The following is a 72,089-nucleotide window of genomic DNA, read 5'->3' as shown; positions in this document are numbered from 1 at the left end:
CTTACAGAAACCTTGAAGGGATGATTCCTAACACAACCGTAATTTTAGATTTTGATAATTTATCCAAGATTGAGTTTTTGATTAAATGGGTCGTGACAGGGAAAACAACTGGGTTCTTATTTCCTCCTTGTTCTTTCAATTTGCAGTACATAAGGTATCTAGTGTGATGAAGTACATAATTTAACAGTTGATTGGATTCTAATTGATCTGTGATGTCGACCTAGATCAATTTACAGACAGGAAGTACATAGTTGGTTTGGCCAGGAGAATAAAAGAATGGGACAAATATATAAACAACAAATTCAGTTACATGTCTTTGTTACATTTTTATATATAATTAATATTATTACTTAATAAATGTATTAACAATAATAATACGTATAAAAAAATAACAATAACCATAAAAAATATAATGATAATTGTTGTTAATATTGCTATTAATGATATTAATAATAAAATTTATTTTTATATTAATAATAATAATACAAGTTGTTTTTCAATAACAATAGTTGTATTAATTTTAATAATAATATCTGATAATAATATAAATCATATTAACTAAAATTTAAAATTTACTACTAGTTATAATAATACTGTTATTAACAATGATAATGATATTAATAATAATGTAACAAATCAAATGTATCAAAATTTTATATTTATATATTAAATTAATAATCTCCATTTTGTTGATATTTTTTTCTAATGAATAATAAGAAAAGTAATAATAACAACATTAACATAATATCCATATTTTATCTTGTAGTTACATTTATTTATATGGTATTAATTATTTACATAATATATTATATATTTAATATTTATTCATTTTAACAATATACCTATAGTTCTAATTATGTATAGATATATATATATATATATATATTCTCCAACTAATATAAATATAATTATGTTTTTTTTAAATATCAAGTTTTATTACATAGATAACTATATTGATTATATATATTGAAACAATGAACTCAAAGTATAACATTATTCATTTAATACCTTGTTATTATAGACGACTTATGTTCGAAATCAATCATCTTCAACATGCTCTATATTTTAATAACAAGTTTTAGTTATTTGAAGTTATTTTCCATAATAACGAAATCTCATAGTAGTTCATTAATATAATTATTTATATATACATTTCTATTGTTCGTGAATCGTCGGAGATGGTCGAAGGTTAAATGAATTTATGTAAACTGTTCCAAGAATTTTGAGACTCAACATTACCTACTTTGCTTATCGTGTCAGAATCATATAAAGATTAAGTTTAGATTTGGTCGGAAATTCCCGGGTCATCACACGAAGGATTTCCCGGAATGATAGGGGATATTCTTATATGCATCTTGTTAATGTCGGTTACCAGATGTTCACCATATGAATGATTTTTATCTCTATGTATGGGATGTATATTGAAATATGAAATCTTGTGGTCTATTATTACGATTTGATAAATATATAGGTTAAACCTATAACTCACCAACATTTTTGTTGACGTTTAAAGCATGTTTATTCTCAGGTGATTATTAAGAACTTTCGCTGTTGCATACTAAAATAAGGACAAGATTTGGAGTCCATGCTTGTATGATATTATGTAAAAACTGCATTCAAGAAACTTATTTTTGATGTAATATATTCTTATTGTAAACCATTATGTAATGGTCGTGTGTAAACAGTATATTTTAGATTATCATTATTTGCTAATCTACGTAATGCTTTTTAAACCTTTATAGATAAAATAAAGGTTATGGTTGTTTTAAAAATGAATGCAGTCTTTGAAAAACGTCTCATATAGAGGTCAAAACCTCGCGACGAAATCAATTAATATGGAACGTTTATAATAAATATGAACGGGACATTTCAACTCGCACTTTATAGTTATGACTGATGGACTGTTATGGACAAAAACCAGATGGACATATCGAATAATCCAGGACAAAGGACAATTAACCCATGGTAATAAATTAAAATCAACACGTCGAACATCATGATTACGGAAGTTTAAATAAGCATAATTCGTTTATTTTATATCTTATCGCACTTTTAATTATCGTACTTTTTAATTATCGCAATTTTATTTATCGTACTTTAAATTATCGCACTTTTATTTATCGCACTTTTAATTATCGTCATTTACTTTACGCTTTAAATTAAGTTATTTGTATATTTAATATTTTACATTAGGTTTTAATTGTGACTAAAGTTTTAAAATCGACAAACCGGTCACTAAACGGTAAAATCCCCTTTTATAATAATAATAATAATATTACTTATATATATATATATATATATATATATATATATATATATATATATATATATATATATATATATATATATACAAATATACAAATATAGTTTTAAAAAATATAGCGTTAAACTTGGCTAGCTCCCTGCGGAACGAGCTCCCTGCGGAACGAACCGGACTTACTAAAAACTACACTACTTTACGATTAGGTACACTGCCTATAGTGTTGTAGCAAGGTTTAGGTATATCCACTCTATAAATAAATAAATAACTTGTGTAAAATTGTATCGTATTTAATAGTATTTCGCAATAAAAATATAACTATTTCGTATACACCTCGCATAACATCACCTACCAATTCCGGTGAGGTCCCATATATGATGTATTTACTTGTGTGGTGTGAAATGTGGGATAGTCGATGTGTTAAGACACCATATTTTACGTGACGAGTGGGTTAGTCGAAGTGTTAACACACCACTCCGGGAAGTATGATGGTGGGTTAGTCGAAGTGTTAATACACCACTCCGGGAAGCATGATGGGTGGGTTAGTCGAAGTGTTAAGACGCCACTCCGGGAAGTATGATGGGTGGGCTAGTCGAAGTGTTAAGAAACCACCGGGGGGTTAGTGATACGAGGTGTTAAGTACACTAACGGATGTTGTGAACATCGATGGTCTTTCGCGAGCACCATTCCCTTGTACTATTGGTTAACCATGGTTGTGTGAGTTTGTATTTGCATATTAAATTGTGAACTATATGCTATTGGCGAGGCTAGCTTATTGTGAATTGCGGATATTTAGTTTATGCATTGTGATTACATGGTTGTTGAATTGCTTGCTCGTATGCGGTATTTGTGTAAGTGTTTGCAAGTAAGCAGATTATATATGTATATGTATAATTATTGAATTCACTAAGCTTTATGCTTACCCCTCTCGTTATTTACCTTTTTTACATGTATTGTGATTGTGAAGCTAATTAGTTGTTAGACTAGATGCGTAGGAGCGCTTGAGCTCGATGGGGTAGCTTTTGGGTATTTGAACGCGGATTGGGGATTTGGTAGTCCTCGAGATTATGCTCTTGGTATCGGGTTGAGTTATAGAGTCCTAACCCGTCTAAATGTATAAATGGGTCAAAATAGTCACGTTGATAGTGCTCCAAATGAACATATATTTAGTAGCAATATCCTCCCAATATGTAAATTATTTAGTTGTAATTGTCCTATTTTAAGTTGTAATCATTTATATTAAATAAGTGCGAAGACAAAAGGCGAAAACGACGATTTGAAGACGCAAATGACCAAAAAGCTCAAATGTAAAAGATACAATTCAAGTGGTTCAATTTATTATTAAGAAACGTCTAAAAATGACAAGAGTACAAGTTGCGGAACGCAAAGTACAAGATATTAAATTATACGAAAGGACATTCGAAAATCTGGAACCGGGACCTGAGCCAACTATCAACGCCCGACGCAATGGACCAAAAATTATGAGTCTACTATGCACAAGAATATAATATAATATATATATAATTATATAAAATTATATATATTATATTATATAATTAAATATAACGTCGACAAGCTAGCAAACAAAGCAATTGGGCATGGCCAGACTGGCCATGCGATCGCATGAGATTAACACTAAGAACTCATGCGATCGCATGAGCCTCAGGATCAGACCACATCTATAAAAGGCAACGAGTTTTGGCCAGAAAATAAAAATAATAATACTCCTCTGTAATAATAATAAATATATATTATATATATATATATATATATATATATATATATATATATATATATATATATATATATATATATATATATATATAGTTTAGTGTAGTTTTATATTAGATTAGTTTTGGGTTATGCAAAAGTTATTTTACGAGTTTTAAAGTCGAAGCTCTGTCCGTGTAACACTACGCGATAAATAATCAATGTAAGCTATGTTCTCCTTTTTAAATTAATGTCTCGTAACTAAGTTATTATTATGCTTATTTAAATCGAAGTAATCATGATGTTGGGCTAAAATACTAAAATTGGGTAATTGAGCTTTGTACCATAATTGGGATTTGGACAAAAAGAACGACACTTGTGGAAATTAGACTATGGGCTATTAATGGGCTTTATATTTGTTTAATTAAATGATAGTTTGTTAATTTTAATATAAAGATTTACAATTGAACGTACCTATAAATAACCATATACACTCGATCGGACACGATGGGCGGGATATTTATATGTACGAATAATCGTTCATTTAACCGGACACGGGAATGGATTAATAGTCTATGGAATTATTAAAATAGGGGTGAAATTATGTACAAGGACACTTGGCATAATTGATAACAAAGTATTAAAACTTTGGGTTACACGCAGTCGATATCCTGGTGTAATTATTAAACAAAGTATTAAGACCTTGTTACAGTTTAAGTCCCCAATTAGTTGGAATATTTGACTTCGGATATAAGGATAATTTGACGAGGACACTCGCACTTTATATTTATGACTGATGGACTGTTATGGACAAAAACCAGACGGACATATTGAATAATCCAGGACAAAGAACAATTAACCCATGGGAATAAACTAAAATCAACACGTCAAACATCATGATTACAGAAGTTTAAATAAGCATAATTCCTTTATTTTCATATTTAATTGCACTTCTAATTATCGCACTTTTATTTATTGTAATTTTATTTTATCGCACTTTTATTATTCGCAATTTCATTATCGTTATTTACTTTACACTTTAATTTAAGTTGTATTTATTTTTAATATTTTACATTAGGTTTTAACTGCAACTAAAGTTTTAAAATCGACAAATCGGTCATTAAACGGTAAACCCCCTTTTATATATTATTAATATAATATATTTTGTACAGATATAATTATTTAAAAATATAGTGTAAAATAAGTCATCTCCCTGTGAAACGAACCGGACTTACTAAAAACTACACTACTGTACGATTAGGTACACTGCCTATAAGTGTTGTAGCAAGGTTTAAGTATATCCATTCTATAAATAAATAAATATCTTGTGTAAAATTGTATCGTATTTAATAGTATTTCGTTGTAAAAATAAAGCTATTTCATATACACCTCGCATAACATCAAGTATTTTTGGCGCCGCTGCCCGGGACTCGGCGAAACGCTATATTATTAATATATATTTGTATACATATATTTATATATTATTTTTAGAAAAACAAAAAACAAAAAACAAAAAAACAAAACTGGACTTACAGGCCCATGCGATAGCATGAGCTAGAAGCCTCAACACCATGCGATCGCATGGCCTGCCCTGACAGGTCTGACTCGAGCATTAAATATGTTTAGGGTTTATAAATAATTATTATTATTAATTAGGGTTATTTATTTTAATATTTAGTTTTAGTTTTATTTAAAATTAGTAATATTAAGTTTTAATTAGTTTTATTAATATATAAAATTAATACTTTTATAAATAATTATATAAAAATAATATTTTTATAAAAATAGGTAATTTTATCATTTTTTGTCTCTTTTTATAATTTGTATATTTTAATCATTTGTATATTTTTCGCTCGTAATTAGTTTTTAATTTAGTATTTGCCATAGTTATTTTATATTTATAGATTCTTAGGCTTTGCCGTAAAATCCCTTAAGTGCTTTTTCTTTGAACTATGATTTAGGTGCTTTAGAATTTTGCGACGCTGTTTATAAATTTTAGTTCCTTTTTAAGTTTCGACGCGCTACTTTCTTATTTTTATTTTTCGACGCCTATTATTTTTCGGCATTTTTATTTTTCGACCTTTTTCGGCGCGCTCTTTTTCTTTCTTATTTCTCGACGATATAGTTTTTAGGACATAGAATTTTCTATTTCTTCTCTAAAATTTCAAAAACGAAAAATTATTTTAAGCGGTTAAATTGATAGACATCCAAATTTTCTGCTTCGTAGTAATAGTTGGATTTGTTAGTGGCTGAGTTGTGAGCTTCCGATTTAAAGGGTTCTGGCTCCCTGCTGCATCTATTGGCTATTCGAAATGTGGGCAAAAGCAGAAAAGTTTATTAATTTGATAACTTATATAATTTTTATTTTTATAACTAATAGGATAATTAAGTAAATGCACCACATTGTAGCTAAAATTTGGTAATAAGCGCATTATGGAAAATCTCGAGAATATTTTGGAAACTCTTTATGACATCCGAAATCAATTTAATCAATACTCTCAAACGGATGTTGATGACAATTCGTTCGGTCAATCTTGGATCACGAATGACGAAACAATAACTGGTTGTGAAATCTGTGGAGATTATTATTCAACATGGGAATGTTATTATTATGTTCCTATAGAAAATTACGCACCCACGGAACCTGAATGGAACGATTATGAAGAATACAATTCAAATTGGGATTATTCCCAAGAATATATCCAAACTCAACAACCAGAAGGCGAGAAAAATTATGTGTTTGAAAATCTTTTAGACAATATGAAAATCAAACTCGAAAAACTCGATGCTCAAAATGAACAAATGAGAGAGTTTGTAAATCGGCAAGCTGAAACCCTATCAGACTACACACCTATTGATCTGAGGAGTCATGTACAAGAAAATCTCATATCATCGAATTTTGATGAATTCGAGAGCTCCGAAATCACCAATTATCCCGATGATACTTTTTATTCAGTTTTACCAATTTCACAACATATCGACACATTAGCCTCTACCGACGAAATCAACGATCCATCAATGGATGAAGAAGAAGAAGTAAGGGTGACAAATTGGTACTCTTGGGAAAACAATAACGTTGAAAATTTTACCCCCGAGACCAAAATGGTGGGACCGATAAATACCGTTAATGAAAAAGAATTTACTTCGATCCCGAAATTCACCATTCCACAACCTTCCAACCCAATATTCTCAATAGACGAGTCATCTACCAAAGATGAACTACAAGCTGTTATAGATATTGACACCTCGAATTTCACCCAATTGGGTAATAGAGGTGAAAACTTTGATCCCGAGAATAAACGGAAGGAAATGTTAGGAATTATCCACCCTATAGAAATATGTATGTCGGTGTATATCGATCCATTTGACCAAGAACCAGAAAAGAGACATATCCATTTACTAAAAGCTACACTTAAAAAAGAATTAAGTAGTGACGATCGGGTGGGTCTAAACTTTAAACCCATTGATATATTTTGTACCACCCGAGATGTAAATAACTGGCTCACTATTTTAATTCGTGGAACTTATTCTACAGACTTCACATGTCGTCAGCTAAGTGTGGGGAAGTCTAACCCCACTTAACGTTAAATTCGGGGTTCGGGTTAGTGCATAACTCGTTAATAAACATGCATAATAAATTAGGGTAAAAGACGCATTTTTAAAGATTAGCAAACAGTTCAGAAAAGCAACCGTTTTTGAAGAAAAACATGTGTGATAAAACAAGAAGGAATGAACGATGAGGCGCGCCATCTATCATTCGACGAGCTTTGTAATTACAAATTGGGTATTTTTAATCACTTTTCTACACTTATCACCCTCGTGATTTTATAATTATTGTCTGATTTCATGCAAATGAGGGCATTGCATGATCTCAAGTGTGGGGAAGGGTTATAAATTCTCTTGGGTTTGCACTTGGTTTATTTGCCAAATTTTGTGAAAATTTTAAAAATTTTCAAATAAATGAATTCAAAATCATGTTTATACATATTTATGAACGATGAAAACTAGGTATTAATACCGAAATTATTGTTACCTCGGAAAGGACATAAATTGAGAAACACCCTAAAACACTTGAATTCATTTAAAATGGAATAAAGGAGAATAAAAAGGCAAAGAAAGAAACTAAGTGTGGGGAGAATGTACCAAGTTATTCAATTAAAAAACTATCTATCACATGTTTCTGTAAAGTTATTGCAGGTGCTTTTGTTTTGGACTAAATTGGCTGTTTTACTCGCAATATTATAATAAAGATAAAAGAAAAGATGGATCTACACGATGAATCAATTCCATCATTAAAAGGAAGTAAAGTCTTCCGAAAAAGACACGCGCTTCTTGATTTAGGTTAAGAAGTTGTCGTCCAGACCAGCTGTAGGTTGACGAAAAATCTAGAAAATTCATCTCTAAAATCAGCAGGAAATCCACGGACCTCAGCATCAAATATGGTCGCCAAGTGGTCAGACTTATCCTAACCATGAGAGGATCTGTCTCGTAAAATGGGGAGGGCGCCGTGCAAATTAGCTTGATAAGACTAATGAATCAGACCTCCAGAAAGGATAATCTCCTTAAAGATTAAAAATCAGCATTTAAGCCTGATATTACTCAATCTTTGAGATTGACTTTAAAGATTGAGAATTACAAACTCATGGAATTCAATGATATCTAAACTCGAGCTTGAACGAGAAAATATTTTGATCAAATTAAAACCGATTTGTTTTCTGAAAACCCATTTTTAATGCGTTCATTACCATTGAACGTAAAATCCTAGGAATTCACCTAGAATTCATTAGGTCACCTGAACCAAATCGGGTGTCAACCGTAAGAACGGTGGTTGCATAGCATGGTCAAAGACAGGGCCTTATGCCAGACCGAAAAATTATAAGGGTGAGCTTTATTATTGCTCCTACCAAGGATAGTAATTGCATTCGACACGTTTTTGGACCATAATCAAATGCATGTCATTAGACATTGCCTTAACAGTTGCTTGTTCATCGCTTTCCTTTACAACCGGACGGTAGTTTGCCGAAAGGTAATATACGGAGCAAGTATACTGGACGTGTTGCTTTGCTAATACAAAGTTAGCAAGTGGGTGACACAAAACCGCAAGTTTTAAGCTAAAATTTTCAAATCTAAAACCCACAAAAACATTTTGCAACACCGGTGAAGGGTTATTCCGGAAAACTTATCTAGGGTAAAAGCTAGAATGAATTTTCAAAAGATCAAATGTTTTCATAAAGATCCAATTTCCTTAAGGATCTAAATTTTTATAGTCATGTGGGACTGTAAACCACACCGTTACTATCATTGTTTATACCGCCGTATCAAAATCACTGATATATAAAGAGTGAAGAATAAAGAAGTGATTCGAGTGAAGTGTGATTTAATTTCAAGTTCTGTATTGCTTGAGGACAAGCAACGCTCAAGTGTGGGGATATTTGATAGTGCTCCAAATGAACATATATTTAGTAGCAATATCCTCCCAATATGTAAATTATTTAGTTGTAATTGTCCTATTTTAAGTTGTAATCGTTTATATTAAATAAGTGCGAAGACAAAAGGAGAAAACGACGATTTGAAGACGCAAATGACCAAAAAGCTCAAATGTAAAAGATACAATCCAAGTGGTTCAATTTATTGATAAGAAACGTCTAAAAATGACAAGAGTACAAGTTACGGAACGCAAAGTACAAGATATTAAATTATACGAAAGGACGTTCGAAAATCCGGAATCGGGACCTGAGCCAACTATCAACGCCCGACGCAACGGACCAAAAATTATGAGTCTACTATGCACAAGAATATAATATAATATATATATAATTATATAAAATTATATATATTATATTATATAATTAAATGTAACGTCGACAAGCTAGCAAACAAAGCAATTGGGCATGGCCAGACTGGCCATGCGATCGCATGAGATTGACACTAAGAACTCATGCGATCGCATGAGCCTCAGGATCAGACCACATCTATAAAAGGCAACGAGTTTTGGCCAGAAAATAAAAATAATAATACTCCTCTGTAATAATAATAAATATATATATATATATATATATATATATATATATATATATATATATATATATATATATATATATATATATATATATATATATATATATATATATAGTTTAGTGTAGTTTTATATTACATTAGTTTTGGGTTATGCAAAGGTTATTTTACGGCTTTTAAAGTCGGAGCTCTGTCCGTGTAATACTACGAGATAAATAATCAATGTAAGCTATGTTCTCCTTTTTAAATTAATGTCTCGTAACTAAGTTATTATTATGCTTATTTAAATCGAAGTAATCATGATGTTGGGCTAAAATACTAAAATTGGGTAATTGGGCTTTGTACCATAATTGGGGTTTGGACAAAAAGAACGATACTTGTGGAAATTAGACTATGGGCTATTAATGGGCTTTATATTTGTTTAATTAAATGATAGTTTGTTAATTTTAATATAAAGATTTACAATTGAACGTACCTATAAATAACCATATACACTCGATCGGACACGATGGGCGGGATATTTATATGTACGAATAATCGTTCATTTAACCGGACACGGGAATGGATTAATAGTCTATGGAATTATTAAAACAGGGGTGAAATTATGTACAAGGACACTTGGCATAATTGATAACAAAGTATTAAAACCTTGGGTTACACGCAGTCGATATTCTGGTGTAATTATTAAACAAAGTATTAAGACCTTGTTACAGTTTAAGTCCCCAATTAGTTGGAATATTTGACTTCGGATATAAGGATAATTTGACGAGGACACTCGCACTTTATATTTATGACTGATGGACTGTTATGGACAAAAACCAGACGGACATATTGAATAATCCAGGACAAAGAACAATTAACCCATGGGAATAAACTAAAATCAACACGTCAAACATCATGATTACAGAAGTTTAAATAAGCATAATTCCTTTATTTTCATATTTAATTGCACTTCTAATTATCGCACTTTTATTTATTGTAATTTTATTTTATCGCACTTTTATTATTCGCAATTTCATTATCGTTATTTACTTTACACTTTAATTTAAGTTGTATTTATTTTTAATATTTTACATTAGGTTTTAACTGCAACTAAAGTTTTAAAATCGACAAATCGGTCATTAAACGGTAAACCCCCTTTTATATATTATTAATATAATATATTTTGTACAGATATAATTGTTTAAAAATATAGTGTAAAATAAGTCATCTCCCTGTGGAACGAACCGAACTTACTAAAAACTACACTACTGTACGATTAGGTACACTGCCTATAAGTGTTGTAGCAAGGTTTAAGTATATCCATTCTATAAATAAATAAATATCTTGTGTAAAATTGTATCGTATTTAATAGTATTTCGTTGTAAAAATAAAGCTATTTCATATACACCTCGCATAACATCACACGTCCTTGTATTTATGGGTCGTTGGAGTCCCGAAGGTCGTAATACTCTTTTGTCGTATAAAACCCGTTTGCGTATTGTTTGAAATAGTTAAACTTAGTTGGGTGAATGAAACTTGGTATGGATTAAAAATTGGGTTGTCTAGTGTTAAAATTTGGCTGACCCTGTTTGGTGTTATAAGGCGCGTCGTGCGGTCATATGCGCGCCGTGCATATGTGTTTGGTCCCAAACTTTTTTTTAAAAAAAAAGAAACGCGTGTTCTCGCGTGTTACGTTTTGGGGTCGTTACAACAGGATTCAGAAATGATATTCGGTACGCGTATCATTATACAATTTTATAACTGTCAGTTAAAAAGTGATTGGTAACTGCTATGTACATTCATGTAATGAATATTTTTTTTTTTTGAACAACGATTGGGATCACCCGAGGGGGATTAAACCACCCGTTGCGATCATCTTCCATTTCGACTATGCCGATGCAGCGATAATAACCCCGTCTCCATCGCCGCCCGAGAGGAAACCTTGAAACCGAACCAAGGGCACGACTAAGTAAAACCCCCTCCACTTTACCCCCCAAACGATATGGGAAATGTGTCATGAGTGGATATTTCATGGTAGAGATGAAATTATGTTTTTAATACATGAAATTGTGTATCATGTAATGAATATTAACGACAGTTCTTAGGTTGTCTTTAGTCATATCCTTTTTTATAACTGTTTTCTCTTTCTCTTTTACAACTTTTTTATTTCTTATTTACAAAGTTTTTTTTATTTTCCTTTCTTACATTTTACTATTCATAAACAAAATCGTTCAAATTATTGGGACTCGCTAACATGGTGGTTTAGTTATCAAAGATTAAATTAGATGGGTTTGATAAGTTGAACCAAGGTATTATTTTTTCGGCTATATTAAGCTTATTACGAGTAAGATATTCTAATAAAAATCTTATAATTTTGTATAATGAAAATCATTCTGGGGGATCGTGTTAACCCATCACCCTTTGTTTTAATTGATTTTGATATAAGATTCAGTCATATGAAATTCTTAAGAGTGTTTGAATATGTATCAGACCATTCACAGCGGGCCGTCGTTGGGGGCTTCTTTGGAGCTTTCTTTAACGGCTTCAATGTTAGCAAGGTGTCAAAGGAGCTTCCTTGGATGACCGTGAAAGAAAATGTCGTTACATAGCAATGTTGCATCACGCTGATCTGCTTTATATATTTGTAAAATACGGATAAAGAGTGGTACATTATATTAATTAATTAATTTAGGTGGATCCATTCAATGGTAAAAGAGTATGTCATGGATACTAAGGAGTGTGATGGGTTAAGTCTTAGGAAGAAGTCGATTATGTAGCGCTGATGTGATAGTAATGTGGTTCTATGACCAGTGTCATGGATAAGAGTGGTGTCATACAACAAACTTAGTGAATATTTCAAAAATATTATCCGTAACGGAAGACCTGCTACACTGAAATCTACATTTGATTTGATCATTGACTTCAACACATTTTTATCATTTTATAACCCATCGACATCAATGTCCAACTTCCAAATGAATGGACATAACAATCACACATCATGGCCATTACTTTTTTTAATTATTATTATTTTTTTTTTTTTGGCAAATAACGAAAACTATATTAAGAACAAAATCTCCACAAGAGAGAAAGAATACAAGAGAATTACCCAAAAATGATTCGAAGACAGAAAACAAAGCTAAGCTAGACAACACGATATGCTATCTAAACTCGAGCTTTAAAAAGGACAACTACTTTTTTAATTATTATTATCAGCCTCCTCCTGTTTCATAAACATTCATCTAGATTTACAAATTCCGAGGTTTTCTTCTTTCGTGTTCTCTTTTACGACTTTGAGTTTAAAGTCAAATCTACATTTATCAACATTATTGAGCTTAGTGATAATTACAAGCTCTTCAAATAGTACCGTCTAAACAATTTAAAGTTCCTAAACGAAAACAAAAATATTATAATTTATTTCTACGCATAAAAAAAATAATACGCCATTTTATTTATTTATTTACTTAAATTGTATTTAACTATTAAAAATAAGGTATTTTAACTTTAATTGACAATTTTTTATTTAATTTAATTAAATATATTGAAAAAGATATTTATATATTCAAAATTTTGAACTCTTCTAAATTTTTGAAGCATATGCGGTTGACTATCTTACCTATATTCGAAGACACCTCTTAAGACCAGAGCCAACGGCTCAGTCTTTATTTCCGTCATATTTCAAACTTCAAAAGACACTATAGGTATAGCTACGTCGTTTACTTCATTTAAACGAACTTTTAGGATTTCGTCTTATTTGAGGAGTTGTAAGACGTGCAGCTTTTGACAGAAAATCCAAAAATGCATGCCCCATATTTTGTTTTATGCTAATATTTTATTATATATATATATATATATATATATATATATATATATATATATATATATATATTTTGTTTTATGCTAATATTTTATTATTACTTGTATTTTATATATATATATATATATATAATTAGTGGGACCAGTTTTTTTGAATAAGGTTACGCTATTTTTAAAGAAATATTGATGTGACGCTGATGTAGAGTTTAGTGTTTTTTAAAAAGTATGTCAGAGTGGTCTAATAAAATAAAGTATAAAATATACTGTAATTAAACTTCTAGATGTGTTGACACATAACAGAAAGTAACAACAGGTAATGAGATCACTATATATAGTAGGTCGAAGGTTGCTTCCAACGTACGCAATTTCTTTTAAACCGCCACCAACAAAACCAAAACGGACAGCCGTCATCATGAAATAATGCAATCAAATAAGCCGCCATCATGTAATAATGTAACCATTTGATTTCATCGTTGACTCCAACACACTTTTTGACCCTTTTATATAAACCCATCAATATCTCAACTTCTAAAGAACAAACACATCTCATGGCCGATAATACTACTTTTACCAATGGTTGTGGGGCTAAATCGACAGTCTATTTGTGTGTTATGATGTTAATAATAACTACGTTAAGAGTAGATGTATGTAACGCTCAAGCCACTATTGTACCTGCACTTTATATGCTCGGGGCATCGTTGGTCGACGTCGGGAATAATAATTATTTGCCACTTTCACTTGCCAAGGCAAATTTTCCTCACAACGGCGTCGATTATCCCGATGCAAAATTTACGGGAAGATTCAGCAATGGCCAAAATACTGCTGACTTCATTGGTAATAACTATACGTCATGTTTATATATATATATATATATATATATATATATATATATATATATATATATATATATATATTATTGTGAGCATTTATATATTACACCAGATCGCAGCATATAGTTGCCTCGCAAACATTTTTGAATTTCTTTTTACTACTTTTAAAAAAGTGTGGGTCCACACAAACTCGCTGCAATTAGTAGTGACACTACAACAAATTTATCAATTATTCACGCATATTTTTACACACTTGTAATAAAGTGTGAACTTTTTATCAAATTTCTCACACTTATAAATATATATATGTTTGCTACATTTATAAATGTTGAATGTTATCTAAATTTCACAGTAGGAAAAATTTGTTATTAGTGTATACAAACACAAATTTAATCACATTTAAAAATGTGAGTAAATTTGTTCCCCTCATTTCTTCACACGAGGGGAAGCGTGAACAAATCTAGTGCGACAAAATTAACTTAACGCTCTTAAGTGTGGTTATATTTATGATTATACACACAAATTAGTGTGAACTTTTTCCCCTACACTTTTATGTGTGAAATTATAACGATATTCTACACTTATACATTTACACACATTTACAAGCGTGAGAAATTTAACAAAAAAGTACACACTTTTTAAAAGTGTGTAAATTTATGCGTGGTTAATTAGCAAATTTGTTGTAGTGTGACAAAAAACCTAAAACGGCGAACCTTTGAAGTCGGCTTAGTTGAGGCGTAATCTCGCCGCAAAAGATTATTGCGGCGAGAAACGGGCCTTGTAGCGGGGAGGCTTGGTGTACTCGCTGTAGTGGACTTATTACATACACATTTATTATTTTATTGGAACAGCGGTTTTGTAGAGAAAAAATGCAAGTGGCAAGTAGCTAGCGTTACACATTTATTGTTACCAATATTAATTATAGTTATAAATATACCGGGTTATTGTTTTGCAGCTAAAAAAATCGGGTTACAAACTTCACTACCGTACTTATCGTTTACCCCCGGAGCCACACTACCACTCACCGGAGTCAGCTTCGCATCTGGAGGCTCAGGCATACTTAACGAAACCGGTCAAAAATATGTATGTAAGATTAAATAATCCTAAGAGCTTAAAGCGAAATAGGAACGCAATTGTAGAAACTAGATACAATATATAGTGATACAATTAAACACCCTATCTCAAAATATTAATATTCTAATGAGCGAGCCCATATATATAAATAGGCTAGACCATATTTACATTTTAATAAATAAAACGTTTATACGTATAATTGATTAAAAATAGTATGAACTCGGCCACAGGTACAATATATATCACTAGCACGTCAGGTTGACTACTTTGCTATGGTCCATGACAAACTAGTCCTACATTTGGGACCGTCAGAATCCGAAATACACCTATCGAAATCGATATTTGCAATATTTATCGGGGGCAACGATCTGCTTGATTATTTTTCAGCCGGTTCCACACTCCCCAACTTTTACACACCACAACAGTACATCGACCGAATGTTGTCTACGTATAAAGGCTTACTAAAGGTACATGTGTGTGCTCATTTCGGTAACAAATCATGATAATTAAGTTGATGATAACGATTGTATATTCTAACACTTTTGGTTCTTATTGTGAATGCGTGAAATGAATGTAGACATTGTATGGATTGGGCGCGAGAAAAATAGTGGTGGCTGGAGCTGCGGCTATAGGTTGTTACCCAGTGCAACGAAAGACAAACACAACAGGCGAATGTGTTGTCGAACCAAATTATTGGTCTAGCAAATATAATGATGGTTTGAAGATTATGTTACAAGAACTTAAGTCACAATCATCTGGCTTGAGTTTTGCTTACTTTGATTTATATGGTGCCATGGTTATGTTCAATACACCCAATAATAATGGTATTTTAAGCATTATATATAATATATTCATCTAGCAACCAATTAATTTACACAGAGTTCTTATATTACAAATTAACAAAAAAATGGAACAATGTTATGAACTGATCATGATGCGCATTTAACTGTAGGGTTTACGAATATAAACGAAGCGTGTTGTGGACTTGGAAACTTAAATGCGGATGCACCGTGCATTCCAACATCGAGCTATTGCGCAAATAGAAAAGATTATGTTTTTTGGGATCTTATTCATCCTACAGAAGGCGTTGCGAGCATATTTGCAGATATTATATACGATGGGACACACGAATATATGGTTCCCGTTAATCTAAAACAACTTGTTGATACTTGAGAAATATGTACTTGTAATAACTTCTGGAACCGACAAAAAAAATGTAACAGAGTAATTGTACTATTTAAGCAATATGTAGAGAAAACATGAATGCCTAAATTCAAAAGCTGAACCCACTTGAGTTTGGCTTGAACTCGATTAACTCGGCTCGTTAAAATGAGCTACTCGAATTCGGCTCGTTAAAAATTCGATTCGAGCAGAACCTAAATGAGCTCGAACTCGCGTCTGAGCGCAATTTCAAGCTTCTTTAAGTTTGTGAGCGGTGAGCCTAAGACCTATTGCAATGGTGGCAGAGTTTTTTGTCGTGTTGGTAGGTGAAGTGGGGTAGTTGGTGCCTGGTGACGTGACAGACGTGTTGAAAAAATGGTGAGTAGTAGGTCGTTGTCTTGAGTGTATTCATGTGTCAAAATATGATGGAAAGTTCGTTGAAAATTAGAGATAAGAAATATTAAAAAGAAATATTAAATTGTATAAAAAATACATTGTGAAGTTGCATGTCAAACAAATTCCCTGTGCCACAACAAGCACGCCACAAAAAAATTAATTGAGAGCAGCACGCTGCATTATCGACGCGTAACTAGCGTGTTGGTTGATAAAATGACCTGAATATGCTGCGTTACAATCGGCTTGTATGAGTATGTGGTTAGCATTTAAATGTTGCCCACACCCTGTGTATACTAGTAGTCATTCACGTTAGATTATTCCTTTTATCAAGTTCACATTAATATCTAGTTTTATCCCGAATACATTAGATTATTCCTTTCTATCTTTATATATATATATATATATATATATATATATATATATATATATATATATATATATAGTGGTAGGATCAAGAGGGAAGTAACCATTCGGGGGAAGCGGGGGGAAGCAAAAACTTTTCTTTTTTTCCGTTTTTTGGCAAAACTTTGTTCACGAACATTATAGATGAGATGAAAATATGAACATTTAGTAGAGACACTTTGTGATAAATGTTTTTATTTTGACGGGAAAACGCTCGAAGAAGTAATATATAACAATTATCGTGTTTTTCGAGCGTATTTTGAGGTTTTAGCTATTGGGGTTTAGATATTAGGGTTTAGATATTAGGGTTTATAGGGTTTAGATATTAGGGTTTAGAAATTTAGGGTTTAGGGTTTAGATTTAGGGTTTAGATTTAGGATTTAGATTGAGTTTTTAACACGAACGGTTTAGAGTTTAGGGTTTAGGGTTTAGGGTTTAGGGTTTAGGGTTTGGTGTTTTGGGTTTATGAAATAAACCCAAAACCCCAAACCCTAAACCCTAAACCCTAAACTTTAAATCGGGCTAAATTTTACTTCACAAAACATGAAAAAAAAAACGTTCATATTCTTCACGAACAATATTATCTTGAATGTTATTTTTGTCGATCGTTTTCCCGCCTAAATAATAACATTCATCACAAAGTGTCTCTTCTAAATGTTCATATTTTCGTGTGATCTTGATGCCGGAAAAAAAAAAAATTCAAAAAAAAATGAAAAAAAAAAAAATTTTGCTTCCCCCCGATTGGTTACTTCCCCATTGATCATGCCCCTATATATATATATATATATATATATATATATATATATATATATATATATATATATATATATATATATATTAATATTTTCGTAAAAAAAAAAAACATATATATCTACTATTTGGTTCGTTGTATTTCGTCTATTATTTGGTTTTTTGTTTGGTTTATATGTTAGTATTTTTTTTTTCGAGATGTTAGGGAGGGAGACTCGCTTATAGATAGTTTTTTGTTTAGGCGCGAGCCATCCCATTTTCCCTTAGTCCTTATTCTCTTTTGAGAGAGTTTTCTTTTAGAAAACGACCTCGTTTCTATATGAGTATTCGTTTTTTCGCCAAAAAATAAAATAAAAAAATAAACATATATATCTACTCCCTCCTCTCATATTTATTGTCCACTTTTTCTTTTTTAGATGTCCTAAATTAATTGTCCACTTCTATAAAGGAAAAAGAATAATGTGATACTTTTTTTTTGTGCCTTTATTTTATAAATATAAGACAAAAATATAGATAAAAAGTAAGGGTAAAATTGAAAAGTAGACAGAAAAATACATGTGGCATGTACTTTTTCTTAAACTATGTATTTTTTGTCTGGGACAATAGATTTGTGACGGAGGGAGTATTAGTTATTCTAATTTCACGTATTCCATTCCTTAATTCGACTATTCCTTTCCTAACTTGAGTCAGATTTCAATTTAAGGTTTAATAATATGTCAATAGTAGTATCTTGTCGATTTAAGATGCTTCAAAACTATAACGAGTTCTTGAACAAGCTTAACAAAATAATTTAATGAGCTCAACTTTTTAATAAACGAGCCCAATTTAATTTCAGTTACAGCACATTAAAGCTTTTTTTTTTTTTTTTAATAAACTGTATTAATCACGAGCCGGATTCAGCTTTTAAGATGAATCAAAAGTCAAGCTCTAAGTGAAAATCTAAAGTTCGAACCGAGCAGGCTCGGCTCGTTTCCACGACAGAAAAGCATACATTATAAAATTTGTAAGTAACTAGAGGGGGTGAATACTTACTTAGTCGATTTTTAAAAAAAATTCTTTACGTTTTCTTGAACTTGAACTTGATATAGTGTGACTTGAAATGTTTGTTCTCAAATAATACGTATAAAATATATGTATATGTATATGTAATCAAAGAGATAAAGGAAGAGAGAACAAACACAACGATATATAGTGGTTCGGGAAGATGTTAACTAATCTTCCTTAATCCACTCCCCAATTTTACGAATTGAGATTTTTCTTCATTATGATACTCTAAACTCGGTGGAGTGTCCGGATACAACACTAGTACTTCGATAAGCCGCAACTTGTGAACTCTTACGTCCCTTTGAAGACTTCACAAACACCTAAAGCTCTTACCACAAGATCCTAATGCACAATCCTAGTGAAAACACAACTACCTTCTAGATCCCTTTAAGAAGATAGTTTACAAATAAACTTACAACTTAAGCTTACAAGTACTCTTGCTAGAATCACTCTAAAAGATTACAATGAATTATAAGAATGATATCAGAAAGTATAAGAAAATATGAGTGCAAGAGGTGAGTGTTCAAATGCTCGAAGGCTTGGCTTTTATAGGAAAGAGAAATCTGCCTGGAAGCTGTACGGCTCACTGCACGGTCGATCGTGGTTCGACCGTGTACCTCTGACATCTGATTCTTATAGCCGTTTTGGTCCTTTGACAATTGTCATTTTCCCTTGTTGAATAGCTACAACTAAAAGCTAATTATCTCTGAAATTATCCCCATTACCCCTTTTGTTTTTGACATAAGTGTAGAAGTTGACATGTCCATAAAAGAAGAAAGTCTTCAAGCTTTGATCATTTGTCATTGATTACTTAATAAGGTAATTGCAGAATTTTGTCTCTTGACAAAGCATTATCTTCCAAAACTTCATCAACCTTTCTTAATTACTTGTCACTTTGCTAATGGAAGTATTTTGTCCTTTGAAATATTGTTGCATCTCAAATGAACTAGTTTGAATCTAGTTGGAACTTACTTGGAGATTATTACATCAACAACTTACTAGTTCATAATAACACATGCATAAAAATGTTACATAAAAGTTATGGGAGAGCAACTCTTTTGTTGGGACTTTTAATGACCATCATTATTATGTATTTGAATGACATATTGCAACAAGTAAAAAGTAATACACTTTTGTATTAAATCTTATTTGAGCTTAAAATGTCATTAAGAAGTCATTAGGTGTGATTAGTAAAAAATTAACATATTTTGGTTCAAAATTCTTTTGAATTCAAAGAAGGTAACTATTATAAGTATGTTTAAAAAGGTTTTATAAATTATAGATGCCTTAAAAGGGTCTATCTTAAAGTGGATGAATTTGGTTACAGAGAGAACTGCGGTCGATCCACGGTCTGCCGTGTAGTTGACCGCGGATAATAGTTTTGAAAAGGATTGCAGCCGTTGGTACAGGGCATCCACGGTCAGACTCACGGTCGACCGTGGTGCAGCCGCATAGCAATTTTACCAAGTTAATTATTTATGTATTAGTCTTTTGCTAGAGATAATGTAGGCTTATGAACTCATATCGTCTTACATATGATCAAGCACTTATTTCTTTTGTGTCATCATCAAAACTAAGTGATTAACTTTTGAATATTATAATTGGATTCTTAACCAACAAAATTGCAGTTTACGGATAAATGAACCTTCGTGGGCCTTTGGTGTCAAATGTCAATCCACGTTAAACGACATCATATTGTCGTCTTACTCTTAGACCATTTGTAGTGGTGATAGGTGCTTCTTACTCGTGTTTCTTGCTTTTTACATTTTTTGGTGACTAGGACATGTTTCTTTTTTGGGTGAAGTAGTGATGGTTAGGAATATTGTGATGATGTGATATATAATATAATTGTGTAAGTATTAAAAAAGGATAAAGTAATATATTTAAATAATAAAAAAATAATAAAAGCAAAGAAACACACGTTTCTTCAAACGTTGAAATCGAACCGGAGCCTATGAAACGCCTGAAAGAAATGCACTGCTAGGCCACAAGGTGGCGTTTCTTTCCCTCCACACTGACAGAATCTGGCATTTCTCTACACCGATACAAATAGTCTTATGTAATGAAAGTAAATAATGAAACGTAGACAAAAAGAAATCAGTTGGATAATAAAGGAGGACACCTCATATTGCAAGGGGCATTAATATATTCACATTCATAATTTACAATTCCATATTAATTGTACATTAGGTACTATTACTATACAAAGTGCTTAATGAACACTTTATAGTGGATATATCATTTTTGTAAGAAGGTATAAGATTATCTTTAATCTATTTCCTCAATTCTCAAAAATCATATTTTCAACAGAATCATCATGACCAAAAGCTTCCTCATACTGGGACATCCACTAGGTGTTTACTTCTAATCTTATTATTGTTCGATTGTATGTATTCTTTATTTGTTGATCAACTGCACTGATTTTGATCACTTTTCTGTTAATTATTTGATTTCATTCGTTCAAATTGCACGAGTTTATGATATATTTATAGCAAAATTAATTTTGTTTTGGTCAAAATGAAGTGAAATAAAATAATTTTTTATAGCTTTTTATTAGGGTTTGGTCGGTTAACTACATTGATCGTTCTATTAGTAGTATCATAAGCCATTGTAAAACACATTAATTTGAAGTTATAATGATAATTGTTTAGTCATGCTATGACCTTTATGTTTGTTTATATCAAAGTGCATATGTGATCTTCATTTAGCTATTTAGATAAAACTAGGGTTATTTATTGGGCAAATGGAAGGGTAACGTAAGTATCTCAAATTACCAATCAAGGTAATATGACTTTTCTTTATGCCCTAAAATGATTGTATGTTTCAATTTATTCCTAAAAAAGATTATTGTTTAAAAAGTGCGAAATGAAGGTAATATTATTAAGTTATTAACGAAAGTTAGTTAAATTTCGTTAAGTGCTCGAATTTCGTTAAGTCCTTAAATTTCCTTACACGGTTGGTCCCTGAAATAAAAAAATAAATTACAAAAATTATAAAAAATAATAAAATAATAGAATACAAAACAAAAATACAAAATAAAATACAAAAAAAAATAATACGAAAAATAAAAAAATATAATAAATAAAATAATAAGATAATAAAATACAAAAATAATAAAAAACTTTAAAATAATAAATAATAAAAAATTAAATAAAAATAAATAAATTTTAAATTTTAAATTATTTTAAATTTTTTATATTTTTGATATTTTTTAAAATATTTTTTTATTTTTTATTTTTTAATTTTTGTTATTTTTTGTGATATAATTATTATCTTTCAAGAACCAATCGTGTAAACTGTAATATCCCGCATTTTTTTGTTAAATTATTTTAACGCCCGTCTTTTTTTCTAGATAATATCTTTCGTTATCTAAATTCGTACATTTTGTTAACTAACGTTCTTAATATTTCCGTTATTTGATTATAACATCTCCCGTTTACTCTAGCATTTTAAAATAATTCGTTTGGTTAATTCACGCACCCGCTTTTAAACTCGAGGGACTAATGTTGCCAAGTGACCAAAGTGGTGACTAGGTCAACTAGTCAACCACTCTTCCTCTTTCTTCACCATTTTCTTTTCTTCTTTTTCTTTTTCTCTCTACTTGAACAAAAACCCCATTTTCTCCATCAACACTAAATCATCATCTAAATCCGATCTAGGAGGCTTACAACAAAACAAATTACATATTCGTGATCCTCTCATCATCCTCTACATTTTGGTACCAATTTCATCTCGTTTGGGTAACATTTCTAAAACACTAGATTTCTCTAAATTTGTTTTATATACTTGAAATGGTGTTAGTTAGTGTCTATGGCTCAAGTATAATATGAATATATGTTTTGTTTGCTCGATTTTTTGTTTTGGAGTAACTAGCATGAACTTGAAAATGGGTGTGCTTCATCTTTGATTTTGGATGAGTTAATGTTGTTAATTTGTTAAAGTTCATGTTTTAATTGTGTTACTAGTATGACTAGCTTCGTTTTGATGCGTAGGTTGATTAAGAAAACTTCAAACACATGATTATTGATTTTTGTGAATTTTGGTTAGGGTTTGATAGACTTAAAATGAACTTTCGAGGTTTTGAATGCCATGAAATGTTATTAGTAAGTGTTTAGTTGTAATGTATGTTTCATTACCTTCAAAACGGCATATCATATGTGTGAATTGGATTCCCGAATCTTAAAATGCATTTTGTGAACTTGAAACTTTGAGAATAAACTTTAATGATCACTTGACGAGATTTCGGTTATTGTAATTGATGTTTTTGCTTGATAAAAAGTGGTTAGTTGTATTCCTTGTCAAAAGAGCTTTCCAACGATATAAGATACGTATTCTAAGTGTTTACGGTTTGTGTTTTGTGCTAAATTGAATTTTAAATCAAAACTTGAACAATTGAAACAACCCAGGTACCAGGCCACGCCTAATGTCGCGGCGCGGCCCTCCTCTGTCGCGGCGCGACAATGGCCGTGTTTGAGGACTGTTCAACTTTGCACTTTTTCGTTTAATTCCAACTATGCTACGCACCTCCGATTAACATGTAACTTATTCTAACATGCTCATATATGATTATATGACTCGAAAAAATTGTCCGAGACCCGACCCGAACACATTGACTTTTTCGTTGACTTTGACCAAAGTTTGACTTTTAGTCAAACTTAACCAAATACGTATGCAATCGTTCTAACTTGCGTTTATACTTATATCTTGCATGAAACTTGACAACGTGATTCACATGCTATACTAATCGAGTCGTAACGAGCCATATGACTAATTGAACACATTTCGCCCGACCTTGTGTCGTAACCGGTTAATTGATACACTTACTTGTTTAGGTCAAGGCTAAGCAACTTTCATGCACACGTTTACTTTGTGAAGTATATTTATACTCGTGCACTCCATGTGAGATCATAGTCCCATCTTTCAACAACTTTTATACTTTTAAATAATGGGATGAGAAACATATACAGTTTTATACTACATACTTTATACTTTGAACACAAGTACGAAAACAAACATTCCACAGCGAGTTAGAACAAAAATCCTCAATTCGATTATCATTAGTTACACTTGCCGGGTGTAAGCGAGAACTTATATTGTATGGCCATACGGGTTTGACAAACCCTCATTCGGACGGTTCGCTACCGTTATTTCGGATGGAATGTATTTTCGAGAAACAGTGTATGTTCTAACACTATTGTGATGGGGTTCTATGGAAGGAAAGTTAAGCCTTGATAATTGGGTGCTCGAGAAGTTATTTTGGAATGCAAACTATTTGGATGATCAATTTTATGGGAATACTAAATCGTGTGGTTCAAAAATAACGTTTATTACTACATCTATGATTTCACCAACGTTTTTCGTTGACAGTTTTCTATATGTTTCTTAGGTTCATACTTGGCTACTTGATACATGCTTCCGCACACTTTGATTACTTGCTTGGGGTCAAGCATACATGCATACGATAGTGATAGCACCTTTGGATTCAAGCATTTTGTTTACATACTTACGCTATTTATAGCAACCGTGATTTTCAACTTATATTATGTCGCAAGTCATTTCATTTATACTTTATAACTTTTGTAAACTTAAACTTGTTGTCGAGCCGTTTGGTAATTTAAAACTTTGTAAGTCTTGTACGTTTCAAATGAATGCGACATAATTTTGGTCAAACGCGTCTCATATAGGGACTATGACCACGTAATGGGACCTAAGTTAACGACGCCGTCAATGACGATTTTGTCGGGTCGTTACATAAACTAACCATGTAACGTAATTTCAGCACTTAACGAAATTTGACTAACTTACGTTAATAAGTTAACAATATTACATTTATTTCACACTTTTTAAACAATAATCCTTTTTGGAAATGAATTGAAACATACAATTTTTTTAGGGCATAAAGAATAGTCATATTACCTTAATTGTGAATTTGGGACACTTACGTTATCCTTTTGAGCCATTTGTACTTATTTATATAACAAATGTGGCTTACTATTGGTAATTCATATGAGTGAAATGTTGATATCTGCAAAATATATGCATACTTGGTGTGTTATGGATTTTGACTTTATTAGTGGTGGCAATTTTGTTAGAGAAGCGACAAGCTGAGTCAGCTCTTGTTTGCTATCTATAAAGAAATAAAGACGAAGATGGATTTCTCTACATGACTTATAATGGAGAGAACACGTTTGGATTACTTTAAAGTGCATGGTTTGGAAGTTGGATGATGGATGTAAATGTTTCGTGTATGTTATTTCTTAAATATTTTCTTTTTCTAGTACTTAAAGTTTCATTTGTGTTTTTGACATTTTTACTACAGATGCCATGTTGTGTGTTATCTATGAAAAAACAAAGATGAAGATGGTGTTCTCTACATGACTTATTTGGATTACTTTGAAGTGCGCGGTTTAGAAGCTGAATGATAGATGTAAATATGGTTGAAGAAGCCTTGAACGTGTACATTCTTTTATCGGTGCTCTTCTTTACTAGATAATAACCTTTATTTGCTTTTCGCTTGAACCTTAATTCATTTTATTTCAATGAAATGTTTGAATGTCCTGATAAACGTTTGAATCGTGTAATCACTTTCGCGATAAAGTACTTCGGCCCTATGCGTATATTGCCTTAGGGTTAGACATAATCTTTATTCGGGATAAAGATAAAGGCACAACTCCAACATAGGTAATTAAAATTAGAAGTCAAGAACATAGATAATTTGTATATTGTGAATGTTCAAAGTTTCATCATCTTGAAATGTGAGACAAATACTCGCTTTAAATAGAGTATGAAAGGTTACCATGAAACGATGCATCTTTTGGTATAAAAGTTTTCATGAAAAGTCATACCTTTTTATTAAAAGGTAAGACATCATTTCATTACAAGTTACACAGTTTTATTAATAATGATCACCATTTCATGAATAGTTGTATCTTTTGGCAAAAAAACACCAACTAATAAACATAACCTTTCAATTAAATGACTATAGTTAGCTTAAACAAGGGTACACTCCACACTCTCCTAACTTGTTATAAAGCTTAACTAGAAATTCATTTGTCTCAATAAATCAACTTATCACACAAAATGACCGATAACACTAAAATCACCAACAATCTGTAGTAATGTGTGTGAGTTTGCCTTTAAAAAAAATCTATTACTCCGTATGTTATATAATTTAGTGTTTCTCAATTTAATCTCGGAAACAGAAACTTATAAAAGAAATTCTGTAATTCTGTCTTGTCTTCAATTTATTTCCCCTTCCTTTAAATATTTGTTTCAGTTTTAATTTAATTTTAAGCTCGGAACCTCTGGAGCGTGGCCTAAATCTATATATCAAAATGTATATGTGAACTATTTGAAGTGAATCAGTTTAAATAAATTTACAATTATGCTAATAGAGTAATAGGATATGATCTTTGACTCTGTTGTGCGCGTGTTTGTTTTAAACAAATACCCCGTAGTAAACAAGGATAACTTTAATTGTAGTAATACGCATGTTAAAAAAAGTCAATAACAGCGCCAATTCTAAGCCACTTTTTATTAATTTATATAAATACCTGGACAACACAACACAACACAACACGGAGTTGTGAGTTGTCTGAGTAATCTACGTGTTTGTTTATCGATATATATATATATTTTTATTATTATTATTCATCTTGAGAACCACAAACACAAATATGACATCCTTGGTTTCTTCAGCTGCTTTTCACACACTTCCACACCTTCTTCAACCTCCAAATTCACCTGCAAAGGAGATATCTGCGTTTTAAACCATCATCCCAAACGACACAAACAACAACATCCAACTCCAGCGGTTTCCTAAATCTGTATACTTACAAAAAACTTACTCTATTGCTAGCAATTGTACGTGTTTGGCCATTATCTATCTTTGTTTGCAAACTGTAACAGTATAAGCATTGTTGTATTTAGTTTATTTATACAGCAGCACTGTCTTTTGTGTCATGTTTCTACGAAACTTTAAGTTCAAGATTATGATATCTATTTTCCGATGAATTGAAAAAGATTGTGATTTTGGAAGTGTTAGGAAGAGAGGATCGCCTATACGTTGGGATATACAAATTTGAGAGAAAATAACTCTATTACTTACAAGAATAGATTTACAGAGTATTACAAAACTCTTACAAAAAAAACTCTCAAACTCACACACACTCTCTAGGTTGTGATTACACTTCTCAGAGTGATTTTGGGATTATTTACAACTGAGGTTTGCACCTCTATTTATAACTAAAATTCTATGGCGGTGAATGGTGTGAACGAGGAAGGTTGGCGGAAGTTGGCGGCCGTCATCGTGTTCACGTTTGCTACTTCCGTATGAGTTGTCAAGGTTGCCTTCTTTGAATATCTAGAAACAAATCTTGATTACGGCATCTAGAAGGTGAAGCTGGATTATGGCTGGAAACTATCAGGAAGTTGCTGCTGGAACCTTGATAGATATGCTGTTACAAATTACGAGAAAACCACTTTATCTCTATTGAAATTAGTTGTCATTGCTGAAAGTCTTAACTTCGAAGCAGTGTTAAAGCAGCATCACTTGAATGAACCATTTGTTGGGATATCAGGGGATCATCTGAATGGATATGTTTATGTTGAGTGTTGACCATTAACCATTTGTAATCATAATCATTTATGTACTTAATTATCATTTATGTACTTAATTAAAAATCACAAATTAGCTGTTTTAACACTACTAACATGTATGATGTATCTTCATGTTACCCAGCACGAACGACCCACTCATGAACCATTTTGCCACCTAACGATGTTATATAAACGTGTTATGGGTTGAGAATTCAATAACCGGACTGATTCTAGAATCATGTAGTCACTTTCCTAATCAAGTATTTCGATCCACTTAGCCATGGATACATGAAATCAAAAAGATTGGGATAAGACTAGAAATAAACAATCGTCTTGGCTGAAGATAATTATTCTAAACAATTGTAGAGAGTATAATCTAAATGCTAAAGTGTTGAAAGTGAGATTAGAATGTGTAAATTCTGGAACCCTTCATCAATGAATGAAGTATTATATTTATAATGGGTCAAAATGTGAATTTTCAAAATTTGTTATGATCAAAAGTCACATTCCTTGACAATAGACATGTTTAAAAAGGTGCATTTTTACACTAACAAACCACTTAAACTTATCCCAAAACGTCCAGGTATACAATGCAACCATTTATGAAACGTTGCAAAACGTTTGACAAGAGTTACACCATTTCTACATAACTTGCATCGTGATGTGACGCACCACATAGGAGGTGTTGCGCACCACTTCCATTTCCCGCTTTATGGTAAGGCGCATCAAGTAGTGGCGTGACGCACCTAAAATTCATCCAAACTTTAAGTGAATGAAATGGTCCCTTCACATTATACGATGCGGCGCACCATAAGCCTGGACAACCACTTTAATTTGTTTCATCACAAAACTAAACCCCAACTCAAGTCATCTATTTAACTCTTTGACGAACGTGTACTCCACACTCTCTAAATCCGTTATAAAGTATTAGAGTTTGCTTCTACTTTTAACCTAGCAAATCCAATACACAAAAATGATTCATTGGATCACACTAAAATCACAAATCTAACAATTATTGGAAAACTGGTAAAGATTAGACTTATTGTATCTATTGAATGTGCTTTTCCGACTTTCATCAAGTATAGGTCTTTCCTGTATTTACTACTCCGTAATATATACTACGTACCTATCTAAGATTACATATGGGTAATCAACACTCGATGTGTATGATTTTAAAAGCTTATATGGTTTTGTTGTATCTAGAATTATACATTCTTTATACATAGTTTGTACTGCAATTTACTTGTTCTGTCAATAACTGTACTAATCAAGTGATGAAGTAGCCCATCATTTTATCGTGATATCATATCATAAGGTAAATTACTAAATATAACGATCAAGTGATCTTTCATGAGAAATTGGAGTTCTCATGAAAATTACTACATGGATATCATCACTCTATTTACATTTTACATTTCACTTTTTTATGGATTCAGTTACTCAAAGTATAATATAATACTCCGTAGATATAAATCACTTAAAACAAAATAAAATTTATGGACTGCAAGTTAATAAATTAAATTTAATATTTCAATAGAATACAATACTGTATATAATATAATAATTTATACGACAAATTGCCCAAAAAAGTAACATAAAAGTCAATATTTTTCAATAAATGCTACGCAGTATATCATTTTTTTTTTCTTTCTTTGCTAAAAAGGGAGTCTGATTTGAATTTAATGTGTAAAAAGAATTTTGATTTGGAAAAAATACCAATAAAGGTAATATTCGTCCACATGTGCTTGCACATATACGCCACCTCATCGAATATGATGAAGTGGCGCCACGTCATCATCTTCTCCTATGAGGTGGTCGCCGGAAAATCAGAATTTTTTTGTCTGAAAAAGTCGTCGGAAAATTTTTTGGCCGAAAAATTCGATGACGTGGCACCGGAAAGTCCGATGACGTGGCACCACCTCATCAGATTCGATGATGTGGCGTCTATGTGGAAGCACATGTAGACGGATATTACCTTTATTGGTATTTTTTTCAAATCAGAATCTTTTTTACGCGTTAAATTCAAATCAAACACCCTTTCGAAAAAGAAAAAAAACGATATACCCTTTATTGAGAAATTGTGACTTTTATGTTACTTTTTTCGGCAATTTGACCTAATGTATAATGTAGTACAGTATATAATATAAATATAATAATAAATAATATAATATAATACTCCATATATCTTTTTGTTTATCGAGTACAGTATTACTCTACATTATATTTTATAATATAATTTATACATTATATAAAGCGCGTGACAATAATCATACGTGTCACTTACTCATTAATTCCTGCAACGTGTCAAATCCACTTTTAATCATGCCACGTGTCAGATTTTCTAATTTAATCAGCAATTATTTTTATATATTAACTAAATTATTAGATTTTCTAATTTAATTTAATATACGAATTTCATTACCTAAGATATCATATTATAGTATATTAATATTAATAAGGATATATGTTATAATCATATATATATATATATATATATATATATATATATATATATATATATACTCCCTCCGTCTCATTCCAATAGTCTACAGACAAAAAACACGCAGTTTTAGAAAATCCCACTAACTTCATTTCTCCACCAATGAAATATATTCTCTCTCCAGATCCACCAATGAACTATCTTCTTTTCTTTCTATTTATGGAAGTGGACTATCAGAATGGGACAGCCCAAAATGGAATACTATATATATATATATATATATATATATATATATATATATATATATATATATATATATATATATATATATATATATATATATATATATATATATATATATTATAAAATTGTTTCAAATGGTATAAATAATACTGTTTTAAACGATACATTAATGATTTAGTATAAGTATTGATGATATTTATATATAAATGTCATATATTGAAAATCATTTACAATGTTTTTTTTGTAATAAAAATTATAAAATAGATATTTCTTTATTAATATTATTGTTGAATGATATTTTATAATATAAAATTAATTAATTTACAGTTTGTGTATAAATTAAAAAAATTACGTTAATATAATTTTTTGGAATATTATATAAACGCACGAGCTCATGTTTGTCATTTGAAGTAAAAATGGTTGTTTGATAATCGTTATAGATATTTAAATATGTCTACCCTGCTCCGTTTGAGATTTTGATACATTAAATTATTTTGTACTAAAAACATAGAGATGTACATAAAATATTATTTTTAACGATCCGTTTTAAAACTACTTTTTAGGGGTGTCGTGTTCGGTGTTTTATCGATTATTTATCAGTTGAAGTTAAAACGATTTCAACGGAAAGAGTTAATAATCAATGCGTTAGTATTCAATAATAATGTTTTCGATACAAATGTTATCAGTAAAGCACGGGCAACACACGGGCTAGTATAATATACATACCCTAACTTGCGTTTCATAACAATATTATCCGCAACGGAGAGCCTGTACGTACACTTAAACATACTCGGTATCACGTAATAACGGAACCACTTGATCTGAACGTTGACTCAAACACCTTTTTCACTCCCTTTATAAATCCATCATTTCCCCACCTTCCAAATCCATCAAACAATTTAAACAAACACACACAGATTGATCATGGCCATTAATACTTTCATAAATGGTGGTCCTAATATTACATTGTTTGTGTGTATTTTGATGTTAATTACTAAATTACCAGTTGGTCTATGTAACGCTCAATCAGTTGTACCTGCACTTTATATGCTAGGGGACTCGTTAGTTGACGTCGGAAATAATAATTATTTGCCGCTTTCAATTGCCAAAGCAAATTTTCCTCACAATGGCGTCGATTATCGTGATGCGAAATTTACCGGAAGATTCAGCAATGGCGAAAACGCTGCTGACTTTATTGGTATTATACGTCATGTTTATTTCAAATTATAAACATTCATATATCACAACAACAAACTTATTACATACGCATTTATTATTTTTAGTTATAAGTTATATATTTTTTTTTTTTTTTTTGGGGGAAAGGGTTATTATAAGTTATAAGTTATATTATTATATTGGGTTTTTTTTGCAGCAAAAAAAATGGGGTTACAAACTTCACCACCATATCTATCTTTGGTCAACGGAGCCACACCACCAATCACTGGAGTCAGCTTTGCATCTGGAGGCTCAGGCATACTAAATGAAACCGGTCAAAATTATGTAAGAGTAATTGAAACTATAAAAGCTCAAAATAATTGTAAAAATAATATAAATGTAGATTGCGGTGAAAGTGGATCGAACACGTGACCTTCAGATCTTCAGTCTGACGCTCTCCCAACTGAGCTATCCCCGCATTTTGTTTTACACATAATAATATATTTAAATACTATCAATGTGAAACTACAGGTAGAATATATATCACTAGCACATCAGGTGGACTACTTATCTATGGTTCATGACAAACTAGTCCAACAATTGGGACCATCAACTGCCAAAATGCACCTATCCAAATCAATATTCACAATAGTTATCGGAAGCAACGATCTGCTCGTCTATTTCTCTCCCGGTTCCTCGATCATCAACATTTCAACACCACAACAATATATCGAACGCATGCTGTCTAGTTACAAAGGATTACTTAAGGTGCTCCTTTAGGTCTTAATTGAGTAACAAATTACGAATAAGTTGATAATAATGATTATTTAACTCTTTTGATTTAATTTTTGTGAATGTAGACATTGTATGGATTGGGCGCGCGAAAAGTAGTGGTGACTGGTGCTGCAGCGATAGGTTGTTGCCCAGTGCAACGAAAGACAAGCAGGACAGGCGAATGCAATGTCGAAACAAATTATTGGTCTAACAAGTATAATGATGGTTTGAAGATTATGCTACAAGAACTGAAGTCAGAATCAGTTGGCTTGAATTTTGCTTACTTTGATTTATATGGTGCCATGATTGACCTATTCCGTAAAGCCCAGAATTATGGTATATATTAGCAATTATCAACAAACTAATTTTACCTTTCTATGTTACAGATATAAAAATATGTAACAATGTTATATATGAAACTATATGAACTCATGATTCACATTTTATTGTAGGGTTTACGAATATAAAAGAAGCGTGTTGTGGACTTGGTAACTTAAACGCAGATGCACCCTGTATTCCTACATCAAGATATTGCCCAAACAGAAGAGATCATGTTTTTTGGGATCTTTTTCATCCTACAGAATCAGCTGCAAGCATATTTTCGGATTTTATATATAATGGAACACAGGAGTATATGGTTCCCATCAATTTGAAACAGCTTATTGATATCTAAGCAAATTGCTATAAGCTTATTGATATATGCTTGTAACCAGACCTACAGTGGACCCTACCGGGATGATATTAATAAATACATTTATTACTATAAGCTTATTAGTAGTCGTAATTGTTGTACGTAGATCATACGAATGCCAAATTGCATCTGTATTACAAGTAATATGATTAAAGTGACTCCATGTCTTTAGAAAAAAATTATAATATATAAATATAATTAAAAGTGTTGATATACATTTTATAACAACATTAAACTCAAAATAATAGCATATATGAACTTTAAAAGTAAAGAAGCTTGTGAAGACTCATTGATTACTTCTTAAAGTGGGAAATAAGGAAATTAGAGTGACTATAAAATGGAATACCCACTAGTAAATTTCAATCATCAAGTCATCTGGGCCTAATCATCATTTCCTAACCACAATTTGGGCCTAATCTACAGTTGGGCCTAGCCTACAGTTGGGCTTGTGGTTGATTGAAATTATTATCCGACTGAAGTGCTGAACCGGTTTGGTATGCCCTAATTTTCCGGGTGCACAAATTCACCTATCAAGATCGATATACACAAATGCACAACTCACGATCAATATCATAAGCTTAAACTTACAAACCGCAACAGTATAATCATCGCAAAAGGGTTACTAAAGGTACCATAATTTTACAAAAAACTTAAATTAATCCAACTCGTTGACTTATTTTTCGTGGAAAAAAAGTAGACATTGTACCGACCGGAGATGCAACGAAAGACAAATAAAAGGGGTGAATGTAATGCACAAACATATTGTTGGGCTAACAGGTATGTATTAATTATGATGAGTTTGAAGAATATGCTACAAACAAGAATTAGAGTTAAAAATTATTTGGCTGCAGTTATGCTTACAATTTATTTTAATGGTGCCATGGTCAACCTGTTGGTCCTGTTCCTCAAGGCCGATTTATATTAGCATCCATTTACAAATTAAATTTATTTAACTTTTTATGTAAAAAAAAAAACCCTTTTTAGAAAGGAAAAAAAAAAAGTTATTTAGTCTAACTGACCCTAAAAGTCATAAAAGTGACACTTTTAGACCATAACCATCCCATCCAAGATAGCGTAACTGTCATCGATATGGTCACTTGAGCTCTCATGTTTAAACTTTGGCTTGTTACTATTTTTGGTGGGCATGATATGGGTCAGAAACGGTTGAAATTAACCCGAATAAATAACCCGAATAAGCCGCGTGAAGTAATATTACTCCCCTTTCCGCTTTCTCGGATAGGCTGAATTTAAGACTCCACCGTGAAAGTAAATTGTTTTTGGGGGTATGGTAATCAGTTGAAGAGTGTTTACAAAAACTAAAAGTAAATATATTGTGCTTCCGTAAACAAAATAGAAATAATAATTTTTAATTTTATTACTCCTCGAAAACTCTCAGAGTTCATGTAGTTTTGTTACCTTGGTGTTTTGGTATGGCAAACATTCTGCCTTATAGCAAGTACAAACCATGTTTTTTGGGTTCTTTTTAATCCTACATAAAGCAGTTGTAATCATCTTTACATATATCATTTTCAATGTAACACAACAGTATATATTTCCAGGGCCGGATATTGTGGCGTGTAAGGCGTGTAGCGGAACAGTGCCCCAATATATATAAGTGACCAAAAAATATATCTTAATATTACATATATAAAGTCCATTTTATATACATAGGTCTATTTGTTAATTAAAAAATTAAGAAAGAAAATAAATAAACAATGTCGAATACTCCGTAATCCAATGTGTGATGACCCGGAAATTTCTGATCAAATTTAAACTTAATCTTTGTATGATTAACATTTCCGATACGATAAGCAAAGTCTGTAATATTGATTCTCAAAATTTTTGAACTAATGTTATATATTCAGTTAACCTTTGACTATTGACCAACGATTCATGAACATCTATTTGAAAATAGATATATATATATATATATATATATATATATATATATATATATATATATATATATATATATATATATATATATATATATATATATTGGAATATTAATTATTCATAAATAACTTGCAATGTGTATTTAAAAACTGATTTATGTATATTAAAAAGATATATACATATATATAATTTCAAGTTATTTAGTAAACGATAGTAACATTCGTTTATTGATTCGATTGATATTTAGATAAGTTAACTAAAGCGTTTAAGATGAACCAGTAAAACACTAATTTGCTACAGTATTTTCAAATTGCTACAGTACCCAAAATGCTATAGTGTTTTCGAAAATCACTATTTGCTACAGTGAAATTGACTTTGCTACAGTAAAAAATGTCTTTGCTACAGTGAAATACTATTTCAAAATGAAAATGTATGTATTATATGTTAACAAATAGCGAGACGATGATTTATAGAAATAAATGACCAAAACACTCAAATGTATAAGTTATACCTCGAGTGGTATAGTTTATGGATGATTTAAGACTATATTTTGACAAAGGTACGATTCACGAAACGTAAAGTACAAGTTTTCTCAGTATACGATAGGACGTTCGAAAAACCGGAACCGGGACATAAGTCAAGTGATGACGTATGACTTATCGGAATAAAAATTACAAGTCAACTATGCACGTGAATTTAATATAATATATAATTAATTATATAAATTATATATTATAAATATAATATAAATAAATATGTCGACAAGAGTCATGACAAAATCATATGTGAGCTGGAAAAGCTTCCCATGCGATCGCATGGGAATTACACTGTCCAGCCATGCGATCGCATGGCAACCCTGGACAGACCACATCTATAAAAGCCGATCATTTCTGGTTCTGAATTCATTTAAATTACTCTGTAAGTATTTTTTTTTATTATTATTATTATTATTATTATTATTATTATTATTATTATTATTATTATTATTATTAATCTTATTATTAATATTATTAATATTATTATTATTATTATTATTATTATTATTATTATTATTATTATTATTATTATTATTATTATTATTATTATTATTATTCCTAATATTATTAGTAATATTAGTGTTATTAGTAATATTATACATAAAATACTACGACGAGGTCTTGAGCGTGTCACTTTCAAAATGATTTTCAAGCGGGATAGAGCTAAGGAAATTATGGGTTATTGCCAAGGAGGTTATGGGTAATGTTCGGGGGTATATTTGTGAATCAAACCCAGTGTTTATCATCTCCGTTACTTCTACGTACTATCCTACAATATTGAATCTCAATATTGATACGTAAGCACTCATATTTTATCTTTTATATATTAATTGTGTATCCATGTCTAGTGCTCGAGTATATATATTTATACATACGTGTATGCTAAATTTCGTCGTTAAACAGTTTATAATAGATCACGAATTAAATACATATATTACTGGTAAAAGGTATATGATATACATGTTTTTGGAAAGCTGGTGAAAAATCAATAACTTTTCATTTAGATATCGAATAGTTTCGATGAACGGATTAAAAGATATGATCAACTGAATTATAATTGACGTTAATTGGAATTGCTTTTGAATCTGCAATTAATATTTAAACAACTTGGTTGTAAGATTGATAAATTGAATTTTTGAGTATTACCAACCGAGTAAATGAATCCTTATATAAGATACGTCTCGTTTTGTTGAACTATTGTCAAAATTGACTTTTTGAAACAACTTTGGATAACTTTTGTATGTCGATCTCGAGCATTAGGATTGTGATACACTATGACCTGACCTAACTTGATAGACATTTATTGACCAACATATGTTCTCTAGGTTAAGATCTACGGTTATTTGGTAATCCGTGTTTCAGTTACATTTTGGTGAACGACTTTATATGCTACTAAGGTGAGTTTCATTTGCTCCCTTTTTACTCATTACATTTTTGGGCTGAGAATACATGCAAATGCTTTATTAACTGTTTTACAATATTTATATGCGTGAGTTCATTTGCTCCCTTTTTACTTATTACATTTTTGGGCTGAGAATACATGCAAATGCTTTATTAACCGTTTTACAATATTTATATGCGTGAGTTTCATTTGCTCCCTTTTTAATTGCTTTTGCAATCTATATTTTTGGGCTGAGAATACATGCACTTTATTTTAAACTCAATGGATACAAGTACATACTAAATTCTACACTGAGTTTGAACCGAAAATCCCTTAGCTTTGGTAACTAGTAACTGCCAGTTATAAGAACTGGTGGGCGCGAGTAGTAGTATATGGATCCATAGGGCTTGATATCCCCGTCCGAGCTAGAGCACTAGCCTTTTAACGGACGTATGCTATTTGAGAAGCGTACACGTTGGTTTGCGTGTATTATTAAGATGATTATACAAAGGGTACAAATTATATATACGTTAAGTTTAGTTACCAGGGTGCTCAATTTTGTAGAATATTTTGATAAACGTTTCTGGATGAAACAACTGAAATCTTGTGATCCACCTTTATATACAGATTATACGAAACATTAAAACTATGAACTCACCAACCTTTGTGTTGACACTTGTTAGCATGTTTATTCTCAGGTTTCCTAGAAGTCTTCCGCTGTTTGCTTAGATGTTAGACAAGCTATGTGCATGGAGTCTTACATGACATATTTTTCAAGGAAACGTTGCATTCACCAAATCATCACCATGTATCTTATTTTGACTGCATTGTCAACGGAAGTACTGTTGTAAACTATTATTTATGGTGATTGTCTATATGTAGAAATCATCAGATGTCGAAAACTTTTGATTTAAATATTCATTTATGGTGTGCCTTTTCAAAAGAATGCAATGATTACAAAACGTATCATATAGAGGTCAAATACCTCGCAATGAAATCGATGAATGACGTGTTCGTCCATATGAATTTGGAGCGATCGTCACACAATGCTCGGCTCCAACACTCCGACATCAATTTCATCAACTCATGGGTAATAATTTAAAAATCACACTTACATGTATATAAAAGGGGCCAATTTAATTTTTCGAACATGCCCACAAAATTGACAGGACGGCTATGATCTTTCCCAGTAATTTAAAGCAATTACTGATATTAAGTTTATGAAGTTTTGAATCAACAATTTGCATATATTTACTTATTGATATATATTAAGTAACTAATTAATTTTTGTGCAAAATTTTTTTATCTTTCCCTCCAAAAGAATCTTTCATTTTTTTTTTTTTTCAAAATAAATACCTGATATTTTGATCACCAACCATAAAATCAGGGATGTTAAAAAATCACTCCATGGATCTAGGTTTCTCTCTTTTGGTTTCCACTTATTTTCATAAAATCAATCTATATTTAGAAGTTTACAATCTTCTCTTACTAAATTTGATTTGATTTCATATATATATGTAATGTAAATCTCAATTCTATATCTTCATTAATACCTTGAACCGAATCTGATTCCCATACAAAATCGTCCATATCCGGAAAAACTATTTCTCCTTCGGATGTGGTCGTAACAAAGGTAATTATCAGTTATCCACATGTATCTTGATTTCATGATTTTCAGGATGAATGAAATGAAGTTGAGTTTGATGTTCTTTCTATGATTCTAAGAATTACAGTAACTTTTAGCAGGAAAGGTTCGAAAAACGTAAGATTTAAGAATAAAGGGAGTCCAGGGAGATAATAAAAACGAAAATACAAAAATGTCGTTTACTATATTCGATGGAAACATATACCTATCAAACAGGACTCCTATTTTTAAGGTAACGTTCACAAAGTTATCATTGTTATTGTTTTTATGATCTTTATACCATGTATGATCTTAAAATGTTTTCATTATTTTATGACAATTTTCATATATTACAGGAAAAGGACGTGGATTCACCTACGTCTAATGATATAAATAACGATATCATACCCTCAGCATCAGTGCTAAAACAGTTGGCCATAGGTGTTGAGTAAGTTATTTTCGTTAGATTTCATCTATCCTTTGCTAAAATTTGAATTATTAAGCAATACTTTAGTTCTGTTTTGTTATCATCAACTGCAGGACTACAAAAGTAATAAAGTCGATGAAGGATCTTATGATATCATCAAGAGATTCTTCACCGGTGAAGGAGAGATCGGGTTTGAGCTTATCTGCTGTCAAGTCATTTGTAGTTGGGGAGAAAGAAGATAAGTTTGCTTCTGAATTCGGTCGTGATGAAAAAGTTATGTTTTTTATTCGTTCACTTCAGGATGCAGGTAAATTCTGTTTCTTTTTAAGTTAATGCTCAATTTTGATCTTAATTGCATAAAAATTACCCAACTTTACTTCAAGATTTATTGATTCATTTCACCTGACCAAATTTACCATGTTAAAAGATGTCGACTTGGTCAAAGTTACCCCATTAAGTGTCATGTCATCATTAAGACTTTGTAACTTTTATAAAATATGGATCATCTTGAATGGATTTTTTTAGAAGTTTGAGGCTTTTCTATCAACTATATTGGAATTTTGATATGAAATGCTACAAAAGATGGAAAAAGGTGTTAACTTTTATGACATAATCATTCTTGAAAAGAAGAAGTATTTGGCTTGATTTTGTGGTAGTACCCCATCAAGTGCCATGTCATCAGTTAGACCTTGAAACTTTTATGGAATATGGATCACCTTAAATGGATTTTTTAAAAGTTTGAGGCTTTTCAATCAGCTATATTGGAATTTGGATATGAAAATGATACAAAAGATGGAAGAAAGGTGTTGACTTTTATGTCTTAATTATTCTTGAAAAGAAGTATTTGACTTGGTTTTTGTGGTAGTACCCCTTGAAAATATTTGACTTCCATTGTAATCCTTGCAAGATTTTCGCAGAAGGTCAAGTTTCAATAAGGAAGAGCGGGTCCCGATTAGAGACAACTAAAAGCATCACTAATTTTTCCAAAGAACTTCATGGTGCTCCTCCTGAGAGCTTTGTTCCAGAGCTTGCTGAAGCCATTGGAAGCTTAAAAACGCTCAAGAAAATGGCGTTGTTTTGGTCCAGAGTTGTTATAGAAGTATGTTTTTTATATCCTTTTTCTCACCTAATATATAATATACTAATACTATCATTTTGAAGTTAATTAATAGTACTTTTGATGTGCAGTTAAGAAGGCTATGGTGTGAAGGACAACACATTCCTGGCGTACCTAAAGATGAAATTCCAAATTTAAATTCATGTTTGTTGCATCAGCAGTTGCAGGTTATCAATTGTTGTATTTCTAGGAAACGACGTCGAGCTATTGCCACCGAATCTTTAGAATCTGTTTTGAAACAAGCTAATTCCAATGCTGATGAACGTAGTCGTTCCGCCTCTCCGATGTATGCTAAAGTTAGCTCAGGGGAACTTGTCCTTCGGTTAGGCGTTGATAAACGACTTGAAAACACAACACTTCTGGAAACAGGTGAACCTGTATACACCCCAATTATGCAGGTTTGATCATACTTGTACCATGCGATTTTTTTATTTTTCTTTTTGTCAAAATATCACCTTTTTTTCCATTTATTTGTTTAAAGGAAGGACCTTTGCTGACAGAAGACATCATCAAGGAAACAGAAGAATTTGTGTTACGTACTGGAAGGTCAGTGTTCGAATAATCAGATTTTATGATTATTTTAATGAGAATTAAAGATGATTTTCTGACCAAATAAAATCGACTTGTTTTATATGGTCAGCGTTGGTGCGGGTTGCTCTCAGCTTCTTTCGGATATGCAGGCTTTCAAGGTTAGTACTTAAGAAAAATGGCCTAGTGGTTGGCGTCCAATATTTTCGTAAGAGGTTTCATGTTCAAACCTCGCCAGAAACACGTCTTTGGGTGACCAAGTAAAAGTTCGAAAACGGTCACAGGATAACCTGGTTAGGCCGCGTACATCTGAGTAATACTCGCCCACGGGCCACCGTGGGTAATTAACTTGAACAGGAAAACCCCCTCCATTTAGGTTATAGAACCAGCTAGCTAACCTTCCGTGGTGTCTTTTCTTATGTATTTAGGCTGCAAATCCGGGGTGCATATTAGAAGATTTTATAAGATGGCACTCACCACCTGATTGGACGGAAACATTAACAGACGATGAGAATAAAGAATCAGGTCGTGGCGATATCTCCCCTTCTAAAGGACATCTAAGTATCCGTATGCAGAAAGAAGGTTCACCCTTAACTCACTGAATTTATGTTCGACGCAAATTATGCTTTTTCTTATTTGTAATCTTTTGGAAATTAGGTAATTTGTGGCGAGAGCTATGGGAAACTGCAAAACCAATACCTGCTGTTAGACAGTCCCCGTTATACTATGAGGATTTATCTGTGTACGCGTGACTCTTCATTATATTCTCAGTTTTTTATTTTATATTACACAGATTTAAAATGAAAAACAGGTACGATTTGTTTATAGGGAGGGGATTTTGCAAGGTTTCGAAAATATCTCACCTTCTGGTTTCTTTGAGCAGCTCTTTATTTCTCTTGTAAGCATATCTATTATCTGTTGACATGAATAAATGAAGTGATTTGATGCCAAATTTCGAGTTATCCGTTTATATATAAAGTTGCTGATATGAATCATTTCAGCTAAGTTCTGGATGTGCGATTGCGGAGGCCAGAATATCAAGTAACGAATATGTGTACAGTCTGTTCAAGGAATGCAAAGACTATTTTATCCTTACTTGCCAAAGTAAAAGTTGGTTCGAAAAATCTGACGACATATGCCAGGTATATGAGTATACATCTCATACGGGGTAAAAACATTAAATCTAGAAGTGGCATTATGAGCAAGGTGGGTGCATTTGGTCTAAACGGGTCGGTTGGGTTGGGCCATAGAAAATGCATATATGGCTTATCATAGTCTATTTTCTCTAAAACTAATTTATGAGATATCAAAAACACTTTAGGTTTCTTTCGACCCGTTTCCCTTGTGAAAAAGTTCTAACTTTACAACTTTGACCCATTAGGTGTATGAGTCGGTAACGGTGATGGCTTTGAACCCAGATAAGGTTATAAAGCTCACAAAGCCGCAGCATGATCAGAACCAAGAAGGCAGCACAAGAAATGCAGAGTCATCCATCATGTTTACAAAAAAGCCTCCGAAACCTACATCTCCTCTGACTGCGTTTGAGGTTGTACCACTTCAGATTATGTAACTAATCGAGGCGATTTTTTTTAGTATAAAACCAAGAATTAAAAAAGTTGTAATCAAGTTGTAAATTTCGCCACATGCATCATTCAAGTATAAAATTGTTACTCACTTCTTCTGATTTCATTGTCAATTTCTTCTGATTAGTATCTATCTCATTAATTTTGTTCTTTAACTCGGCGATGAGGTCCTTTTATCGTGTCCCAAAAATAGAGGTGAGGATGACGTTGTCGGTTAGTGGGGTTTGATTTTGTTAGTTGGCAGAGGTCGTTGACGTTAGTAAGTTGGTTGGTTATCCGTGTGTATCGTCATTTCTTGTGTTTGTAGGTCATGTTGTTCGTTAGGTGATGGCGAGGTTCGGGTTTAATTAGCTTTAGGTCGGAATTCGTTGTTGGGGTTAGTTTACTTTTCAGCCTCGTCCGTGTTTCTTTTTGTATCTTGTTTTTCTTTTTCTCTATCCGCGATAAAGAATTGTTAAAGAGATTTCGTTTTCGAAAAAAAGGAGTTTTAACTGAAAGTAACAGTTAAAAAATAATAAAAAAAAAATCATGCTATTTTGCAAGCCAAATATTAAAAGCAGACCATGCCTGCACATCAATTAACATGCATACAAAATCACCATTTTTCCTTCAATATTCAGGACACTAATTAACTTTAGAGTTTTAGTTATTTTTTATATAATTATAACTTCATTTTGGCTATTAAAGGATCATTTTAATCTTAAACTGGCTTACTCGATTTTGAATTCGAGCTTGATTAAAACATACCCTAAGTATTTGGATTATGGTTGGTAAGAACTTTGAATGAAGATCGCGTTTGAACATTGAAAAAATTATTATTCCTTTGAAAAGAGTAATAAACAAACGAATCGAACTCAAAAAGATCCAGCTCAGCTCGATTCATTAACGGCCTACGTTTATGTTGCTATACATTGGTTAATTTGAGAGCAGTAAGGAAGCTATCCAATGATTACTAGGTCACTTTGAAATCATTAGTTGCAGCTTGCATTTTTCAATAGTGACCGGATCATGAAAAATTGTTGATCGCGACTTACATTTTTCGATCGTGACCAGATTATGAAAAAAAGTTGGTCGCATTTTGCATTTCCCGGACCAGGTCACGACCGAAGACCGCAACACGCAATACGCAACGGTCGGGCTTGCGTGTTGTGCTCCACGGTTATGATCTCGAAATAGTTAGTCGCGGCTTATAGTACCTGATCATGACTGAGAAATCATGGGTCGTGACTTGCATTTCTAAATCATACGCAAAAGTGTGCGTATTGTGTACATTTTTTCACAAGTTTTTTTTAGAGGGCAAAACCTTATACTCATTATATCACAAAAAGGTAAATAGATTAATTTTCTTAAAAAAATTATGATTAATTTGGTAGATTGTGAGAGACTAATCCCTCATTAAGTATTGGGCTATGCTCAGCTAAGCCCATGAATCTAGACACGGTCCATTAGCTGTGCGTTTGAATAACTTATACATAGCAACACATAAATAAATACATCAATAGATAAGGAAAATAGTACCACTGAACTATTGGTTGAGTGGTAAAAAACCTCAGTTGGTTGTGGGCCCGTATCCTTGATAAAATATGTGCACGTTCAAATCCTATGGGGGGAGTTTTTTCAAAGGTTGTGCCTCTGGTATCCTTCATTCTGTGCGGACCAAGCAGTTAACCTAAAGCATTCCGAGTATGTTTTGCGTGATGGATGCGAGGATTTCTTTCTAACGGGTGCGTGGATAACAAATGAGAAGATTCGATGCCAAAATTGCCGTTCAAAAAAAATAGATAAGGAAAATAGTGAATATATATAGATCTAAATATGTAGTCTTAAATATAGATTTAACAATTGAATTGAATTGGTATACATTTAAAAATTGTTGGTGAAATTAAAAAAGGGGAAAACAGAAAACACGTGTTTATAAGTTTATATATGTAATGAACAAATAAGATCACTCTTCACACTGCTGCTACATCAGCGCCACCTCAGCATCTTCTTTCAACCACATTCACTAACATCCATCACACTCATCACATTGACCCCACTCCCAATATTAATTATTTTATTATTCTTATTTATTATAATTATTACTATTATTATTATTATTACTATTATTACTATTATTATTTTTAAACTTTTTTTTTAGCAAATTTAATAAAATAGAAATTTTCATTAAATAAAAAACACACATTACATTAAAAATGTACAATTAAAAATAAAAAACAATACATAATTAAAAGCTAAATATTAAAAAGACGTAATTAAAAAACAATGCATAATTTATTCTTCATCGTCGGAATTGTACTCCGTAAGTACTTTTTGGTGAGTTGGCTCCGATATTTCATGACCAACTCATATTGGTCCGCATGAATGTAGGGAAAAACTTCTTGAGACAAAAGCCTTAAACCATCAAACTTCGTACGCGTTTGTGCTTCTTTTCGCAACTCCTCCATAGTTTGCCTTGTAGCTATGGACGAATCAATAACGCGAGCTTGAGCCTCGTCCGAAGAAAGCCTAGAAGTCGCATCCGAAGAACCGGAACTCTTAGCATTTTTTGAACTATCATGACGTCGAGGACGACGGATAGGATCTCCTCGGAAGAAAGGCTCCAAGTTTGGTACATTCGTGGTCGGTGTCGGTGTTGGGTCGGAATCTTCAAGATTAATTGAGTCGGGTTGGGCGCGTTTGTTGTTGAAGCCTTCGTAAGTTAAAAATTTAGGACATTCTTTTATACTACTCCAAGCTTCTGAATGTCCTATTTGTTTGAAGTTTGAAACCTTTTTTCGCGTGTTTCATAAGATCCGCGTCATTCTCTCGACTTTTTCGATGTTGTTTTAGCTTTTCATAAATTCCAATGAAGATCTTGATGTCTTTACACATCTTACTCCACTTTCCCGTTAATTGATCTTGTCGGCGAGGCTCAGTAACCAAACTATTGTAGTTCTCTCGGACGGTGGACCAAATGCCCCAGTAGTTTGCGAGTTCCCGATAATGTTGGTTTTGAGAAGCTCGGCCCAAAACTAGGCTAAAATTCGACTTTCTTCATCGGACCACATAACCTTTTCCCGTTTTCCTTTTCCACGCGACTCGGGTGTTTGTGTTTCTTCAACTTATTCGGTTTCAAATTGGGTTTCTTCAACCGCATCAACTTCGGGCTGTGAACCTTCTGACGGAGGATTAATATGTTGTTGATACATGGTTTGGTTCGGGTTTCCGATGTAGTGACCCGAACTTTTCCATGTTTATATATATTAATTGAGATTGATATTTACATGATTAAATGTTTCCAACATGTTAAGCAATCAAACTTGTTAAGACTTGATTAATTGAAATAGGTTTCATATAGACAATTGACCACTCAAGTTGACCGGTGATTCACGAACGTTAAAACTTGTAAAAACTATATGATGACATATATATGGTTATATATATAGTTAACATGATATTATGATAAGTAAACATATCATTAATTATATTAACAATGAACTACATATGTAAAAACAAGACTACTAACTTAATGATTTTGAAACGAGACATATATGTAACGATTATCGTTGTAACGACATTTAATGTATATATATCATATTAAGAGATATTCGTACATCATAATATCATGATAATATAATAATTTAAAATCTCTTTTGATATTATAAACATTGGGTTAACAACATTTAACAAGATCGTTAACCTAAAGGTTTCAAAACAACATTTACATGTAACGACTAACGATGACTTAACGACTCAGTTAAAATGTATATACATGTAATGTTTTAATATGTATTCATACACTTTTGAAAGACTTCAAGACACTTATCAAAATACTTCTACTTAACAAAAATGCTTACAATTACATCCTCGTTCAGTTTCATCAATAATTCTACTCGTATGCACCCGTATTCGTACTCGTACAATACACAGCTTTTAGATGTATGTACTATTGGTATATACACTCCAATGATCAGCTCTTAGTAGCCCATGTGAGTCACCTAACACATGTGGGAACCATCATTTGGCAACTAGCATGAAATATCTCATAAAATTACAAAAATATGAGTAATCATTCATGACTTATTTACATGAAAACAAAATAACATATCCTTTATATCTAATCCATACACCAACGACCAAAAACACCTACAAACACTTTCATTCTTCAATTTTCTTCATCTAATTGATCTCTCTCAAGTTCTATCTTCAAGTTCTAAGTGTTCTTCATAAATTCCAAAAGTTCTAGTTTCATAAAATCAAGAATACTTTCAAGTTTGCTAGCTCACTTCCAATCTTGTAAGGTGATCATCCAACCTCGAGAAATCTTTGTTTCTTACAGTAGGTTATCATTCTAATACAAGGTAATAATCATATTCAAACTTTGGTTCAATTTCTATAACTATAACAATCTTATTTCAAGTGATGATCTTACTTGAACTTGTTTTCGTGTCATGATTCTGCTTCAAGAACTTCGAGCCATCCAAGGATCCATTGAAGCTAGATCCATTTTTCTCTTTTCCAGTAGGTTTATCCAAGGAACTTAAGGTAGTAATGATGTTCATAACATCATTCGATTCATACATATAAAGCTATCTTATTCGAAGGTTTAAACTTGTAATCACTAGAACATAGTTTAGTTAATTCTAAACTTGTTCGCAAACAAAAGTTAATCCTTCTAACTTGACTTTTAAAATAAACTAAACACATGTTCTATATCTATATGATATGCTAACTTAATGATTTAAAACCTGGAAACACGAAAAACACCGTAAAACCGGATTTACGCCGTCGTAGTAACACCGCGGGCTGTTTTGGGTTAGTTAATTAAAAACTATGATAAACTTTGATTTAAAAGTTGTTATTCTGAGAAAATGATTTTTATTATGAACATGAAACTATATCCAAAAATTATGGTTAAACTCAAAGTGGAAGTATGTTTTCTAAAATGGTCATCTAGACGTCGTTCTTTCGACTGAAATGACTACCTTTACAAAAACGACTTGTAACTTATTTTTCCGACTATAAACCTATACTTTTTCTGTTTAGATTCATAAAATAGGGTTCAATATGAAACCATAGCAATTTGATTCACTCAAAACGGATTTAAAATGAAGAAGTTATGGGTAAAACAAGATTGGATAATTTTTCTCATTTTAGCTACGTGAAAATTGGTAACAAATCTATTCCAACCATAACTTAATCAACTTGTATTGTATATTATGTAATCTTGAGATACCATAGACACGTATACAATGTTTCGACCTATCATGTCGACACATCTATATATATTTCGGAACAACCATAGACACTCTATATGTGAATGTTGGAGTTAGCTATACAGGGTTGAGGTTGATTCCAAAATATACATAGTTTGAGTTGTGATCAATACTGAGATACGTATACACTGGGTCGTGGATTGATTCAAGATAATATTTATCGATTTATTTCTGTACATCTAACTGTGGATAACTAGTTGTAGGTTACTAACGAGGACAGCTGACTTAATAAACTTAAAACATCAAAATATATTAAAAGTGTTGTAAATATATTTTGAACATACTTTGATATATATGTATATATTGTTATAGGTTCGTGAATCAACCAGTGGCCAAGTCTTACTTCCCGACGAAGTAAAAATCTGTGAAAGTGAGTTATAGTCCCACTTTTAAAATCTAATATTTTTGGGATGAGAATACATGCAGGTTTTATAAATGATTTACAAAATAGACACAAGTACGTGAAACTACATTCTATGGTTGAATTATCGAAATCGAATATGCCCCTTTTTATTAAGTCTGGTAATCTAAGAATTAGGGAACAGACACCCTAATTGACGCGAATCCTAAAGATAGATCTATTGGGCTTAACAAACCCCATCCAAAGTACCGGATGCTTTAGTACTTCGAAATTTATATCACATCCGAAGGGTGTCCCGGAATGATGGGGATATTCTTATATATGCATCTTGTTAATGTCGGTTACCAGGTGTTCACCATATGAATGATTTTTATCTCTATGTATGGGATGTGTATTGAAATATGAAATCTTGTGGTCTATTGTTACGATTTGATATATATAGGTTAAACCTATAACTCACCAACATTTTTGTTGACGTTTAAAGCATGTTTATTCTCAGGTGAATATTAAGAGCTTCCGCTGTTGCATACTAAAATAAGGACAAGATTTGGAGTCCATGTTTGTATGATATTGTGTAAAAACTGCATTCAAGAAACTGATTTCGATGTAACATATTTGTATTGTAAACCATTATGTAATGGTCGTGTGTAAACAGGATATTTTAGATTATCATTATTTGATAATCTACGTAAAGCTTTTTAAACCTTTATTTATGAAATAAAGGTTATGGTTTGTTTTAAAAATGAATGCAGTCTTTGAAAAACGTCTCATATAGAGGTCAAAACCTCGCAACGAAATCAATTAATATGGAACGTTTTTAATCAATAAGAACGGGACATTTCAGTTGGTATCAGAGCGTTGGTCTTAGAGAACCAGAATTTTGCATTAGTGTGTCTTATCGAGTTTGTTAGGATGCATTAGTGAGTCTGGACTTCGACCGTGTTTACTTGAAAAATGATTGCTTAACAAATTTTGTTGGAAACTATATATTTTTAACATGTGAATATTATGTGATATATTAATCTCTTAACGCGTTTGATATTATGTGATAGATGTCTACCTCTAGAACAAGTCCCATTGACTCACCTAATAATAATGAAGAGTCAAATGTAAATTGGAATGATTCGTGGACTGATTCACAAGTTCCCGAAGAGGAACCGGAAGAAGAGTCGGAACCGGAAGAAGAATCGGAACCGGAAGAAGAATCGGAACCGGATGAAGAAATAGAACCGGTGGGGGAAATAATAAAACGGTTAAGTAAAAGAAAATCCTCAACCAACCGACCAAGGTTAATTATGGTCAATGGTGTTTCCGCCAAGGAAGCAAAATATTGGGAGGATTACCAATTCTCCGATGAATCGGATTCCGACGAGAATTCCGATGATGTTATAGAAATTACCCCAACTGAATTTAAAAAGGCAAAAGAAAATAATAAGGGAAAGGGCATAAAAATAGAGAAATCTAATTCCAACCCCGATGAACTTTATATGTATCGTCAACGCCCGAAGTCCTTAAGTTGTAACAATGACCCGGGAACCTCTAAACCACCAGGTTTTTCTAAACCAATGTGGACAACGACGGCTCGTATTAGGGGAACATCATATATCCCTAGAAACTTGGCAAAACGAACCAAAACTGAAGAAGAAGAAACGAGCGAGTCGGAATAAGATAGTTGTATTCGTGTGGTGTAATATATGTAATATAGTGTTCTTATGCTTTATGATATATGTAAAAATTGCTTGTATTAATAAGTATTTTTTTATGAATCTAACTCTTGTCTATTTTACAGTTTAAAAACACAAAATGGATAGACAACCTAATATTTTAAGAGACCTACCCGGAGACATGATTGATGAAATCTTGTCTAGAGTCGGCCAGAATTCCTCGGCACAACTATTTAAGGCGAGATCAGTTTGTAAGACATTCGAAGAACGTTCCAAGAATGTCTTGGTTTATAAGAGACTTTCGTTTGAAAGATGGGGGATATCACATTGGGAAACCCATAAGTTACGATGTGTTTACTTTGACGCATATATTGCGGGGAACCCAAATGCTATTTTACGCAACGGGTTAAGAAATTATTTTGACTCAATATATCCGAATATTGGACTTCGTGATTTAGAAAAAGCGGCTAACATGCAACATAAAGAAGCATGTTATGCTTACGGATTAGTAATGTTCGCTTCTCACCAAAGTGAGAACAAGAACATCGGGCTACAACTATTAAACAAAACGTTTCCACAAGTGACGGAGTCGGTAATTGGGGTAAGAAATGAGGTTTTTAGATTATTACGGGACTGTTGGACATTACGTAACCCTCGTCCCTTTAACGACGTTACAACACGCTGTCTTATCAACGGCCATAACGGTTATGTTGCACAAGACCAAGGATGGGAAGTAGTCCTAGTAAAACCAGAATGCATGACTTGTTTCTGGACGTATGAATTACGTGTCTTTATTGCCTTTGCTGAACGACTTGTGTACTAGCTAGAATTATCTTCACAACTATCTTGTATCAAAGTTATTGTGTGCTATATTTCATGCTTTATGTAAAATAAGCGGTATTGTAAGTTTGTAAAATATTGTATAAAAGTTTGAACGCGAAATATTATTATAATCAGTTTTTCATAAAGAATTGTAGTAGTTGAATTGTATATTAGCTACTAAGTATGAACTTAACGGGTAGGTACTACCCGAATTTAAACTTATAAAACGCTAATATGAAGAAAAAGCTTTTATAAATGAGTTCATATTATGCTACGAAATACTATTAACTACTCTTAATATTCTGTATGATTAACTTGTTCCATTTAACTATTTTGAAGGAAATGGCACCGACTACTCGACACACCGTGAATATGAATGAAGAGGAATTCCGTACTTTTCTAGCTTCAAACATAGCTGCAGTACAGGCTGCGCTACATACCAACAATAACCTTGGATCTAGCAGTACAGGAAATCGTGTAGGATGCACCTACAAAGAATTCACTGCCTGCAAACCTTTGGAATTTGATGGAACCGAAGGACCGATCGGATTGAAACGGTGGACCGAGAAGGTCGAATCGGTGTTTGCCATAAGTAAGTGTACTGAAGAGGACAAAGTAAAGTACGCTACGCATACCTTCACAGGTTCTGCGTTAACATGGTGGAATACCTATCTAGAGCAAGTGGGACAAGACGATGCGTACGCACTACCGTGGTCAGCATTCAAGCACTTGATGAACGAGAAGTACCGTCCCAGAACCGAGGTCAATAAGCTCAAGACAGAACTTAGAGGGTTACGAACCCAAGGATTTGATATTACCACGTATGAAAGACGATTCACAGAATTGTGCCTATTGTGTCCGGGAGCATTCGAAGATGAGGAAGAGAAGATCGACGCGTTTGTGAAAGGATTACCGGAAAGAATCCAAGAAGATATAAGTTCACACGAGCCCGCCTCCATACAACAGGCATGTAGAATGGCTCACAAACTAGTGAACCAGATTGAAGAAAGAATTAAAGAACAGACTGCTGAAGAGGCCAATGTGAAGCAAGTCAAAAGAAAGTGGGAGGAAAACGTTGATAAGAATCACCAATACAACAACAACAGCAATTATAACAATAATCGCAACAACTATCCTAACAATCGCAACATCAATCGCAACTACAACAAACGGCCCAACAACAACTGTAGTGACCCGAACTTTTCCATGTTTATATATATTAATTGAGATTGATATTTACATGATTAAATGTTTCCAACATGTTAAGCAATCAAACTTGTTAAGACTTGATTAATTGAAATAGGTTTCATATAGACAATTGACTACCCAAGTTGACCGGTGATTCACGAACGTTAAAACTTGTAAAAACTATATGATGACATATATATGGTTATATATATATAGTTAACATGATATTATGATAAGTAAACATATCATTAAGTATATTAACAATGAACTACATATGTAAAAACAAGACTACTAACTTAATGATTTTTAAACGAGACATATATGTAACGATTATCGTTGTAACGACATTTAAATGTATATATATCATATTAAGATATATTAATATATCATAATATCATGATAATATAATAATTTAACATCTCATTAGATATAATAAACAATGGGTTAACAACATTAATTGAGATCGTTAACTTAAAGGTTTCAAAACAACACTTACATGTAACGACTAACGATGACTTAACGACTCCGTTAAAATGTATATACATGTAGTGTATTTAGATGTATTAAAATACTTTTAGAAGACTTCAAGACATATATCGAAACACTCATACTTAACGAAAATGGTTACAGTTACTTTCCCATTCTTTTCTTTCATCAAGAATTCTAGTCGTATTCTTACCCGTATTATACACAGCTTCAAAACGTACTTACTATGGGTATATACCAATAGGAACTAGCATGGGATTCCACTCTTGATTATGTCATGTATGACTAATCAATTTTAACTTCTACCATGAGCTAGTCAACTAACTAGAACTCCTTTTAACCCCACTCACCACTCACCAATTAACACTCATCATTCACTCCATTTCACTTCCAAATCTCTTTCTAATTCTCTCTCAACACACCCACACTATTATGAACGTATTTTTCCAGTAGTTAATCATCATCTTCATCAAAAATCACTTCAAGAATCAAGCTATAATCATCATAGGAAGAACACTTCAAGAATACTTCAAAAATCCCTTCAAGTTTACTAATTTACTTCCAAGCTTTCTAATCCATTCCAAGTAATCATCTAAGATCAAGAAACCTTTGTTATATACAGTAGGTTATCTTTCTTATTCAAGGTAATATTCATATTCAAACTTTGATTCAATTTCTATAACTATAAACTATCTTAATTCGAGCAAAAATCTTACTTGAACTTGTTTTTGTGTCATGATCCTACTTCAAGAACTTTCAAGCCATCCAAGATCCTTTGAAGCTAGATCATTTCTTGTCACTTCCAGTAGGATTACCTACTAAACTTGAGGTAGTAATGATGTTCATAACATCATTCGATTCATATATATAAAACTATCTTATTCGAAGGTTTAAACTCGTAATCACTAGAACATAGTTTAGTTAATTCTAAACTTGTTCGCAAACAAAAGTTAATCCTTCTAACTTGACTTTTAAAATTAACTAAACACATGTTCTATATCTATATGATATGCTAACTTAATGATTTAAAACCTGGAAACACGAAAAACACCGTAAAACCGGATTTACGCCGTCGTAGTAACACCGCGGGCTGTTTTGGGTTAGTTAATTAAAAACTATGATAAACTTTGATTTAAAACTTGTTATTCTGAGAAAATGATTTTTATTATGAACATGAAACTATATCCAAAAATTATGGTTAAACTCAAAGTGGAAGTATGTTTTCTAAAATGGTCATCTAGACGTCGTTCTTTCGACTGAAATGACTACCTTTACAAAAACGACTTGTAACTTATTTTTCCGACTATAAACCTATACTTTTCTGTTTAGATTCATAAAATAGAGTTCAATATGAAACCATAGCAATTTGATTCACTCAAAACGGATTTAAAATGAAGAAGTTATGGGTAAAACAAGATTGGATAATTTTTCTCATTTTAGCTACGTGAAAATTGGTAACAAATCTATTCCAACCATAACTTAATCAACTTGTATTGTATATTATGTAATCTTGAGATACCATAGACACGTATACAATGTTTCGACCTATCATGTCGACACATCTATATATATTTCGGAACAACCATAGACACTCTATATGTGAATGTTGGAGTTAGCTATACAGGGTTGAGGTTGATTCCAAAATATATATAGTTTGAGTTGTGATCAATACTGAGATACGTATACACTGGGTCGTGGATTGATTCAAGATAATATTATTGATTTATTACTGTACATCTAACTGTGGACAACTAGTTGTAGGTTACTAACGAGGACAGCTGACTTAATAAACTTAAAACATCAAAATATATTAAAAGTGTTGTAAATATATTTTGAACATACTTTAATATATATGTATATATTGTTATAGGTTCGTGAATCAACAGTGGCCAAGTCTTACTTCTCGACGAAGTAAAAATCTGTGAAAGTGAGTTATAGTCCCACTTTTAAAATCTAATATTTTTGGGATGAGAATACATGCAGGTTTTATAAATGATTTACAAAATAGACACAAGTACGTGAAACTACATTCTATGGTTGAATTATCGAAATCGAATATGCCCCTTTTTATTAAGTCTGGTAATCTAAGAATTAGGGAACAGACACCCTAATTGACGCGAATCCTAAAGATAGATCTATTGGGCCTAACAAACCCCATCCAAAGTACCGGATGCTTTAGTACTTCGAAATTTATATCATATCCGAAGGGTGTCCCGGAATGATGGGGATATTCTTATATATGCATCTTGTTATTGTCGGTTACCAGGTGTTCACCATATGAATGATTTTTATCTCTATGTATGGGATGTGTATTGAAATATGAAATCTTGTGGTCTATTGTTACGATTTGATACATATAGGTTAAACCTATAACTCACCAACATTTTTGTTGACGTTTAAAGCATGTTTATTCTCAGGTGAATACTAAGAGCTTCCGCTGTTGCATACTAAAATAAGGACAAGATTTGGAGTCCATGTTTGTATGATATTGTGTAAAAACTGCATTCAAGAAACTGATTTCGATGTAACATATTTGTATTGTAAACCATTATGTAATGGTCGTGTGTAAACAGGATATTTTAGATTATCATTATTTGATAATCTACGTAAAGCTTTTTAAACCTTTATTGATGAAATAAAGGTTATGGTTTGTTTAAAAATGAATGCAGTCTTTGAAAAACGTCTCATATAGAGGTCAAAACCTCGCAACGAAATCAATTAATATGGAACGTTTTTAATCAATAAGAACGGGACATTTCAGTTGGTATCCGAGCGTTGGTCTTAGAGAACCAGAAAATTTGCATTAGTGTGTCTTATCGAGTTTGTTAGGATGCATTAGTGATTCTGGACTTCGACCGTGTTTTCTTTAAAAATGATTGCTTAACATTTTTGTTGGAAACTATATATTTTTAACATATGAATATTATGTGATATATTAATCTCTTAACGTGTTTGATATTATGTGATAGATGTCTACCTCTAGAACAAGTCCCATTGACTCACCTAATAATAATGAAGAGTCAAATGTAAATTGGAATGATTCGTGGACTGATTCACAAGTTCCCGAAGAGGAACCGGAAGAAGAGTCGGAACCGGAAGAAGAATCAGAACCGGAAGAAGAATCGGAACCGGAAGAAGAATCGGAACCGGTGGGGGAAATAATAAAACGGTTAAGTAAAAGAGAATCCTCAACCAACCGACCAAAGTTAATTATGGTCAATGGTGTTTCCGCCAAGGAAGCAAAATATTGGGAGGATTACCAATTCTCCGATGAATCGGATTCCGACGAGAATTCCGATGATGTTATAGAAATTACCCCAACTGAATTTAAAAAGGCAAAAGAAAATAATAAGGGAAAGGGCATAAAAATAGAGAAATCTAATTCCAACCCCGATGAACTTTATATGTATCGTCAACCCCCGAAGTCCTTAAGTTGTAACAATGACCCGGGAACCTCTAAACCACCAGGTTTTTCTAAACCAATGTGGACAACGACGGCTCGTATTAGGGGAACATCATATATCCCTAGAAACTTGGCAAAACGAACCAAAACCGAAGAAGAAGAAACGAGCGAGTCGGAATAAGATAGTTGTATTCGTGTGGTGTAATATATGTAATATAGTGTTCTTATGCTTTATGATATATGTAAAAATTACTTGTATTAATAAGTATTTTTTTATGAATCTAACTTTTGTCTATTTTACAGTATAAAAACACAAAATGGATAGACAACCCAATATTTTAAGAGACCTACCCGGAGACATGATTGATGAAATCTTGTCTAGAGTCGGTCAGAATTCCTCGGCACAACTATTTAAGGCGAGATCAGTTTGTAAGACATTCGAAGAACGTTCCAAGAATGATTTGGTTTATAAAAGGCTTTCGTTCGGAAGATGGGGGATATCACATTGGGAAATCCATAAGTTACGATGTGTTTACTTTGACGCATATATTGCGGGGAACCCAAATGCTATTTTACGCAACGGGTTAAGAAATTATTTTGACTCAGTATATCCAAATATAGGACTTCGTGATTTAGAAAAAGCGGCTAACATGCAACATAAAGAAGCATGTTATGCTTACGGGTTAGTAATGTTCGCTTCTCACCAAAGTGAGAACAAGAACATCGGGATACAACTATTAAACAAAACGTTCCCTCAAGTGACGGAGTCGGTAATTGGGGTAAGAAATGAGGTTTTTAGGTTATTACGAGACTGTTGGTCATTACGTAACCCTCGTCCCTTTGACGACGTTACAACACGCTGTCTTATCAACGGCCATAACGGTTATGTTCCACAAGACCAAGGATGGGAAGTAGTCCTAGTAAAACCAGAATGCATGACTTGTTTCTGGACGTATGAATTACGTGTCTTTATTGCCTTTGCTGAACGACTTGTGTACTAGCTAGAATTATCTTCACAACTATCTTGTATCAAAGTTATTGTGTGCTATATTTCATGCTTTATGTAAAATAAGCGGTATTGTAAGTTTGTAAAATATTGTATAAAAGTTTGAACGCGAAATATTATTATAATCAGTTTTTCATATAGAATTGTAGTAGTTGAATTGTATATTAGCTACTGAGTATGAACTTAACGGGTAGGTACTACCCGAATTTAAACTTATAAAACGCTAATATGAAGAAAAAGCTTTTATAAATGAGTTCATATTATGCTACGAAATACTATTAACTACTCTTAATATTCTGTATGATTAACTTGTTCCATTTGACTATTTTGAAGGAAATGGCACCGACTACTCGACACACCGTGAATATGAATGAAGAGGAATTCCGTACTTTTCTAGCTTCAAACATAGCCGCAGTACAGGCTGCGCTATATACCAACAATAACCTTGGATCTGGCAGTACAGGAAATCGTGTAGGATGCACCTACAAAGAATTCACTGCCTGCAAACCTTTGGAATTTGATGGAACCGAAGGACCGATCGGATTGAAACGGTGGACCGAGAAGGTTGAATCGGTGTTTGCCATAAGTAAGTGTACTGAAGAGGACAAAGTGAAGTACGCTACGCATACCTTCACAGGTTCTGCGTTAACATGGTGGAATACCTATCTAGAGCAAGTGGGACAAGATGATGCGTACGCACTACCGTGGTCAGCATTCAAGCACTTGATGAACGAGAAGTACCGTCCCAGAACCGAGGTCAATATGTAGTGACCCGAAATTTTCCATGTTTATATATATTAATTGAGATTGATGTTTACATGATTAAATGTTTCCAACATGTTAAGCAATCAAACTTGTTAAGACTTGATTAATTGAAATAGGTTTCATATAGACAATTGACCACCCAAGTTGACCGGTGATTCACGAACGTTAAAACTTGTAAAAAAAACTATATGATGACATATATATGGTTATATATATAGTTAACATGATATTATGATAAGTAAACATATCATTAATTATATTAACAATGAACTACATATGTAAAAACAAGACTACTAACTTAATGATTTTGAAACGAGACATATATGTAACGTTTATCGTTGTAACGACATTTAATGTATATATATCATATTAAGAGATATTCGTACATCATAATATCATGATAATATAATAATTTAAAATCTCTTTTGATATTAGAAACATTGGGTTAACAACATTTAACAAGATCGTTAACCTAAAGGTTTCAAAACAACACTTACATGTAACGACTAACGATGACTTAACGACTCAGTTAAAATGTATATACATGTAGTGTTTTAATATGTATTTATACACTTTTGAAAGACTTCAATACACTTATCAAAATACTTCTACTTAACAAAAATGCTTACAATTACATTCTCGTTCAGTTTCATCAACAATTCTACTCGTATGCACCCGTATTCGTACTCGTACAATACATAGCTTTTAGATGTATGTACTATTGGTATATACACTCCAATGATCAGCTCTTAGCAGCCCATGTGAGTCACCTAACACATGTGGGAACCATCATTTGGCAACTAGCATGAAATATCTCATAAGATTACAAAAAAATATGAGTAATCATTCATGACTTATTTACATGAAAACAAAATTACATATCCTTTATATCTAATCCATACACCAACGACCAAAAACACCTACAAACACTTTCATTCTTCAATTTTCTTCATCTAATTGAACTCTCTCAAGTTCTATCTTCAAGTTCTAAGTGTTCTTCATAAATTCCAAAAGTTCTAGTGTCATAAAATCAAGAATACTTTCAAGTTTGCTAGCTCACTTCCAATCTTGTAAGGTGATCATCCAACCTCAAGAAATCTTTGTTTCTTACAGTAGTTTATCATTCTAATACAAGGTAATAATCATATTCAAACTTTGGTTCAATTTCTATAACTATAACAATCTTATTTCAAGTGATGATCTTACTTGAACTTGTTTTCGTGTCATGATTTTGCTTCAAGAACTTTGAGCCATCCAAGGATCCATTGAAGCTAGATCCATTTTTCTCTTTTCCAGTAGGTTCATCCAAGGAACTTAAGGTAGTAATGATGTTCATAACATCATTCGATTCATACATATAAAGCTATCTTATTCGAAGGTTTAAACTTGTAATCACTAGAACATAGTTTAGTTAATTCTAAACTTGTTCGCAAACAAAAGTTAATCCTTCTAACTTGACTTTTAAAATCAACTAAACACATGTTCTATATCTATATGATATGCTAACTTAATGATTTAAAACCTGGAAACACGAAAAACACCGTAAAACCGGATTTACGCCGTCGTAGTAACACCGCGGGCTGTTTTGGGTTAGTTAATTAAAAACTATGATAAACTTTGATTTAAAAGTTGTTATTCTGAGAAACTGATTTTTATTATGAACATGAAACTATATCCAAAAATTATGGTTAAACTCAAAGTGGAAGTATGTTTTCTAAAATGGTCATCTAGACGTCGTTCTTTCGACTGAAATGACTACCTTTACAAAAACGACTTGTAACTTATTTTTCCTACTAGAAACCTATACTTTTTTGGTTTAGATTCATAAAATAGAGTTCAATATGAAACCATAGCAATTTGATTCACTCAAAACGGATTTAAAATGAAGAAGTTATGGGTAAAACAAGATTGGATAATTTTTCTCATTTTAGCTACGTGAAAATTGGTAACAAATCTATTCCAACCATAACTTAATCAACTTGTATTATATATTATGTAAACTTGAGATACCATAGACACGTATACAATGTTTCGACCTATCATGTCGACACATCTATATATATTTCGGAACAACCATAGACACTCTATATGTGAATGTTGGAGTTAGCTATACAGGGTTGAGGTTGATTCCAAAATATATATAGTTTGAGTTGTGATCAATACTGAGATACGTATACACTAGGTCGTGGATTGATTCAAGATAATATTTATCGATTTATTTCTGTACATCTAACTGTGGACAACTAGTTGTAGGTTACTAACGAGGACAGCTGACTTAATAAACTTAAAACATCAAAATATATTAAAAGTGTTGTAAATATATTTTGAACATACTTTGATATATATGTATATATTGTTATAGGTTCGTGAATCAACCAGTGGCCAAGTCTTACTTCTCGACGAAGTAAAAATCTGTGAAAGTGAGTTATAGTCCCACTTTTAAAATCTAATATTTTTGGGATGAGAATACATGCAGGTTTTATAAATGATTTACAAAATAGACACAAGTACGTGAAACTACATTCTATGGTTGAATTATCGAAATCGAATATGCCCCTTTTTATTAAGTCTGGTAATCTAAGAATTAGGGAACAGACACCCTAATTGACGCGAATCCTAAAGATAGATCTATTGGGCCTAACAAACCCCATCCAAAGTACCGGATGCTTTAGTACTTCGAAATTTATATCATATCCGAAGGGTGTCCCGGAATGATGGGGATATTCTTATATATGCATCTTGTTATTGTCGGTTACCAGGTGTTCACCATATGAATGATTTTTATCTCTATGTATGGGATGTGTATTGAAATATGAAATCTTGTGGTCTATTGTTACGATTTGATATATATAGGTTAAACCTATAACTCACCAACATTTTTGTTGACGTTTTAAGCATGTTTATTCTCAGGTGATTATTAAGAGCTTCCGCTGTCGCATACTTAAATAAGGACAAGATTTGGAGTCCATGCTTGTATGATATTGTGTAAAAACTGCATTCAAGAAACTTATTTTGTTGTAACATATTTGTATTGTAAACCATTATGTAATGGTCGTGTGTAAACAGGATATTTTAGATTATCATTATTTGATAATCTACGTAAAGCTTTTTAAACCTTTATTGATGAAATAAAGGTTATGGTTTGTTTAAAAATGAATGCAGTCTTTGAAAAACGTCTCATATAGAGGTCAAAACCTCGCAACGAAATCAATTAATATGGAACGTTTTTAATCAATAAGAACGGGACATTTCAGTTGGTATCAGAGCGTTGGTCTTAGAGAACCAGAAAATTTGCATTAGTGTGTCTTATTGAGTTTGTTAGGATGCATTAGTGAGTCTGGACTTCGACCGTGTTTTCTTTAAAAATGATTGCTTAACATTTTTGTTGGAAACTATATATTTTTAACATATGAATATTATGTGATATATTAATCTCTTAACGTGTTTGATATTATGTGATAGATGTCTACCTCTAGAACAAGTCCCATTGACTCACCTAATAATAATGAAGAGTCAAATGTAAATTGGAATGATTTGTGGACTGATTCACAAGTTCCCGAAGAGGAACCGGAAGAAGAATCGGAACCGGATGAAGAAATAGAACCGGTGGGGGAAATAATAAAACGGTTAAGTAAAAGAAAATCCTCAACCAACCGACCAAAGTTAATTATGGTCAATGGTGTTTCCGCCAAGGAAGCAAAATATTGGGAGGATTACCAATTCTCCGATGAATCGGATTTCGACGAGAATTCCGATGATGTTATAGAAATTACCCCAACTGAATTTAAAAAGGCAAAAGAAAATAATAAGGGAAAGGGCATAAAAATAGAGAAATCTAATTCCAACCCCGATGAACTTTATATGTATCGTCAACCCCCGAAGTCCTTAAGTTGTAACAATGACCCGGGAACCTCTAAACCACCAGGTTTTTCTAAACCAATGTGGACAACGACGGCTCGTATTAGGGGAACATCATATATCCCTAGAAACTTGGCAAAACGAACCAAAACCGAAGAAGAAGAAACGAGCGAGTCGGAATAAGATAGTTGTATTCGTGTGGTGTAATATATGGAATATAGTGTTCTTATGCTTTATGATATATGTAAAAATTGCTTGTATTAATAAGTATTTTTTTTTATGAATCTAACTCTTGTCTATTTTACAGTTTAAAAACACAAAATGGATAGACAACCCAATATTTTAAGAGACCTACCCGGAGACATGATTGATGAAATCTTGTCTAGAGTCGGCCAGAATTCTTCGGCACAACTATTTAAGGCGAGATCAGTTTGTAAGACATTCGAAGAACGTTCCAAGAATGTCTTGGTTTATAAGAGACTTTCGTTTGAAAGATGGGGGATATCACATTGGGAAACCCATAAGTTACGATGTGTTTACTTTGACGCATATATTGCGGGGAACCCAAATGCTATTTTACGCAACGGGTTAAGAAATTATTTTGACTCAATATATCCGAATATTGGACTTCGTGATTTAGAAAAAGCGGCTAACATGCAACATAAAGAAGCATGTTATGCTTACGGATTAGTAATGTTCGCTTCTCACCAAAGTGAGAACAAGAACATCGGGCTACAACTATTAAACAAAACGTTTCCACAAGTGACGGAGTCGGTAATTGGGGTAAGAAATGAGGTTTTTAGATTATTACGGGACTGTTGGACATTACGTAACCCTCGTCCCTTTGATGACGTTACAACACGCTGTCTTATCAACGGCCATAACGGTTATGTTGCACAAGACCAAGGATGGGAAGTAGTCCTAGTAAAACCAGAATGCATGACTTGTTTCTGGACGTATGAATTACGTGTCTTTATTGCCTTTGCTGAACGACTTGTGTACTAGCTAGAATTGTCTTCACAACTATCTTGTATCAAAGTTATTGTGTGCTATATTTCATGCTTTATGTAAAATAAGCGGTATTGTAAGTTTGTAAAATATTGTATAAAAGTTTGAACGTGAAATATTATTATAATCAGTTTTTCATATAGAATTGTAGTAGTTGAATTGTATATTAGCTACTAAGTATGAACTTAACGGGTAGGTACTACCCGAATTTAAACTTATAAAACGCTAATATGAAGAAAAAGCTTTTATAAATGAGTTCATATTATGCTACGAAATACTATTAACTACTCTTAATATTCTGTATGATTAACTTGTTCCATTTAACTATTTTGAAGGAAATGGCACCGACTACTCGACACACCGTGAATATGAATGAAGAGGAATTCCGTACTTTTCTAGCTTCAAACATAGCCGCAGTACAGGCTGCGCTACATACCAACAATAACCTTGGATCTAGCAGTACAGGAAATCGTGTAGGATGCACCTACAAAGAATTCACTGCCTGCAAACCTTTGGAATTTGATGGAACCGAAGGACCGATCGGATTGAAACGGTGGACCGAGAAGGTTGAATCGGTGTTTGCCATAAGTAAGTGTACTGAAGAGGACAAAGTGAAGTACGCTACGCATACCTTCACAGGTTCTGCGTTAACATGGTGGAATACCTATCTAGAGCAAGTGGGACAAGATGATGCGTACGCACTACCGTGGTCAGCATTCAAGCACTTGATGAACGAAAAGTACCGTCCCAGAACCGAGGTCAATAAGCTCAAGACAGAACTTAGAGGGTTACGAACCCAAGGATTTGATATTACCACGTACGAAAGACGATTCACAGAATTGTGCCTATTGTGTCCGGGAGCATTCGAAGATGAGGAAGAGAAGATCGACGCGTTTGTGAAAGGATTACCGGAAAGAATCCAAGAAGATATAAGTTCACACGAGCCTGCCTCCATACAACAGGCATGTAGAATGGCTCACAAACTAGTGAACCAGATTGAAGAAAGAATTAAAGAACAGACTGCTGAAGAGGCCAATGTGAAGCAAGTCAAAAGAAAGTGGGAGGAAAACGGTGATAAGAATCACCAATACAACAACAATAGCAATTACAACAATAATCGCAACAATTATCCCAACAATCGCAACATCAATCGCAACTACAACAAACGGCCCAACAACAACAACAACAACAACAACAACAACAACAACTACAACAATCATCCCAACAACAATAATAACCGCAACAACAACAACAATCAGAAGCAACTATGCCAAAGGTGTGAAAAGAATCACTCGGGGTTCTGCACCAAATTTTGCAACAAGTGTAAAAGAAATGGTCATAGCGCGGCGAAGTGTGAGGTCTACGGACCAGGGGTTAATAGAACGAAAGGAACAAATGGTGTCGGAACGAGTAATGGCGGAGCAAGTAGTGTCGGAGCAAGTTATGCCAATGTAGTTTGTTATAAATGTGGAAAACCAGGCCACATTATTAGAAATTGCCCGAACCAGGAGAACACGAATGGACAAGGCCGTGGAAGAGTTTTCAATATTAATGCGGTAGAGGCACAGGAAGACCCGGAGCTTGTTACGGGTACGTTTCTTATTGACAATAAATCTGCTTACGTTTTATTTGATTCGGGTGCGGATAGAAGCTATATGAGTAGAGATTATTGTGCTAAATTAAGTTGTCCATTGACGCCTTTGGATAGTAAATTTTTACTCGAATTAGCAAATGGTAAATTAATTTCAGCAGATAATATATGTCGGAATCGAGAAATTAAACTGGTTAGCGAAACATTTAAGATTGATTTGATACCAGTAGAGTTAGGGAGTTTTGATGTGATAATCGGTATGGACTGGTTGAAAGAAGTGAAAGCGGAGATCGTTTGTTACAAAAATGCAATTCGCATTATACGAGAAAAAGGAAAACCCTTAATGGTGTACGGAGAAAAGGGCAACACGAAGCTACATCTTATTAGTAATTTGAAGGCACAAAAACTAATAAGAAAAGGTTGCTATGCTGTTCTAGCACACGTCGAGAAAGTACAAACTGAAGAAAAGAGCATCAATGATGTTCCCATTGCAAAAGAATTTCCCGATGTATTTCCGAAAGAATTACCGGGATTACCCCCACATCGATCCGTTGAATTTCAAATAGATCTTGTACCAGGAGCTGCACCAATAGCTCGTGCTCCTTACAGACTCGCACCCAGCGAGATGAAAGAACTGCAAAGCCAATTACAAGAACTTTTAGAGCGTGGTTTCATTCGACCAAGCACATCACCGTGGGGAGCTCCTGTTTTGTTTGTCAAGAAGAAAGATGGTACATTCAGGTTGTGTATCGACTACCGAGAGTTGAACAAACTTACCATCAAGAACCGCTACCCACTACCGAGAATCGACGACTTATTTGATCAACTACAAGGCTCGTCTGTTTATTCAAAGATTGACTTACGTTCCGGGTATCATCAAATGCGGGTGAAAGAAGATGATATTCCAAAGACTGCTTTCAGAACACGTTACGGTCATTACGAGTTTATGGTCATGCCGTTTGGTTTAACTAATGCACCAGCTGTGTTCATGGACCTTATGAACCGAGTGTGTGGACCATACCTTGACAAGTTTGTCATTGTTTTCATTGATGACATACTTATTTACTCAAAGAATGACCAAGAACACGGTGAACATTTGAGAAAGGTGTTAGAAGTATTGAGGAAGGAAGAATTGTACGCTAAGTTTTCAAAGTGTGCATTTTGGTTGGAAGAAGTTCAATTCCTCGGTCACATAGTGAACAAAGAAGGTATTAAGGTGGATCCGGCAAAGATAGAAACTGTTGAAAAGTGGGAAACCCCGAAAACTCCGAAACACATACGCCAGTTTTTAGGACTAGCTGGTTACTACAGAAGGTTCATCCAAGACTTTTCCAGAATAGCAAAACCCTTGACTGCATTAACGCATAAAGGGAAGAAATTTGAATGGAATGATGAACAAGAGAAAGCGTTTCAGTTATTGAAGAAAAAGCTAACTACGGCACCTATATTGTCATTGCCTGAAGGGAATGATGATTTTGTGATTTATTGTGACGCATCAAAGCAAGGTCTCGGTTGTGTATTAATGCAACGAACGAAGGTGATTGCTTATGCGTCTAGACAATTGAAGATTCACGAACAAAATTATACGACGCATGATTTGGAATTAGGCGCGGTTGTTTTTGCATTAAAGACTTGGAGGCACTACTTATATGGGGTCAAAAGTATTATATATACCGACCACAAAAGTCTTCAACACATATTTAATCAGAAACAACTGAATATGAGGCAGCGTAGGTGGATTGAATTATTGAATGATTACGATTTTGAGATTCGTTACCACCCGGGGAAGGCAAATGTGGTAGCCGATGCCTTGAGCAGGAAGGATAGAGAACCCATTCGAGTAAAATCTATGAATATAATGATTCATAATAACATTACTACTCAAATAAAGGAGGCGCAACAAGGAGTTTTAAAAGAGGGAAATTTAAAGGATGAAATACCCAAAGGATCGGAGAAGCATCTTAATATTCGGGAAGACGGAACCCGGTATAGGGCTGAAAGGATTTGGGTACCAAAATTTGGAGATATGAGAGAAATGGTACTTAGAGAAGCTCATAAAACCAGATACTCAATACATCCTGGAACGGGGAAGATATACAAGGATCTCAAGAAACATTTTTGGTGGCCGGGTATGAAAGCCGATGTTGCTAAATACGTAGGAGAATGTTTGACGTGTTCTAAGGTCAAAGCTGAGCATCAGAAACCATCAGGTCTACTTCAACAACCCGAAATCCCGGAATGGAAATGGGAAAACATTACCATGGATTTCATCACTAAATTGCCAAGGACTGCAAGTGGTTTTGATACTATTTGGGTAATAGTTGATCGTCTCACCAAATCAGCACACTTCCTACCAATAAGAGAAGATGACAAGATGGAGAAGTTAGCACGACTGTATTTGAAGGAAGTCGTCTCTAGACATGGAATACCAATCTCTATTATCTCTGATAGGGATGGCAGATTTATTTCAAGATTCTGGCAGACATTACAGCAAGCATTAGGAACTCGTCTAGACATGAGTACTGCCTATCATCCACAAACTGATGGGCAGAGCGAAAGGACGATACAAACGCTTGAAGACATGCTACGAGCATGTGTTATTGATTTCGGAAACAGTTGGGATCGACATCTACCGTTAGCAGAATTTTCCTACAACAACAGCTACCATTCAAGCATTGAGATGGCGCCGTTTGAAGCACTTTATGGTAGAAAGTGCAGGTCTCCGATTTGTTGGAGTGAGGTGGGGGATAGACAGATTACGGGTCCGGAGATTATACAAGAAACTACCGAGAAGATCATCCAAATTCAACAACGGTTGAAAACCGCCCAAAGTCGACAAAAGAGCTACGCTGACATTAAAAGAAAAGATATAGAATTTGAAATTGGAGAGATGGTCATGCTTAAAGTTTCACCTTGGAAAGGCGTTGTTCGATTTGGTAAACGAGGGAAATTAAATCCAAGGTATATTGGACCATTCAAGATTATTGATCGTGTCGGACCAGTAGCTTACCGACTTGAGTTACCTCAACAACTCGCGGCTGTACATAACACTTTCCACGTCTCGAATTTGAAGAAATGTTTTGCTAAAGAAGATCTCACTATTCCGTTAGATGAAATCCAAATCAACGAAAAACTCCAATTCATCGAAGAACCCGTCGAAATAATGGATCGTGAGGTTAAAAGACTTAAGCAAAACAAGATACCAATTGTTAAGGTTCGATGGAATGCTCGTAGAGGACCCGAGTTCACCTGGGAGCGTGAAGATCAGATGAAGAAGAAATACCCGCATCTATTTCCAGAAGATTCGTCAACACCTTCAACAGCTTAAAATTTCGGGACGAAATTTATTTAACGGGTAGGTACTGTAGTGACCCGAAATTTTCCATGTTTATATATATTAATTGAGATTGATGTTTACATGATTAAATGTTTCCAACATGTTAAGCAATCAAACTTGTTAAGACTTGATTAATTGAAATAGGTTTCATATAGACAATTGACCACCCAAGTTGACCGGTGATTCACGAACGTTAAAACTTGTAAAAAAAACTATATGATGACATATATATGGTTATATATATAGTTAACATGATATTATGATAAGTAAACATATCATTAATTATATTAACAATGAACTACATATGTAAAAACAAGACTACTAACTTAATGATTTTGAAACGAGACATATATGTAACGTTTATCGTTGTAACGACATTTAATGTATATATATCATATTAAGAGATATTCGTACATCATAATATCATGATAATATAATAATTTAAAATCTCTTTTGATATTAGAAACATTGGGTTAACAACATTTAACAAGATCGTTAACCTAAAGGTTTCAAAACAACACTTACATGTAACGACTAACGATGACTTAACGACTCAGTTAAAATGTATATACATGTAGTGTTTTAATATGTATTTATACACTTTTGAAAGACTTCAATACACTTATCAAAATACTTCTACTTAACAAAAATGCTTACAATTACATTCTCGTTCAGTTTCATCAACAATTCTACTCGTATGCACCCGTATTCGTACTCGTACAATACATAGCTTTTAGATGTATGTACTATTGGTATATACACTCCAATGATCAGCTCTTAGCAGCCCATGTGAGTCACCTAACACATGTGGGAACCATCATTTGGCAACTAGCATGAAATATCTCATAAGATTACAAAAAAATATGAGTAATCATTCATGACTTATTTACATGAAAACAAAATTACATATCCTTTATATCTAATCCATACACCAACGACCAAAAACACCTACAAACACTTTCATTCTTCAATTTTCTTCATCTAATTGAACTCTCTCAAGTTCTATCTTCAAGTTCTAAGTGTTCTTCATAAATTCCAAAAGTTCTAGTGTCATAAAATCAAGAATACTTTCAAGTTTGCTAGCTCACTTCCAATCTTGTAAGGTGATCATCCAACCTCAAGAAATCTTTGTTTCTTACAGTAGTTTATCATTCTAATACAAGGTAATAATCATATTCAAACTTTGGTTCAATTTCTATAACTATAACAATCTTATTTCAAGTGATGATCTTACTTGAACTTGTTTTCGTGTCATGATTTTGCTTCAAGAACTTTGAGCCATCCAAGGATCCATTGAAGCTAGATCCATTTTTCTCTTTTCCAGTAGGTTCATCCAAGGAACTTAAGGTAGTAATGATGTTCATAACATCATTCGATTCATACATATAAAGCTATCTTATTCGAAGGTTTAAACTTGTAATCACTAGAACATAGTTTAGTTAATTCTAAACTTGTTCGCAAACAAAAGTTAATCCTTCTAACTTGACTTTTAAAATCAACTAAACACATGTTCTATATCTATATGATATGCTAACTTAATGATTTAAAACCTGGAAACACGAAAAACACCGTAAAACCGGATTTACGCCGTCGTAGTAACACCGCGGGCTGTTTTGGGTTAGTTAATTAAAAACTATGATAAACTTTGATTTAAAAGTTGTTATTCTGAGAAACTGATTTTTATTATGAACATGAAACTATATCCAAAAATTATGGTTAAACTCAAAGTGGAAGTATGTTTTCTAAAATGGTCATCTAGACGTCGTTCTTTCGACTGAAATGACTACCTTTACAAAAACGACTTGTAACTTATTTTTCCTACTAGAAACCTATACTTTTTTGGTTTAGATTCATAAAATAGAGTTCAATATGAAACCATAGCAATTTGATTCACTCAAAACGGATTTAAAATGAAGAAGTTATGGGTAAAACAAGATTGGATAATTTTTCTCATTTTAGCTACGTGAAAATTGGTAACAAATCTATTCCAACCATAACTTAATCAACTTGTATTATATATTATGTAAACTTGAGATACCATAGACACGTATACAATGTTTCGACCTATCATGTCGACACATCTATATATATTTCGGAACAACCATAGACACTCTATATGTGAATGTTGGAGTTAGCTATACAGGGTTGAGGTTGATTCCAAAATATATATAGTTTGAGTTGTGATCAATACTGAGATACGTATACACTAGGTCGTGGATTGATTCAAGATAATATTTATCGATTTATTTCTGTACATCTAACTGTGGACAACTAGTTGTAGGTTACTAACGAGGACAGCTGACTTAATAAACTTAAAACATCAAAATATATTAAAAGTGTTGTAAATATATTTTGAACATACTTTGATATATATGTATATATTGTTATAGGTTCGTGAATCAACCAGTGGCCAAGTCTTACTTCTCGACGAAGTAAAAATCTGTGAAAGTGAGTTATAGTCCCACTTTTAAAATCTAATATTTTTGGGATGAGAATACATGCAGGTTTTATAAATGATTTACAAAATAGACACAAGTACGTGAAACTACATTCTATGGTTGAATTATCGAAATCGAATATGCCCCTTTTTATTAAGTCTGGTAATCTAAGAATTAGGGAACAGACACCCTAATTGACGCGAATCCTAAAGATAGATCTATTGGGCCTAACAAACCCCATCCAAAGTACCGGATGCTTTAGTACTTCGAAATTTATATCATATCCGAAGGGTGTCCCGGAATGATGGGGATATTCTTATATATGCATCTTGTTATTGTCGGTTACCAGGTGTTCACCATATGAATGATTTTTATCTCTATGTATGGGATGTGTATTGAAATATGAAATCTTGTGGTCTATTGTTACGATTTGATATATATAGGTTAAACCTATAACTCACCAACATTTTTGTTGACGTTTTAAGCATGTTTATTCTCAGGTGATTATTAAGAGCTTCCGCTGTCGCATACTTAAATAAGGACAAGATTTGGAGTCCATGCTTGTATGATATTGTGTAAAAACTGCATTCAAGAAACTTATTTTGTTGTAACATATTTGTATTGTAAACCATTATGTAATGGTCGTGTGTAAACAGGATATTTTAGATTATCATTATTTGATAATCTACGTAAAGCTTTTTAAACCTTTATTGATGAAATAAAGGTTATGGTTTGTTTAAAAATGAATGCAGTCTTTGAAAAACGTCTCATATAGAGGTCAAAACCTCGCAACGAAATCAATTAATATGGAACGTTTTTAATCAATAAGAACGGGACATTTCACAATAAGCTCAAGATAGAACTTAGAGGGTTACGAACCCAAGGATTTGATATTACCACGTACGAAAGACGATTCACAGAATTGTGCCTATTGTGTCCGGGAGCATTCGAAGATGAGGAAGAGAAGATCGACGCGTTTGTGAAAGGATTACCGGAAAGAATCCAAGAAGATATAAGTTCACACGAGCCCGCCTCCATACAACAGGCATGTAGAATGGCTCACAAACTAGTGAACCAGATTGAAGAAAGAATTAAAGAACAGACTGCTGAAGAGGCCAATGTGAAGCAAGTCAAAAGAAAGTGGGAGGAAAACGGTGATAAGAATCGCCAATACAGCAACAACAGCAATTACAACAATAATCGCAACAATTATCCCAACAATCGCAACTACAACAAACGGCCCAACAACAACAACAACAACAACAACAGCAACTACAACAATCATCCTAACAACAATAATAACCGCAACAACAACAACAATCAGAAGCAGCTATGCCAAAGGTGTGAAAAGAATCACTCGGGGTTCTGCACCAAATTTTGCAACAAGTGTAAAAGAAATGGTCATAGCGCGGCGAAGTGTGAGGTCTACGGACCAGGGGTTAATAGAACGAAAGGAACAAATGGTGTCGGAACGAGTAATGGCGGAGCAAGTAGTGTCGGAGCAAGTTATGCCAATGTAGTTTGTTATAAATGTGGAAAACCGGGCCACATTATTAGAAATTGCCCGAACCAGGAGAACACGAATGGACAAGGTCGTGGAAGAGTTTTCAATATTAATGCGGCAGAGGCACAGGAAGACCCGGAGCTTGTTACGGGTACGTTTCTTATTGACAATAAATCTGCTTACGTTTTATTTGATTCGGGTGCGGATAGAAGCTATATGAGTAGAGATTTTTGTGCTAAATTAAGTTGTCCATTGACGCCTTTGGATAGTAAATTTTTACTCGAATTAGCAAATGGTAAATTAATTTCAGCAGATAATATATGTCGGAATCGAGAAATTAAACTGGTTAGCGAAACATTTAAGATTGATTTGATACCAGTAGAGTTAGGGAGTTTTGATGTGATAATCGGTATGGACTGGTTGAAAGAAGTGAAAGCAGAGATCGTCTGTTACAAAAATGCAATTCGCATTATACGAGAAAAAGGAAAACCCTTAATGGTGTACGGAGAAAAGGGCAACACGAAGCTACATCTTATTAGTAATTTGAAGGCACAAAAACTAATAAGAAAAGGTTGCTATGCTGTTCTAGCACACGTCGAGAAAGTACAAACTGAAGAAAAGAGCATCAATGATGTTCCCATTGCAAAAGAATTTCCCGATGTATTTCCGAAAGAATTACCGGGATTACCCCCACATCGATCCGTTGAATTTCAAATAGATCTTGTACCAGGAGCTGCACCAATAGCTCGTGCTCCTTACAGACTTGCACCCAGCGAGATGAAAGAACTGCAAAGCCAATTACAAGAACTTTTAGAGCGTGGTTTCATTCGACCAAGCACATCACCGTGGGGAGCTCCTGTTTTGTTTGTCAAGAAGAAAGATGGTACATTCAGGTTGTGTATCGACTACCGAGAGTTGAACAAACTTACCATCAAGAACCGCTACCCACTACCGAGAATCGACGACT

At 32.9% G+C, this 72,089-nt stretch overlaps 3 protein-coding genes and 1 non-coding gene across 4 annotated transcripts; 3 read left to right on the top strand and 1 right to left on the bottom strand.

Annotated features, from left to right (window-relative positions):
* Positions 1-14,331: 14,331 nt before the first annotated feature.
* LOC139851349 (GDSL esterase/lipase At5g55050-like) lies at positions 14,332-16,873 on the top strand. Its single transcript, XM_071840372.1, has 5 exons — positions 14,332-14,617; positions 15,569-15,696; positions 15,918-16,154; positions 16,265-16,511; positions 16,640-16,873. Exons 1-5 carry the CDS (start codon positions 14,332-14,334, stop codon positions 16,858-16,860), a joined length of 1,119 nt encoding a protein of 372 aa, XP_071696473.1. The 3' UTR covers positions 16,861-16,873.
* A 14,772-nt stretch (positions 16,874-31,645) lies between these two features.
* Positions 31,646-33,323, top strand: LOC139851344 (GDSL esterase/lipase At5g55050-like). The gene is made up of 5 exons (XM_071840366.1): positions 31,646-31,919; positions 32,094-32,221; positions 32,408-32,644; positions 32,737-32,986; positions 33,103-33,323. The coding sequence occupies exons 1-5, from the start codon at positions 31,646-31,648 to the stop codon at positions 33,321-33,323; spliced, it is 1,110 nt and encodes a 369-aa protein (XP_071696467.1).
* On the bottom strand, positions 32,282-32,354 carry TRNAF-GAA (transfer RNA phenylalanine (anticodon GAA)). Its single transcript has one exon. It is a non-coding gene; the product is annotated as a tRNA-Phe (tRNA).
* Positions 33,324-38,948: 5,625 nt separating the features above from the next.
* LOC139885940 (uncharacterized) lies at positions 38,949-42,487 on the top strand. The gene is made up of 12 exons (XM_071869688.1): positions 38,949-39,031; positions 39,135-39,226; positions 39,319-39,512; positions 40,123-40,304; positions 40,394-40,720; positions 40,804-40,868; positions 40,963-41,011; positions 41,279-41,432; positions 41,508-41,592; positions 41,679-41,748; positions 41,852-41,992; positions 42,232-42,487. The coding sequence occupies exons 1-12, from the start codon at positions 38,972-38,974 to the stop codon at positions 42,418-42,420; spliced, it is 1,608 nt and encodes a 535-aa protein (XP_071725789.1). The 5' UTR covers positions 38,949-38,971; the 3' UTR covers positions 42,421-42,487.
* Positions 42,488-72,089: the final 29,602 nt, after the last annotated feature.

The sequence above is a fragment of the Rutidosis leptorrhynchoides genome, chromosome 1 (assembly GCF_046630445.1).
Source record: "Rutidosis leptorrhynchoides isolate AG116_Rl617_1_P2 chromosome 1, CSIRO_AGI_Rlap_v1, whole genome shotgun sequence".
Taxonomy (NCBI): domain Eukaryota; kingdom Viridiplantae; phylum Streptophyta; class Magnoliopsida; order Asterales; family Asteraceae; genus Rutidosis; species Rutidosis leptorrhynchoides.
This window is presented reverse-complemented; position numbering and strand designations above follow the sequence as displayed.

Excerpts from the sequence above, each read along its gene's own strand:
- LOC139851349 (XM_071840372.1), top strand. The coding sequence starts at position 14,332 with ATGGCCGATAATACTACTTTTACCAATGGTTGTGGGGCTAAATCGACA. Across the intron at positions 16,155-16,264 it reads CGTATAAAGGCTTACTAAAG|ACATTGTATGGATTGGGCGC; the intron begins GTACATGTGTGT and ends AAATGAATGTAG. Across the intron at positions 16,512-16,639 it reads CAATACACCCAATAATAATG|GGTTTACGAATATAAACGAA; the intron begins GTATTTTAAGCA and ends ATTTAACTGTAG.
- LOC139885940 (XM_071869688.1), top strand. The coding sequence starts at position 38,972 with ATGTCGTTTACTATATTCGATGGAAACATATACCTATCAAACAGGACT. Across the intron at positions 39,227-39,318 it reads CAGTTGGCCATAGGTGTTGA|GACTACAAAAGTAATAAAGT; the intron begins GTAAGTTATTTT and ends CATCAACTGCAG. Across the intron at positions 40,721-40,803 it reads TATACACCCCAATTATGCAG|GAAGGACCTTTGCTGACAGA; the intron begins GTTTGATCATAC and ends ATTTGTTTAAAG.
- LOC139851344 (XM_071840366.1), top strand. The coding sequence starts at position 31,646 with ATGGCCATTAATACTTTCATAAATGGTGGTCCTAATATTACATTGTTT. Across the intron at positions 31,920-32,093 it reads AAACGCTGCTGACTTTATTG|CAAAAAAAATGGGGTTACAA; the intron begins GTATTATACGTC and ends TTTTTTTTGCAG. Across the intron at positions 32,987-33,102 it reads CCGTAAAGCCCAGAATTATG|GGTTTACGAATATAAAAGAA; the intron begins GTATATATTAGC and ends ATTTTATTGTAG.